This window comes from Taudactylus pleione, unplaced genomic scaffold (genome assembly GCF_031769625.1).
Source record: "Taudactylus pleione unplaced genomic scaffold, aTauple2 ptg000615l, whole genome shotgun sequence".
Classification (NCBI taxonomy): domain Eukaryota; kingdom Metazoa; phylum Chordata; class Amphibia; order Anura; family Myobatrachidae; genus Taudactylus; species Taudactylus pleione.
The window spans coordinates 1527759-1599847 of NW_028285017.1; positions in this window are offsets into that span (position 1 = coordinate 1527759).

Sequence of the window (72089 nt, forward strand, 5' to 3'; positions counted from 1 at the left end):
TTACAGGGTGCAGGGGATTTGTGGAGCTCTGTAGTGCCTTCAACACAATACTGCCACATTATTGAACAGGAAATCATGTGGTCTCGTTGAAAACTGAGATTGCATTCGAGTCCCTGAACCCCAACACCTATGGGTGCGTCTGAAACCCGACAAGTGCAGGTGGACCCACCCCACCACTGTACTTTATAAAAAAATATTTAGAAGAATGAATGTTAAATAATCAAGTAGTGGTATTTGTGGTGGTGGTATTCATGTGGTGGTATTTGAACCACTGAATGTGTATGTGAAACGATTGCTCTGACCACTCGGCCATAAAGGTGTTTACATCTATTTACTGAATCATTGTGCAATCCACCCATCCACTGTCATTATTGATTAAAGCTCAAGGAAGGGGGGGCACAGTGAGGGAAGCATAATAACACTAATAATAATAATAATAATAATAATAATAATAATAATAATAATAATAATGTGTCTTCCTTTCAAAATATTATACAAGTACATGTAAACACAGTGCCCCACCATTAGTGAATAATAATTCATCCCATCTCATTGAAAGCTGTGCATGCATCTCATTAGTGTATTGGTTATACTGTGAAAACAACATGGCAATTACACTACTGTACAGTACTGTATGAGTACTGATTTGATTTGCGTTCAAGGAGCTTCTGCTATTTTATTAAAAAGATTGGTTGTGCGAACATGAAACATGCAAATACTGTACACTGCAGTAGTGCCCTGAACATCATTGGCCCGCTTGTCAGGGATCTCTATCCACTTCTACAGTACTATATTCAGTAGTGTAAATTTCATTAGTGGAGCATTTGCCACCCTGCGGTTAAGCTGTGTATTGCATTCTTTGGATTATTTTGGTGTGATCAGTGTGATCGCTCCCCACCACAGCCATAGGAGACTGCTCTGGCTGCAGCTCAGCAGCTATGAGAGTCTCCCACTGCAGCCCAGCACACGCTGTGCACTGGGCTACTGTGAGGGAATAGAAGGTGGGAGGAGGGGGTGGTGGTGCTGGACCCGTTTCCCCACCAGGCCCCTCTAGCAAGCCTGGGGCCGAGTAAAGAGTACCCGCCCCCCCTCGGCACCCCTGACCACAGTAAAGCCATCATGTAACTTTCCAAAGCCTGAGTGTTACGCTATGAGCAACAAACTAGCTGGGCCCATATGTATCTGGCAAGATGTTTTAAACTCCATTACTAGATATATGGATACTATACTAGTGATGGTAGTGACTATTCATGTGGTAAGTGGTGGGATGTATTACATTCAAAATGCGATGCTTGATACATTCTACCCGCAATTTGCAGAAGAACAAGAGTCCATTTAACGAAACCAAACATATTTTCAATCTACTTACCGGATTGTTATACTTTTGGTTAAAATCTCCAAATTGCTATTGTGTACATTTTTAGTCTTGTCATATTAGAATAACATTCTCTTGTTTTCTATATCCATTTGGGTGTTTGATTGTATGATATTTGCCAATAGGGATCTTTTGTTAACACAAGCTGCTTCAATAATTACATTGCAAGTATATACTATATAAGTAAGGTCTAGCCATCCAATAGTTGAAATCTAAGGTTAAAAGGTTACCATGCCCAGAGGAGCTCATAATCCAGTAGTTGGACTATATAATTATATGCAAATTAAAAAATAAAGTTACTAAGCTACCCTTTAAGGTATTTCATAACAGTAAATTGTTTTAATCAATGCCTTTTGAAAGTAATGAGTGAATCGTTTGACTTCTTTAGACCAAGCTAGGTTAAACCTTTGCTAATCAATGTATTGAACAGAATACTAAAGCAGTATAGCCCTTACATCAAAACCAAAATCAATCTGAACATTTTAACAAGATCTCTTCATTTTTCAGCAAAAAAAATTAAATAATAATATGGTAATGCAAATCTGATTCTTTAATGGTGTGGTATTTATAGGGTAATTTAAACAGAAGGTTTTGATTACCATAACCAGCAAGTCAGTATACATAGACATCCATAGCATATTTAGAAGCCAGGTAACACCTTATCTATTGATATGGTCATGAAATCAACCTAGCTTGGTATTTGTAGAAATATTTGTTCCTTGTATAATATATTACATCAAAGCAATAGTAATACATAAAAATCTCATATTTCATGTATAGCTACATAAGTTCAGCACTCAGGGGGAGATTTAATAAAGCTAGGAGAGAGATATAATTGGAAATAAATAACACCAACCAATCAGCTCCTAACTGTCATTTTTCCAAACACAGCCTATAAAGTGACAATTTGGAGCTGATTGGTTGGTGCTATTTATCTCCAATTTTATCTCTCTTCAAGCTTTATTAAATGTCCCCCTTAAAGCCACTTAGAATCGTCACATTTGAAAAACCAATGTTTAGTAAATATACCTCCCCTTAGTGTTACTGGGCAATGGGTCTGATTCACAGTAATATGCAGGACCTCTATTGGGCATGCGCTGATCTTCTACTGTAAGATCTCTTGCAGTTCTCCAAAGCCATAGCCTAATTGACAAGCTCTGGAGTGGGTAGGGCTGGCCTGCATTCCTGGATACGAGGGTGTGTTGCTCCCTGGCCTCAGCTACATATGTGAGATGGCCACTGAGATAGCTGAGGATCACACAAACATGCATCTGTTAACACCACACACCTCCTGCTGCATTAGCATATGTTAGCAACACTGATGCATCCAAGGAAGCAGCAGCAATGCTAACAGCATACTATTCTGAATCAGGCCCAAAGACATCTCAAAGATAATGGTTGACTTTGACGGCTAAACAAAATATATTATATTTTTATATCATTTTTATGTATTGTTCTGATTACTTAGTTATTTGAATACATGTGTTTTTCTGCAGCTGCAATAGCAACTAAATTTCAAGTTAGATTTGTGTAAGTTTGTAAAATGATCAAAAAATATAATGACTGTCTTAAACTATACGAAAGTATTTATACATGACTATGTGGGACTTCTAAAGGAACCATGCTACAGTCCTCTTATTGATTGTTTCTATAAATGATTCTTTGGGGCTTATGTAATAGCCTACGAGATGCAGGTTCTGGCAAAATATCAGCACATCTGCCCATATTTTTAAAATAGCAAACAGTTAGAATTCAACACCAACCTGGTTTGCATTTTAAATGCTTGCCTCTTTAAAAATATGGCAGACCCGCTGGAATCTCGCCAGAGTCTGTATCTCACAGGCTATTACAATATGCCCTTTGGCTTTACTCCACACTGAAAGTAAATGAAACAAAAAACAGGCCAAATCATTACATTTTCTGAAAAAATTGCTGAACAAACAGATAAAGTTTATCCTGTAAGTCGCAAAATGCATTCAACAAAAAAAAAGGTCTAATTTTTGCCACCTACTCAGTCAGTCGCAAACACAGATCTGGATCTGCGGCTTCCTCCACTTGCCTGCGGCTCTGTGACATGTGGCTGTAGTACGACTGGGGGCATGGATTTACTATGAGTTTTGATTGAATTTTTGAAATTGCCCAAAATTGCAATACAAAAAGGGAACACATTTCAGTTAATAGCCAGTACCCAAGTGGCACGGATCATATAAATTGTGTAGAATATACAGTACAAATAGTATTTAGATTATTGAAGACAAGAATCACACAGTCACAATAGATTCCAATACATGCAGAGTGTAAATAAGCAGAAAAAAAAAGTAAAAAAAATACTGTCCACATAACAAACAGGCTATACACTCTTGCTAGATGAAAAGTCCATAAATTGCATCTGAAAATGAAAAGTCACTTTTACCTTGGCAATGGCTGTGGTAGAAGAAACAAGAAAAAAGGAGGATGGCCATCATAGGGAGGGGAAGAATTGCCTCAACATTTTCCAAAAGATGCTGAAGGGAGGAAACAGTAGGCGGGAGCTTAGGGCCTGATTCAGAGCCGCTCGTAAGCGGCCACTCGTTCACTCCAAGCGATGTTTGCCCAACTGCGCATGCGTACGGATCGTAATACACATGCGCGAACCAGTCAGTGCGGCCGAAAATCGTTTGTTCGCTAAATAGCGAATGCCTGCTATTTTGAGTGACAGAATGAGGCATATGTGGGTGGTAACAGGGGAAGGTGCTTGAAAGCGGGGAGTGGAGAACCGAACGCAGGCGTGCTTAAAGGTCAAAACGGGCGTTTTAAGGGTGTGCATAATTAATACAGCAGCGTCATTGACCACGTCACTGGGTTATTTTATAGCCAGAACTGCTCGCAAGATTGTGGTAGCAAAAACCAACCACAAGAATAGCGAGCAGTTCATATGCTGGTCGATGTACTCAATTGATCTAATAAATAGCGGACATGACGCAGGATGCGAGCTGCCAGGGGGCGTATTTATTCAAAAAATGACCGCAAGTTTTGTTCGCTTGTTCAGACATAGAGGCGTGAACAGACCGCAAAGAGCGAACGGTTCATTTGAATAGCCACCCCTATTTTCTGGACGAACGACCGCAAATAGCATCCGGCTCTGAATCAGGCCCTTAGTGCACTAAATGGGGATGTTCAGGAACTCCTAGGGAGGGTTAAGCAGTAGTCAATCAGAGGAGGGAGGAGGAGAAGCTGCAATTAAGCCAAACGGCCAATATCTAATTAAATATATCTTCTTTGTCATGGAGATGATAGATATTTTTTTCCATCCATACAATTAACCAAATTAAGGGTTTCAAAGAAGAAAACTGAATGGAATTGTCTGTCTTCCAGTGCTTAGCTATCAGGAAAAGGCCAGAACATGGAAGTCTAATTTTGCAAAAGGAGGAAACTTTAGGGCACATCTGCTAGATTTTGAGTAAGGTACATGTATTGTCACAACCTTGCCAGCAGGAGGAGGGGGATACATTTTAGCAAACTTATCAGGAGTACGGTACCATCAGTAGTATACTGTACCTTGTATGCATTTTTTTTTAATGAAATGGAGATTGAACTGGAGGCTACTTTTTCTACTATATTCTTGTTATAGGACTTTGGGCCTGATTCAGAGCTGTTCGCTATTTGAGGTCGTTCGTTCAAAAACAAGGGGTGGCTATTCAAATGATCAGTTCGCACATTGCAGTCTGTTCACACCTCTAAGTCTGAACAAGCGAGCAAAACATACGCTCGTTTATTTGATAAAAACGCCCCCTGGCCGCTCGCACCATACGTCATGTCCGCTATTTATTAGATTAATCGAGTACATCGTACAGCGTATGAACTGCTCGCTATTCTTGTGGTTGGTTTTTTCAACCGCTATTTTGCGAGCAGTTCTGAGTTAAACAAAACCAAGTGACGTGGTCAATAACGCTGCTGTATTTATTATGCACTCCCTTAAAACGCCCGTTTTGACCTTTAAGCATGCCTGCATTCGAATTCCCCTCCCCCGTTTTCAAGCACCTTCCCCTGTTACCACCCACATACGCCTCATTCTGTCACTCAAAATAGCAGGCACTCGCTATATAGCGTACAAACGATTTTCGGCCGCACTGACTGGTTCGCGCATGCGTACTAAAAACCGTACGCATGCGCAGATGTGCGAGCATCACTCAGAACGAGCGTACTGCCGCTAGCGAGCGGCTCTGAATGAGGGCCTTTATCTAGTTTCTAGTCTGCTTACAAAACTCTCCAATCAGTATAATTACCATTATCTTCCCTCCCATTTAAGAACTCATATGGCATTCTTATTGAGTAAAGGTCCCCATACATAAACATACAATTGTGGCAATTTAGCATTTTGCAGATGATTGTGTACAAAATAAACTATAATGTATGGGTTTAACAGATCACAGATTCTGACCAAAAAGTGATCATAATTGGTAAATCAGATTGTCTAAAGGGGGGCATCCACTACACGATTTTAGCAGGCGATTGAACGATAATGACGTCGTTATCGTTCAATCGTTTACAAATCGTTTATAAATCATGCAGTGTTTGGTCATTAACGATCAACGATGCGCGCTCCCGCTGGTCGTTTGATCGTCTTGTCAGTCGACTGAACATGCAGGTCAATTTCACTTGATCTATTAAAGATAGTTTGCAAATCGTTCAGACTGAAAGATAAAATTTCAAGGGAAAAAATCAAGGGAAAATCGTTTAGAGATTGGACAGGGAGTAGATCGTCTAGTGGATGCCCCCCTTTACGTGTTGAATTTCACAGACCAATTCGGGCTGTAGATTGCTAGTGCATGCTAATAATCAGGCGATCTGCATACCATCTGTTACTAGTAAAATTATGATTATTTCAAGATCGGCAGATCTTTATTTCCTGAAAATGATCTGCAAATCAGTGAAAAATATTTGTAATGTTATGTATGGGCACAGATTTTTGGATTGAGGAATCTTTACATTGGGGAAAAAAAATCACAGAATCTGTAAATATTTTTTTGTAATAGCTGATGTATGGTCCCCTTAATAAACCTATTAGATAACAATGATTTGAATGTTTGTCCTAGTTGCATGTGTGTGATATGAGGAGGTGTCATAGGTTTGGTAAGAGCATGGTATATGATAGGCAGCAGGCTAAGAGGTAACAGACACACAAGTCTATCCTGTGTGAAGAGAGGATTGCATTATACTATGCTCCTTAGACCTTTAAAATACTGGTATTCCTTTATTTCTTCCATAAAATAGTATTGTTTTCAGTCCAGTCTGAAGAAGTTAAGTCCCAGGTCTGTACTTCTTCTGAGCACTAGGGGGTATATTTACTAAAGTGCAGGTTTTTAGAAGTGGAGATGTTGTCCATAGCAACCAATCAGATTCTGGCTATTATCTTCCTGAAGGTGCTAGAGAAATGTTAAGTAAAAATTGGTTGGTTGCTATGGGCAACATCTCCACTCCTAAAAACCTGCACTTTTGTAAATATACCCTTTGGACTCTAAGGGATACATATACTATACTGTGCTTTTCAAAGCTGCAACAACTTTGGCATTTTCAAACGATGAATTTAGGGCAATAACATTAAATACAAAATGCAGTAGCTTTGAAAAAGTGGCACAGATTGTAGTAAACTTTCCCCAGAAACCATCTGCATAGCTACTTATTTTTATATCTTAAGCAGCTTGTTATTATATAGTGTAAAATAGTTGTGTGGGGCTTAAATGTATGAGCTGCAGTTACTCTGTTTTAAGCCCAATTCAACTAGGTAGTGTACACTACATTTTCCATACCATTAAGATAATAAATTTCTTTTATAAAGCTTATACCAAATTAAGAGAACAATCCATTGTACATACTTAACAAAAAAAAGTTTTAAATGCAATGACAAAACATATAAACACTATAGATGTGATTGGACCCCCGTGTTTTGGGTTTGGTTTTGGTTCTAATTCATGATCATGTGTTGGTTTTGGCAAAACCACCCTCAAATGCTTTGGTTTTGGATCATGTTGTTTTGGCCTGTTTTTGTTCCTACTGTATTATTAACCTCAACATCACTATTTTCCAGTCATTTCCAGCCAATTTTGACCACCTAACAGCTCACAATATTGTTTTCACCACTATTGGCCAAAGGCCGCAGTGAGCTAGCTGGCTGACTAAGCTATTTGGCAGCAGAGGCATAGACATATGGCAGTTCAACTTTAAAAATGACACATCTATGTTTTGTGGATACTAAATTATGATTATTATTAGCACTGTTCCATCTAAAATGAATGATCTTAAAATTATGGAATGGGATTGAAATGCAGGTGGCAAATCCCAACAGCAGCTGCCTGATAGGATGAAAATCCCAACAGAGGCAGGTAAGTATGCTGATCTCCCCTGCTTTTCCCCCTAACCCTCCCTTAGTGGTGCCTAACCCTAACCTTCCCCCCAGTGCCTAACCCTAACCTCCCCCCGGGGATGCCTAACCCTTACATCCCCCTTATGCTCCCTAAACCTAACCCTCCTGAGGGGATGCCTAACTTTAACCTCTCCCTGGGGGTGCCTACCACTAACCCTCCCCCCTAGGGGTGCCTAACCCTAACCACCACCCCAAAACCTAACGCTAACCCCGCTAACTGCCCTAAACCTAACCCTCTCCTCCCGCTGCTAACAGAACGGGCTCCTCAGACTTACCTCGTTTGGGCATGCCTCATCCTGGATTCCAGCATTGGGATTATGATGGGCGCCGGTATTAAGTAGGGGTGAGCGGGTTCGGATTTCTGAAATCCGAACCCCCCCGAACCCCCCTGATCCGAGGCCAATCTGAGCAGGGGCTGGCTGGCAACTTTCAGCCTGGGGGGCAACACAAGCAAGTGGCCCTGGTGTTGGTAACCCCGACTAGAGGTTGCATTTAAAACACAATAACCCTCACAGGAAATAAATGAAACACATTGTCCCCTACAGGAAAAAACAAATCAAACACAATGGCCCTCACAGGAAAATAAATAAACATATTCATTGCCCATGCCGCCCTACAAAAGTCTGACCTGATCTGTCAGCATCACACAGCGGTACTACCAGTTGCCGCCACTTCAACTTGCAGGCACTGAAGAGCGGAATAGAGAGAGGAGCTCCCAGTCTCACCCTTGCCCTCAGCTACGGGCAGCAGCACCGGCACACAGCAGCATCAGTGACTACATCACTGCAGATCACAATGCACAGTACTAAGCCCTGGAGAGAGTTAAAGTGAATGAAGATAAAGTGCCAACCAATCAGCTCCTGTCATTTTCAAACACAGCTTGTAAAATGACAGGAGCCGATTGGTTGGTACTTTATCTCCATCCACTTTATCTCTCTTTAAGGCTTAGTACCCTTAGTGTTGATCTTGCATGTGTGTGTGTGTGTGTGTATCTGCCTTCAGTACACTTAGAATGGATTCAGCTATTATAATCTTCCAAAAATACAACATTACAGCAAAAACAATATCCACAAAAGGATTGACATTTAAAAACATACTGCACATAATATATACACTGTATTTACACACACTAGATATAATGTCCGGCGTTGCCTGGCTTTCTCTTTAATTCTTATAAACTCTCTTTCTTCTCTCTCTTCCACCCCCGTTTCTCCTCCCCACTTTTCCCTTCTTATTCCATCTTTCACTTCCCGCTCTGTCTCTTCTCCATATCTCCCTTCTCCCTCCACTATTTCTTTTTCTCCGATCCCATTACTTTATCTCTCTCTCTTCAATCTCATCTTGGTCTTTTTCCCTTCTTGCTCTCCTGCTCCTCTCTGTCTGTCTTTGTTTCCTTTCTGCCCCTCTTTCCTGCTCGTTCTGTGTAATGGAGAACATCAAGAGTGATTTTACAGTGTGTTGAGTGTGTGGTGCTTAGCGTTAGGGCCAGGGTGAGTGTGTGGTACTTAGCGTTAGGGCCAGGGTGAGTGTGTGGTTCTTAGCGTTAGGGCCAGGGTGAGTGTGTGGTGCTTAGCGTTAGGGCCAGGGTGAGTGTGTGGTGCTTAGCGTTAGGGCCAGGGTGAGTGTGTGGTGCTTAGCGTTAGGGCCAGGGTGAGTGTGTGGTGCTTAGCGTTAGGGCCAGGGTGAGTGTGTGGTGCTTAGCGTTAGGGCCAGGGTGTGTGTGTGGTGCTTAGCGTTAGGGCTAGGGTGAGTGTGTGGTGTTTAGCGCTAGGTTAAGGGTGAGTGTGTGGTGTTTAGCATTAGGGCCAGGGTGAGTGTGTGGTACTTAGCATTAGGGCCAGGGTGAGTGTGTGGTTCTTAGCGTTAGGGCCAGGGTGAGTGTGTGGTGCTTAGCATTAGGGCCAGGGTGAGTGTGTGGTGTTTAGCGCTAGGTTCAGGGTGAGTGTGTGGTGCTTAGCGTTAGGGCCAGGGTGTGTGGTGTTTAGCGCTAGGTTCAGGGTGAGTGTGTGGTGCTTAGCGTTAGGGCCAGGGTGAGTGTGTGGTGTTTAGTGCTAGGTTCAGGGTGAGTGTGTGGTGCTTAGCGTTAGGGCCAGGGTGAGTGTGTGGTGTTTAGTGCTATGTTCAGGGTGAGTGTGTGGTGTTTAGTGGTAGGTTCAGGGTGAGTGTGTGGTGTTTAGTGCTAGGTTCAGGGTGAGTGTATGCACAGGAAGTCAATGGCCTAGTAGTAGAACCCTCGGACTTCTTACCTCCATGTAAGGTCCAGGTGATTCTGGCTACCTGGGAAGTCTCCAGGCATCTGTATCAGCGCAGCTGCCGCAGGGATAACTGTATGCTAACAGTACAGTAGACAGACCGCGCGGGACAGCTGGGCAGTGGAACGGAAGAGGTGGTGCCTTGCGCCCTCCCCTCACCCAGTGGCGCCCCACCCCCAGCTAATTCAGACTCATGCTCATGATAAGTGATGTGCCCCTGAGACCAGCTCCTGGCCTGCATGGTCTGCTGCTGAGCGTGCGGACTGTGGCGGTGTGGATCTGGACCGAGGGTAATCACAGATGCACTGCTAAGGGGTGGTCCTGTGCACTCCTGGACCACCCATCGGTTTTACCCATGGCTCTGGCAGCCGGGAGACATTCACAATATGCTCCCCGGCTGCTTATTACAGGTGCTTCAAGGAAACTCAGTGCGGCATACGGGCACGCTGATTATACTTGTTACACTAACTGAGTGGCCGGTTAGCATCCTCTGCATGTCTCCCGGCCGCCAGAAGTGCATATATATATCAACTAAGGAGGCAACTGGTGGCCCCATAATACTGAGATTATACCGGCCCGGGGGGCAGATGGCACCCTGCCCCCCGGCCCAGCCCCGCCTCTGAATCTGAGTCAGGCTCGACTTTTCCCGCCTGACTCGGATCTGAAATCGAGGAAAAACATAATCATCCTGCCTTCCGGGTCTCGCGGGTTTTGGACTCTATATAAGTTACCCGCGTCGGCGCCATTTTCTCAATCAGCTGTGGACAGTGAAGAGGGTTGGTGGGAATTAGGGCTGGCTGGGCTGTGTAGTGTAGTGTAGTGCAGTGTAGTGTTGTGCTGTGCTGTGCAGCGCTGTGCTGCTGTTGTCCATAGGGGCTGTGTCCACTCCTCCAAAGTCCATAGGGCTGTGTTGTGCTGTGCTGCTGTTGTCCATAGAAGCTGTGTCAACTCCTCCAAAGTCCATAGGGGCTGGCTGTGTTGTGCTGTGCTGCTATTGTCCATAGGGGCTGTGTCCACTCCTACAAAGTCCATAGGGGCAGGTGGTGTTGTGCTGTGCTGCTGTTGTTTATAGGGGCTGTGTCCACTCCTCCAAATTCCATAGGGGCTGGCTGGACTGTGTTGTGTAGTCAGTTGTCCATAGGGACTGTGTCCACTCCAAAGTCCTGTGCAGTGTCCCAGTGCTAAAGGGGTGCTGTAGTGTTGTCCAGGGGGTGCTCTGTCCATCAGGGGTGCTCCTCCCAAGTGCAAAAAAAATAAATATTTTTTCTGTGTTTGTGAATTGTGTGCGCAGTAGCCGCACGTGCATCAACAAAGTAGCGCCAAGTGTGCGCCTGTGTCATAAGTAAAGGGCCGGCTGGCTGGACCGTTAAAGGGTGCTGTAACCCCCAAAGTTCACTCCAAACCAAATAAAAAAAAATATTCTCTGTGTTTGTGAATTGTGTTCACTGTGGCTGCACGTGCATCAACAAAGGAGCAGCGCCAAGTGTGCGCCTGTGTCCCATAAGTAAAGGACCGGCTGACTTGTACATTACATGGTGCTGTAACCCCCAAAGTGCACTCCAAAAAAAAAATATATATATTTTTTTGTGTTTGTGAATTGTGTGCGCAGTAGCCGCATGTGCATCAACAAAGTAGCGCCAAGCGTGCGCCTGTGTCATAAGTAAAGGGCCATCTGGCTTGACCATTAAAGGGTGCTGTAACCCCAAAAGTGCACTCCAAACCAAATAAAAAAATATTTTCTGTGTTTGTGAATTGTGTGCACTGTGGTTGCACGTGCATCAACAAAGGAGCAGAGCCAAGCGTGCGCCTGTGTCCTATAAGTAAAGGGCTGGCTGGCTTGTCCATTAAAGGGTGCCGTAACCCCCAAAGTTCACTCCAAAAAAAATGTAAAAATATATTTTTTTGTGTTTGTGAATTGTGTGCGCAGTAGCCACATGTGGATCAACAAAGTAGCGCCAAGCATGCACCTGTGTCATAAGTAAAGGGCCGGCTGGCTTGACAGTTAAAGGGTGCTGTAACCCCCAAAGTGCACTCCAACAAAAATAAAATATTTTCTTCTGTGTTTGTGAATTGTCTGCACTGTACGTGCATCCTCAAAGCAGCAGCGCCAAGCGTGCGTCTGTCTGTTAAAGGGTGGTGTAACCCCCAAAGTGCACTGCAACAAAAATAAAACATTTTCTTTTATGTTTGTGAATTGTCTGCACTGTACGTGCATCCTCAAAGCAGCAGCGCCAAGCGTGCATCTGTCTGTTAAAGGGTGGTGTAACCCTCAAAGTGCGCTCCACAAAGAATAAAAAATTCTTCTTTTTTTTCTGTCTTTGTGAATTGTGTCGGCTATAGCTGCACCTGCATCCTCAAAGCAGCAGGGCCAAGCATGCGTCTGTCTGTTAAAGGGTGGTGTAACCCTCAAAGTGCGCTCCACAAAGAATAAAAAATTCTTCTTTTTTTTCTGTCTTTGTGAATTGTGTGCACTGTAGCTGCACATGCATCAACAAAGGAGCAGCGCCAAGCGTGCGCCTTTGTCCCATAAGTAAAGAGCCGGCTGGCTCATTTATTAAAGGCTGGTGTAACCCACAAAGTGCACTAGTCTCCAACAAAAATTAAAAATTATTTTGTGTTTGTGTGCGCCTTAGCCACACATATATATCAATATAATATAAATGGAGGACCAAACTTTCTCCGATAAAAATAAAATAGGGAAAGATCAAGAACCACTTCCTCTTAGTGCTGAAGCTGCTGCCACTAGTCATGACATAGGAAAATGACCTTAAAAAAACATTTAAATCATCTGAGGAGAAACATAAACTTGCCAATATGCCATTTACGACACAGAGTGGCAAGGGACGGCTAAGGTCTTTCCCTAAGTTCATGACTAGTTGTTCAGCTTCACATGACGATGGAAGCCCTCCTCCCACTAAAAAAATCAAACAAGTTAAGCTGGCATAAGCACAGAGAAGAACTGTGCGTTGTAAGAAGATATCACAAATCCCCAAGGAGAGTTAAAGGGTGGTGGTGGTTGCGGTGCCTGACCTTCCTAGCACTGGACAGGATGAGGTGGCTCTTTCCACCATTTGCACGCCCCCTGCAATTGCTGAAAGGAGCACCCACAGTTCACTTGCTGATATGCAAATTGAAGATGTCACTGTTGAAGTACAACAGGATGAGGATACTGGTGTAGCTGGCGCTGAGGAGGAAGTTGGCGAGGAGGATTCTGATGGTGATGTGGTTTGTTTAAATCAGGCTCCGGGGGAGACAGTTGTTGTCCGTGGGATGAAAAAGCCCATCACGGACATGCCTGGGCAGAAGACCAAACATTCCGCCTCTTTGGTCTGGCAATATTTCTATCCAAATCCGGACAACAACTGTCTTGCCATATGTACCATATGTAAAGGTGAAATAAGTAGGCGTAGGGATGTTAACCACCTAGGAACATCCGCCCTTATACGTCACCTGCAGTGCGTACATTAAAAGTTACTGTCAAGTTCAGAAACTTTGGCTAAGACTGTAAGCAGTCCAGGAACACCTAATTCCCATTGTCCTGTTGTATCCAAGCGCCTGCAAACCACACCGTCAACTCCCTCCTCGTCAATTTCCTCCTTAGTCAGGATTGGAAGTAGTCCTGCAGGCCTTGTCACTGGCATGACTGACTCTCCTATATGGGATTCCTCCAGAGGATCCTGCATTGCTACGCCTACTGCTGCTGCTGCTGCTGTTGCTGCTGCTGGGAGTCGTTCATCATCCCAGAGAGGAAGTAGGAACACCACTACTTTTACTAAACAATTGACCCTCCTACAGTCCTTAGCGAGGAGGATGAAGTATGACAGCAGTTATCCTGAAGCAAAACATATAAATGAGGCCTTGACTGCTATGTTGGTGTTTGACGTATGTCCGGTATCCGCCATTAGTGCAGTGGGATTTAGACAATTGATGGAGGTAGTGTGTCCCCGGTTCCAAATCCCATCTAGATTCCACGTCTCTAGGCAGGCGATATCGAGACTGTACAGAAACACCAGAAAAAGTGTCCTCAGTGTCCTGAAAAATGTGGTTGTACCCAATGTCCACTTAACCACGGACATGTGGACAAGTGGAACAGGGCAGACTAAGGACTATATGATTGTGACAGGGTAGATGTATCACCTTATGCAGCAACAACAGCAGTGTCACCAGTAGCAGCATCTCAGAAACGCCAGCTCGTTCCAAGGCAGGCTATGCTGTGTATCACCTGTTTCAGTAAGAGGCACACCGCCAACAACCTCTTAGAGAAACTGAGGGAAATCATCACCCAGTGGCTTACCCCACTTAGACTCTCCTGGGGATTTGTGATATCTGACAATGCCACCAATATTGTGCGGGCATTACATCTGGGCAAATTCCAGCACGTCCCATGTTTTGCTCACACAACAAACTTGGTGGTGCAGAATTTTCTGAAAAGTGACAGGGGTGTGCAGGAGACGCTTTGGGTGGCCCGAAAATTTTTTGGCCACTTTCGCCATTCAGCGACTGCGTGCCAAAAACTGGAGCACCAGCAAACACTCTTGAACCTGCTCCACCATCACTTGAAGCAAGAGGTTGTGACGCGATGGAACTCAACCCTCTATATGCTTCAGAGGATGGAGGAGCAGCAAAAGGCCATTCAAGCCTATACATCCACCTATGACATAGGCAAAGGAGGTGGTATGCACCTGACTCAAGTGCAGTGGAGAATGATTTCTGTTTTGTGCAAGGTTCTCCAGCCCTTCGAACTTGCCACACGTGAAGTCAGTTCAGACACTGCCAGCTTGAGTCAGGTCATTCCCCTCATCAGGCTTTTGTAGAAGCAGCTGGAGAAAGTGAAGGAGGAGCTAAGATGGAGTGATTCTGCTTGGCTTGTGGGACTTGTGGATGAAGCCCTTCATTCGCTTTGCCAGGATTTCAGGGTGGTCTGTTGAAAGCAGACCACTACATTTTGGCCACCGTGCTCAATTCTAGGTTTAAAGCCTATGTGGTGTCTCTCTTTCCGGTCGACACAAGCCTGCAGAGGTGCATAGACCTGCTGGTGAAAACACTGTCAGCTGAAGTGGAACGTGACACGTCAACAGCTCCTTCTTCATTTTCTCCCGCAACTGGGGCTGCCAGGAAAAAACTTAGGTATCCTAAGCAACCCGCTGGCAGTGATGCAGGGCAGGGAGGACCAAGTTTGGACATCTGGTCCAGACTGAAGGACCTGGCAACAATTTCTGACATGTCTACTGTCACTGCATATGATACTGTCACCATTGACAGAATGGTGGAGGATTACATCGGTGACAGCATCCAAGTAGGCATGTCAGACAGTCTGTACCTGTACTGGCAGGAAAAAGAGGCAATTTGGAGGCCCCTGTACAAACTGGCTCTATTTTTCCTGAGTTGCCCCCCCTCCAGGGTGTACTCCGAAAGAGTGTTTAGTGCAGTCGGGAACTTGTCAGCAAAAGGTGTAGGAGGTTGGTTCCACAAAATGTGGAGAAGATGATGTTCATAAAAATGAATTATCAACTCTTCCAGGGAGACCAGCCTCCAGAACGTACAGAGGGACCTGTGGTGGTGGATTCCAGCCGGGACGAATTAATACTCTGTGAGGATGAGGATGTACACAACACTGAAGAGGGTGAGGAATCGGTGGATGAGGAGGATGAGGATGACATCCTGCCTCCGTATAGCCAGTTTGTGCAGGGACAGATTAATTGCCAGCTTGTTTTGTGGGGGCCCAAACGAACCAATCATTTCAGCCACAGTCATGTGGCAAACCCTGGCGCTGAATTGATTGGTTTGTTAAAGTGTGCATGTCCTGTTTATACAACATAAGGGTGGGTGGGAGGGCCCAAGGACAATTCCATCTTGCACCTCTTTTTTTTTTTGCATTATGTACTGTTTGGGGCCTAGTTTTTCAAATTTCCATCCTGTCTGCCACTGCAGTGTCACTCCTAGATGGGCCACGTGTTTGTGCCGTCCACTCGTGTCCCTTAGCATGGTCATCCAGCTACCTCGGTGCAACCTTTTGGGCATAAAAACACTATTGTCAGGTGTGAGGTGTTCAGAATAGACTGGAAATGAGTGGAAATTAAGATTATTGAGGTTAATAATAGCATAGGAGCAGAAAAAACCCACAAATTCTGTGATTTTAGCTGTTTTTATGCTTTTTTTCAAAAAAATACAGATCCAAAGCACAAAACCCAGAACCCAAAACATGGAAGGGTGGTTTTGGCAAAACCAATCCAGATCCAAAAGACGAAGAAAGATCCAGATCCTAAACCAAAACACAAAACACAAAAAGTGGCCGGTGCACACCCCTAGTATTAAGACACCTATCATACATCCTTAGCTGGCATTCTGCTATTGGGATTGTGACCTAACCCTGAGAGTCCTGTGCAATTGTTCATATTTGACCCTTTTCATCCACCTTTTGGATGTAGTGTAGATAGCTGTACATTGTTTCTGTCATCATGCTGTACATTCACCTCTATTGGCCAAATGCTTCACAAAGCTACAGTAGCTGGCTGACTAAGCTAGGGGGTGGCACAAACACATGGCAGTTTAATGTAAAACGTGTTACATTTAGGGGTATATTTACTAAAGTGCGGGTTTTTAGAAGTGGAAATGTTGCCCATGGCAACCAATCAGATTCTAGCTATTATCTCCTAGATGGTGCTAGATAAATAAGTAGAATCTGATTGGTTGCTATGGGAAACATCTCCACTTCTAAAAACTCCCACTTTAGCAAATATACCCCCTAGTGTATGTGTATACTAAATCGGAATTATTATTTTCTAAAATGAGTGACCTGAAAATTACAGCTAATGTAATTTTCTATGAAGTACAGTAACTTACAAGTTGTTAACACATTGATTATTTAATAGATGATTAAGTATTTAGACCATCCAGTTCCTAAACCTGAGAACCCTGTGCAATTGGTCATGTTTGACCCTTTGCATATACCTTTTGGAATAATTTAAACAGCTGTATATTGTTTTTGTCATCATTTTTATTTTTATTTTAGATCAGAGTGCCTTTGCACTGTCACATTATATATTACATAGGAAATAATATCAATGTTAAATACAACGTTCTGCTTTATTTGTTTTATTTCTCTTTTATCAGGGTAGAAAAGTCTAAGTTGTATAGGAATTGGTGAGAATTTTAATTGTCTACATTATTTCTATAATATTTATAGTTGAAGATAATTAAATAATTGCATTGTTTGTATCCCACACTCTTCCCTTTTTTTATTCCGTACCTGGGAGCAAGATGCTGTTGTGCTTGTTTTTGTTTATTTTTTTTCTCCTTACCCCCCTTTTTTAAGTTAATTTTTGTGTGCTCAGTTGACTTTGTTTTTGGTTCTTTCCCCCCTTCCTATTGATCCACCTTATATAAAGATTTATAACATTATTTTTTGGTGGAGAGTTGAAAACTAAGTAAAAAAATTGGCGGAAATCTCTAACCTTCTTCTGTTCTCAAGTTCATTATTCTCCTAAACTTAGACTACAAACTGTACCATTATATGGTTTATGGGACCCAAATCCTCTTGGCTTTCCATCACTGGTGGAAGCTGGTGAGTAATAGACCCCACTAATGCACTGCCACTTTGTGGCTGAAGTACTTGATTTTTTGGGCCCCCACAAAACAAGCTATTAAGGCGGCTAACAGCATTTTTAATCATCTATATTCTGAAGATGACATTATCATCCTCATTCTCCTCACCCTCATCAGTGTTAACATCATAATCACACAATATTAGTTCATCCCCACTGGAATATACCTTTACAGAAGTCTCTGTACTTTGTTGCATTTGGCATAATAGAATTTGTAGTTCATTTTTATGAACATTAGTTTTTTATACATTTTGAGGAAGAAGCCTCCTACTCCAATCACTCACAAGGTTCCTGGCTGTGTTAAATACTTTTTCTGAGTACACACTGGAGGGTGGGCAGCTTAAGTACACCAAAGTTAATTTGTACAAGGGGCTCTTGTACAAAGGTCTCCAAATTGCTTCTTTTTTCCTCCCAGTAATCAAAAGGACTGTGTGACATATTATGCTTAATGCATCAGAGTCATGGTAGAGGTGTCAATGTTGGCAATTATTTATTTTTGGCAGTCAATTTTCACTTTATTGAAGGAAATTATATTTTCTTTAACATTGTGAAATATTGTTTAGATTTCAGGTGCCCTTTATTAAACTGTATTTCCCTTTGACCACCTTTTGTAGATGTTGCAGTACTATCATGACTGTTGACAGCAGCCACAGCACTCGTACTGGGTTTCTGCTCCTGCTCTTCTATTGACTGATCCATATCGACTCACAGTGCTCCTTGTAATGGTGGAACACTAATGACATTATATTTTTTAACACACAAAAAAATTTATGTCATTTTTTTTGTCAGTAACTGAACACACAACACAGTGCTCCACAGTGCTCTTAATAATGGCACCCTAATGACATTATTTTTTGATACAATGCCTGATCAATCAACAGTTTTTTATATTTGGAACACAGTGCCTGAACACACAACATAGTGCCTCACAGCACTCCAAGTAATGGCATCCTAATGACTTTATATTTTAACAGTACCTGAACACGCAACACAGTGCCTCACAGCACTCCTAGTAATGGTGGCATCCTAATGATGTTATATTTTTTAATACACAAGTTTTATAATTTCAGTTTTTTCTAACAGTGCCTGAACGCACAAAACAGTGCCTCACAGTGTTCCCAGTAATGGTGGCATCCTAATGATGTTATATTTATTAACACACAAGTTTTAGCATTTTCATTTTTCTATAACAAGGCCTGAATATCTGACAAAAGTGCCTCACAGCACTCCTAGTAATGGAGGCACTCTAATGACATTATGTTTTTTGAACACACAATTTTTATCATTTTATTATCTATAACAGTACCAAAACATACAACACAGTGCCTCACAGCACTCCTAGTAATTGTGGCATCCTAATGATGTTATATTTTTAACACACAAGTTTTATCATTTTTATTTTTTATAACAGTGCCTGAACACACAACATAGTGCCACACAGTGCTCCTAGCAATAGAGGCACTCTAATGGCATTATATATTTTTATTGCACTCCTAGTAATGGTGGCACCCTAATAATGTTATATTTTGACACACAAGTTTTAGCATTTTAAGTTTTTAATTTTATTTTAAAATTTTAACATAATGCCTGAACACACAACACTGTGTTTTATTTTAATTTATTTAACACCGTGCCTGAACACAGAACATTATATTTTTTAATGCACAAGTTTTATCATTTTATTTTTTATAACAGTGCATAATCATACAACACAGTGCCTCATTGCACTCCTAGTAATGATGTTATTTTTTGACACACAAGTTTTAGCATTTTAAGTTTTGAATTTCATTTTATAATTTAAACATAATGCCTGAACACACAACACAGTGTTTTATTAAAAATTTTTTAACACAGTGCCTGAACACAGTGTTTTAACACAGCACCTATCCTTAAACACTCAATACAGTGTTTTGTTTTATTTTATTTTTTAACAGAGTGACTGTTTGTAACAGTGCTTAGCCTTGAACACACAACACAGTGCCTCACAGATCTGCAGCCTACAGTCCACAGTGCCTCTATGGGTTTTTTCTATGACACAGTAATACTAAAGGCACTTTTTTGGTGCCTGGCTCCAAAAACACAACACAGTGCCTCACAGTGCAGCAGCCCACAGTTCACAATGCTTCTACAGTGCCTCTTTTAACAAAGTGTTCCTAATCCTTTTTTTAATGACAAAGTGCTCCTGTAGACTTTAATACTTTGCTCCAGTTCAATCCTAATGGTGTTTTTAGGGCCTCATAGTCCTGCAGCCCAGTCCCACACCCTCTCCTTCTTATCTCCTATGTGAAATAGTGCCCAATCAGGAGATCAAGTCAATATCGCAGCAAATGGGACAACAGTGCTTAGAATCTCGGCGCCGCAATCCAGACACCTGTCAGAATCCTGGTGCTGGTATCCCAACTGCCAGCATCCCAAAGGTAAGTAGCAGGGTTAGGGGGATGGTTAGGGTTAGGGTTTAGTGTTATGCAGTAAGGGGAGAGTTGGGGTTAGGCACCAGGGGGAGGTTAGGTTTAGGCACCCGAGAAGGAGGGTTAAGGTTAAGGGTAGGTACCTACTGACAGATGTCAGTATCCTAAACCTGTCGTGATTTTGACCACCAGGAAACCAAGCATCGGGATCCCATACCCAACCTCCCGATCACGGGAGAGGGACTTTTGTATGCAATGCAAAACCGGTTTTGCCTCATTTTGAGATTTGAACATGGTGAAAAGACCTGAGCCCTGGCTTGCTTTGTCTCTGAACCCCTAAGTTTGGGTGTGTTTAGTTTCCCCAGAAACCAAACCACACATTTCTAATAAGCACACCCACAAATGTAAGCCACTTCAGTCAGGAGACATTAAATACAAAAATATTTTGGACCATGGAAAAAATATACATGATCTGAGGAAAAATATATACTTCATATTGCTTAAATACTTAGCACCTGATCTAAGGCCTCATGCAGTGGAAGGCAGTGATGTTAACCAATGTGCTACCTACTGTATATGTTTAAAAAGAACATTGTTTGTAAACTTCCCTACATGCATTGTGGTGGTAAGACCCATAATATTGAAACTCTGATGCCCTAAATCTCAGCGTACAGGCGACTTAATCAGAAAAGCTTTTCATATTGAAAGTGGACTGTGGCAATAGCATTTTTATCAGGATTAATGTGCTTAGATTGTTCTGAAAACTAAACAGCCAGTCTCCTACAATGTGCCATTATATATAAGTAGAGTCACAAAAGAACAGTGGATAAGAATAATGGCTGATGTGAAGAGTAGAGAGCAATTATCCATGCCAAAGGGCTTCTACAAGACTTAAATTCTAAATAATTCTAAAATTAAAGGCAAATTTGGTGTTTTAAAAGTATGACTACTGTACATAAATATATATTTCTTGACACATACTGTATGTACACAATTATATTATCTGCATTTATTTGTTCATAAAAGTAACAAATTGCATTTTGAAAAGGGAACCATAATTCTAAATTGCTATGTATAAATATAATCAAAATGCAAACATATTATTTCAGAATAGCAGTATTCATGCAAAGTGTAAAGAAAGTAGCTTTTTTGAGAAGACTATCATGCAATGCAAATTAAATACTGGTACACTGAAGGTGCTTTGAGGAGTAAAGAGAATACTGATAAAAGCATTGTGAGATACATTCTTTATTTATCATGTCTCTACACTTGCAATGATAGTGGGAAATATGTCTTCATTTATCTGAATTTATGTTAGCCTGGGATTTTAAGCAGGAATTCCTGTTGATAAAACACAAACTCAGCTGTGAGGTTCTAAATTCTGTATGACTTACAAAAGTACATTATAGCTTAGCTCCCTGTCATTCAAAAAGCCAGTGGGAATCCTGGCTTGGTATTAAGACATACAGGATTTTTCAGCAATACTTTTTCATAGCTGCCAACTAACCCTAATGCTCAGACTCAGGTGTAAATTTACTAAGAATCTTATTTGACTTCTAAACATAATCTTCAGTGTATAAAGCAGTATATACATGGTTAATGTAAAAAAATGCATCGCATCCCCCCCAAACCATAACCACCTCCATACTTCTCCATATGGTCTGATACTGGTAAATCAAGGGAAACAGTAGTGGGATCCCCCATGATTTTTAAATAATCAGCACCAGGCTGCCATGGGGCTTACACTTACTGAAATAAACACAGAGGCTATTCCTCACACCTGGTGATAGGTGATAGTGGGTGCAGGCTTAATCATGTAAAATTAGAAAACATTATTTTTCTTTATAGTGGGACACTCTCAGCCAATCAGTTCTTCCCACATTCTTTATTCTAAGAGTGACATGGAATGACCTGCCATTACGAGCTAGTGCTGTATTGAGTGTACAGTACTGTCCGTTTGGGCTCAGGATTTTCATATTTGTTTTGTTTTCTGAAGTTCAGTGGACCACTACATGGGATGAAGAGAAACTGATCTATTGGGTTTAGTGAGTATGAATTATATATTTAATTTTCTATAAAGAACTTTTCCCTTCAGTCTCTGTGTGTATTGTCATTATTTTAATATTTTACAGTGCAAAATCATAGTAAAAGTCTGTCTTGTGACATACCGTGACTGTTTCCTTGTCTAAATACACCCATTTTCATGGGAGGAACATCGATTTTTCTCAATGGCAAGTTTGCAACAATTTCCATATTTTTCGAGGCGTTGGGTTCATTGTAAGTATACACTAGGCACACGAATACTACTAGCTGTGCAGCAACATACATAACTATTTTTAGTTAAATTAAACTTAATAAGTGGGGAAAGCAAATTTAGGAGAACACTATTTGCTGTAGTTCAGGATTGAACAACAGCATTTTTCTCCCTGCAACCAATAAAGAGTCTTTGGGGCACATTTATCACCTTTAAGTGAACATGGTGGATACTTATGAAACCTTCTAAACAGAAAAGTGGAGAAGTTGCCAACAGCAACCAGATTCTAGCTATAATTTATGTAGCACAATTTATAAAATGTCACAATGATTGGTTGCCATGAGCAACTTCTCTACTTTTTGTCTTTACAGTGAATGATACATCCCCCCATGTATGTAAAAGTATATATATATATATATATATATATATATGCTCTTCAACCAGCATAAAATAAACATGCAAAAGTGGTATAGGCCTGAAAGACCTTTCCAATATTCCCTTACCTTTAGTATTAAACTAAGACATAAATGAGTCTTGGCCAAGTAGTAAGAAAACCAGAAAAAAATCTAAAAATGATTGAACAGGGTTATCCTAATGTGGTAGTAGGCTGGGTATTCAAGTCATAGTTTTACAATTTCCAGTTAAACTCATAATCCCGCTTTAGTAGAAACAGAATGATTTTGTGGATGGGGTTCCTAACATCAAGATATGGACACGGATCTATGAGTGGGCTAGTGGACAATTCAGCTCACTGCAGCAAATTGATATGCTCTACACGTTTTACACTTTGTTAAAAGAACTTTAGATTCCTTGTTTTTTAGTATTATCCAATAGCTTAAAACCACTTCCATTGCCTTTAAATGATAGATGAAATTCTTATCCTATTATTCTGTTCATCTACATTGAATTAACATTTATGGAAGGTGAATAGTTAAATTAAACACAATTGCATTATATTCAAAAACAGTGGCATATAAAGATATGTGTTTATTTGTCAATAGTGTGTGGTTTCCCTGCATAGATCAAGCTGCAGAGTCCATGGAAATTATAATGGCTACTACCCCCCTGTACAGCAAATGAAATCACTTTCGGTAGAAAACTGTTTTCTGTTGACTGTTCAAAATAGGGGTAGGGTTTTGACATATTTATTATCATTGATTGAAATGATATATCTTCAGTGTAGTGATCTTTCTAAGGACTGCTTTTCTGAAATTATTATTCTATTCCGTCCCTTCATCAGCTTTGCACAGATCTGTCTCGATTTGTGTACGGTCTGCGAGCAGAGGTTGTTCCGTAATGGATGACTGCTCTCCTAACTGAAGTATAAATGTCACTAAATCGGACCTAATTAAAACATGGTGCCAACACCGCCATTTACAGCAGAGGGAAGAAGGGGAGAGAGAGAGAGAAAAAAAAATATTTGAATATTATACTGGGTTGCATGTTTTAGCAGTGTGCCAGAGAGGAAGGATCGGAAAAAAGGATCTGGAGTTAATTGATTCAGTGATTTCACAGTCTAAGGAGCAAAACTCACTCTGAAAGCACATAGAAGATAATGAGGTCTCACTGGTTGATAAGATAATCCCTAGAGCTCAGACTGTGAAGTAGTATCTAATGATAACATGGAAGAAGTAAAAATAAAGGAAGGTTAAAAAAAATATAAAATAAATTATTGTAGCAGGTAAATGGTGCTACCTTGATCTGAAGAATCATGATTAGAAATAAAAAGCATCAGAGCAAGTAGATGCTACTAAGAGAAAGCTAATGAGGACCAATTCCTGTCAGCATTTCTCCACAGATTATATTATGAAATAGTACCACAATAATTCTCACCTTGGAATGAAACTGAGAAGAGTCTTCTAGATGGAGAACAATGACCTTAGCAACATCTATCTGTGGCTTTTTGTTTATTTATTTCTGTCATACTCATTTCTTTAGTTAACATGCAATTATTAAGTGCATTGCCATGCATTGCAAGTCAGATCCCTTGTCGGACTCAGAGCTAACATTATGTTAATAAAGTTTATTATTGTAGAACTAGTGAACATCACACTGAATACATAAAAATACTACATCATGGGAGCATAATTATGTATGATTCCATAATATTTACTGTACCATTCCTATAAGACCTTTTCATATGATTCTAAGGTACATTTCTAAATATGTTTTGCTTGTTTTATTTTGCTTGAAGTTTACAGAGGTTGCATTAAGCTGCTCTCTGGTTTATACAACAGTTTTCAGTATTTGCCTTTAGAGGACAAATTATCAATTATCCGGTTTTAGATCCGATAATTAGAATTTATTTTCACCACTAGTCATGACAATAAAAAATTATGTACTGCCTAGATGTATTAATAAACATGTCCAGTGACAGGGGCAAATATAGGATTGCTTTGCCATGTTGTGTAAAGTAAAGTGATCAAGTTGATATGGGATCCTGGTGGTCAGTAAGCCAGCAGTCAGAATATGGACATTGGCATCCCGACAGTCCGCATCCTGACAGGATAAGGTAAGCATGCTAACCCTAACCTCAAACTTTCATCCTAATCCTAACCCTCCCCCTCCTCGTAGCCTAACCCTAACCCCTAATTCTCCCTCTAAACCTCCCTTCCCACAGCCTAACCCTTACCCTCCCCTTCAGTAGCCTAAGTCTAACCCTCCTTCCTGCAGCCTAACCCTAAACTCCACCCTGTAGCCTGACCCTAACCCTCCCCCTAGTGCCTAACCCTAACCGCTAATCCTGAACCTAACCCTCCTAACTTTAATACTTACTATTAGGATTCCAGCGGTTGGGATTCTGGTGCCAGGATTCTGACTGTTGTCAGAATTTTGGGGCTGGTATTTTTACCGCTGGCATTACAACTACTGGGATGCCGACTACTTCACATGAGCGATTACTCTACTATATGCAGCGGAATCTTGAGCAGCCTACTGTGCATATACGGTCATCAGACCTTGCATACGAAAGTGGCTAATACCAGGAAGGGTTCAGAAGGATCCCTATCCCGGTAAATTATGCAATATGTAGCATATTGGCTGCAATGGCTAACACCATATTAAGATGGCGTTAGCTAACAAGACCAAGTTCCAGAATGCTATACATTGCGCAGCTTAATAAATATCACAAACTTGCAGCCCCCACAATAACCTAGGTTGCTGCCATTGTGATCGTAAACAGGGGATCCCTTGTAATACATCCAGGGTATACTTACATTTTGTGAGTATCCCCCACAAACTACAGATGAGCGGTATGGTTTTGACTCGGATCTTCCCGCCAAGTTCGGATCTCAGAATTAAGCAAAACATCATCTTTCACAGACATCTGTGCTGAGTTTTCCATGAAAGATGAATTTATGCCTCGTTATGAAATCCGAACTTGGTGAGAAATTTCAATCCAAAACCGAACCACTCATCTCTGTTGAACACTGATGTTTTGGGGTGATTTCCCTCAAAATTTGTTTAATAAGTATTCCACTTATTGATTGGAAGCTCTCAAATTATTTGGTGTCAAAATAAAGGAAAATACCATAAGTAGGTGCATTTATAGAAGAATTGTGGAAGCAAGCCTCAGTGAGACTGCAAGGGTTGTCATTTCTGACCATGAACATTATATATTTACTGGAACTATTACATACTTTTCAGGCACCATACATTTAGTTATGGACAAATGGTATTTGTCAGCATAAGGCACTTGGAAAGGGTCTGATTATTTGCAGTTCTATTGTTTAAATTCATATCTCCAAAGCCTCTAGTTAGTCAGTTGAGCTTTGTATTATTATTTATAATGGGAGTTTACAGTCTAAATTTCCTAACATACTAGAGTGCACACCATACTTGACTACTTTTGAAAAAGTATTTCAGGGAGATTGTGAAAGCCCCATCTATAAGCATAGTGGTAAAGTGGACGTGTACTACTACATCTGAGAGGCATGCCATAGAATTGATTTACATCCAAATGTAAATGAACCAGAAAGTTGTTAGTAAGATATAATTATTGATTAAAACACACTGATACTTTTCAGATATTCATGTAGCCATAGGAATCATTGTGCCTTATAACCAATGCAGGGAAATTATACTAATGATCCCATTTTAATGTATATATCTGTTTTTTTCTTTTATATAACAGCTTCATAATGGGGGTAAGGTGCAATAAGGGAGATTACTAGACTCTTCAGGGAGTCAGGGAGATTGCTGCTATTTCAGGGAGTTTCCCAGATAATCAGGGAGAGTTGGCAAGTATGGTACACACCCACATTAACACTAAGGTTAATTTTATCAAAATCCTCCATTGCACCTAGTTTTGGTTTTGGTGTATGGAGCACACCAGAGCATCCCAGAGAAAACCCATTCAAACATGGGTAAACATAACAAACACAACAAACATAAGGCCCTGGTCAGGAATTGAACTCATGATCCCCCAATGCTGTTAGGCAGTACTGCTAACTATTTTGAAAACATGATATTAGCATATTACATTCTGAGTCAGATGCAGTGGTCATATTGGATGCAGTGGAGCAATGTTTTTCATATGTGCATGTGCCTTAGTTGCACCGTGACTGTATCTTGATTTTGTTCATACAGAGTCACAGCACAAACACAGATTGTAGCAGAAATGTGAGGGAAATTCCTGGATTGTGACTGAGAATTAACAGGGTGACTAAAAAGATGCACAAAGATGTGGTGTCTTATGGCAGTGTCACAGGCATTTTACAGGTGAATACAGAGATGCACTTCTGCTCACATAGGAGGCCATACTCAGAAAGAGAATCTGCACTTACAGTACCATAGGGCTGGTACAAATTTTCATGGGGCAAACGATGGTGATACAGCATCTATAGTCAATGAGAATGGAAATATTAGTCCTTGCACATTTGGATGCACGGATGTACACCAGGGAAGGCTTTGTAGTGGCAAATGCAATTGAGACAAACGAAGCAAGGACAACCGGGCTGCAACTAATAAGGACCATATTCCATTCCAGAGATGGTGATTGCTTCTCACTTTTTTGTTTACCATGGACTGTTTTATTATGGTAACTATTACAGCACTCTCATTTGTGCATATTCATACCAAACTCCGTATTGGGCCTGATTGAGAGGTGGATGCAGTGTCAGTGTTGGATGCAAGCGGCCAATATTTTCAGACTGCACTTGCATCCCGATGGTTACTGCTGGGGAACATTGGCCCTCATTCAGAGCCGTATGCTCTGAGCAGAGCGCACGCTCTGAATGAGGGCCGGGCTCCATTTTCATGGAGCGTCCTCCTGGACGCTCGTATAGCTGTGGGTCACCACCCATAGGCTATACGAGCGTGCATTGTGATGGCCGCGATGGTCGAGACCATCGCGACCATCGAAATTGCGAGCCGGAGCCTGCGGTTGAGGTTTTCAACCGCAAGCTCCGGAGTGATTTTGGCTCTATCAGAGCCAAAACCACTCCCACTGACATCACTAGTGATGTCAGTGGGCCGGCTTCTGACGGGAGGCGTTCCCGTGGGAACGCCCCCGTCAGGGAGGCACGCCCCCGGCACGCCCACCAAAGGGGGCGTGCTGTCAATCAACATTGACAGCACGCCCCCTTTGATCGGACACAACGAGCGAAGGACTTGCATGCGCTCCCTCCATCGTGCGCATGCTTAGTCCATAACATCGACCCACTTGCGAGCAGACAGCCGCTCGCGAGTGGGTCTGAATCAGGCCCATAGAGTGAATTTGGACACAAAGGAGAGATGGAATTTAAGTGGACGATTTAGGGTGGTAACAGGGGGGTAGCTGGCCAAACACAGGACAGTTATGGGCATGTTGTGGTCAATAACTGAGACTTCTTACAAAGCTGCACTGATGACAGCAGCCATGTTCAGATGGACATTCTGGTCCTCCATGGGGCTGGTGCAATGTTCGATGGTGCAACTTTCTATGCAAAGTCAGTGGGTGTTCCTTTGCAAATTTCATCAGCTGTGGCATTAGCATAAATATGCAATAATGTGGAAGTCATGTTGTAAAGTGTTTTTCATTATTCCATTTCGTTTACACTTTGTGGTTTCTGTCACACCAAATAGACCCTCTTGGCGTGATTTGTTCTGTGCATCTCAGCTGCGGTGATCATCTTCTCTTTGCATGAATAAAACTACTGGTAGCAACAAAAATGCATCGCTATCATACACTGACCAATGGTATTTACAACATTTGTACATCTGTGTGCAACTGAGTTCGAATCTGTGTAAAAAGGGCTGTGATGCGAGAAGCAGCATCTGTTCCTCACACAAAGTCCCGTTGTGTTTCATCTGCAACACTGTACATGTGCAAAACCAACTCCTGTGTGGTGAAAGTCAGAGATCAGCATCTCTAATACAATGTGAGCTGCTTTTTGCTGCATTTGCAATGCGACTAAGGGTCATATTCATTTAGAGGCGATAAGTCTGCTATCGGCGATAATTTATGATGTAATTTTCACCTATTTCAATTATCCCCATATTCAATCTCAAAGACTTTTCGCCGGGTGAAAAGTCTTTATTAAAAGACGAAGGTTAACTTTTCTCCATGTAATATATGGTGAAAAAAAGTGCAGAATTGGTGTTTAGGGGTGCAGGCTTAAAAGAAATAGCCTGCAGCCCTGGGACGGTCCCCTAAAAGTAATCTGTGTAAATAAAAATGAAAATTAAAAATCCTCAGGACACCCGAAAAAAGGTACTTGAATTTTGGGGTTAAGAAAAATTGGGGGGACAAACTTCTAACCTAGCGACATTGATTCCTAAGGGGTTCCCAAGTATGCGGCAGGTGTTTTCAAGAATGTAGCTGGTAGCGGCAGGTGGATTTTTGAAGAATTTTAAAAATGAGTTTTGGGATTTAAAAATATGCTTGCACCCATTTTTATGTAACCCAAATTTGATGGCCACAGTTATTTTTAGAAAAAAAAAAGATAAATGCTCTTCTTCACCCCTTCTTCACAGGCGCATTTATGCACCTGCCACGGCTATTTAAAAACCCAACTTACCTTCCGCAGGCCAAATTGAGGGTACCAATGACAGGACATCTTTAGGGGAGTCCCAGGATGATTTCCAGAAAAATCCCAGGATTTTTCACTACTTACCTTTCCGCTGGCTCCCGTTTTAATCTGTTTCCTATTTGAATGCACGGGCCCAATACTTTATCCCTGCAGAAACCCTCGATGATGGTGAAAAGTCCGAGCTCGGACTTTTCGCCATCAAATGGAATATGGCCCACTGATGTAAAATTTTGTATGTTAAATGTGAAATTACTATATATTAATATGCTTGAAGCCCACTGTTGTAAAACGTGCACATTTATGTACATTAGTGATATTCTCTTTCTACTCTTTATAAATTTAGTGCATAGGACACAATTGACCCTTGCCACCACATTCTGCCTCTCCATTTGTAAGGTTTAATATGTGTAAAATGCATGCGTATCTGCCAGAGACTGGCTGGCAACATTTAACCTGAACAGCAAGCAAAATGCACTGACCCATAAGCAGTGGCCCATAATTAACAGTTAGGGGTATATTTACTAAAGTGTGGGTTTTTAGAAGTGGAGATGTAGCCCATAGCAACCAAACAGATTTTACTTAGCATTTACCTAGCACCCTGTAGAAGATAATAGCTAAAATCTGAATGGTTGCTATAGGCAAAATCTACTCTTCTAAAAACCCGCACTTTATTAAATATATGCTTAGTTTTAGTTTTAAATATAGTACAGAAGTGGCAGATGGGCCTGATTTAGACCTGCTCACGAGTGCATAGCACTCACAAGTGGGTCGATGGCTGGGCAGTGCGCACACGTGGTATGTGCACTGCACGTGTGCGAGCCCTGTAGCAAGTGAATTTTCACTCGCTGCGGGACTCACTACAAGACGGGGTGGCTGTCGATTGTGATTGACAGCTCACGCCATTTTCTAGGCATGCAGGGGGGTTGGCTGGACAAACAGAGGCGTTCCTGAAGGAACTCCTGCCGTTGGTGGGTGGCCCTACTGACATCCCATTGATGTCAGTAGTGAACTTTCTGCTCTATTAGAGCAGCAAGTTCACTGGGGCTTTTGGTAGATGAGACCCTACCACAAGGGTCTTGTTGCAAGCCTGATGGTCACGATAATCGTGACCATCACCAGGCCGCCCGCTAAAGCTGTGGATGGTTACCCACAGCTTAGTGAGTGGCCTGGAGGCCAGTGAAAAAAAAAACGGCCTGCCCTGATTCAGAGCATAAAACAAGGCATAAGCATGAAACAAGGCATAAGTACCAACTGAACAATCACCCACAATTATGACACCTCCACCAAAATCAGGACATTTAGTACCATGTCCTGATCTTTCCTACTTTGCAAGTTTCCCTATCTTCTACTCTTCTTATGTCTTGAGCTCAGTTGCTCCTTGTCTGGATCCTGGAATGTTGGGACACTGGGATTGGTACACAAAATATATACAGTCTTAAAATGTGATGATCTGCTAGGCCTCCTTTCCCTCAGCCAGTCCAAAAATTATATCTATAATACCACTATTTATTAATAGAGATGTGCAGTTTGGTTTTGCTGAAATCCAAAAACACCTGTGTCAGGATTCAGTCTAGGATCAACTGTTACTCACCATGGCCCAACTTCCCCTAGCCATGTGGTCAGACACCAGGTGCAACAGTGGGTGACACACTGAGTATTACCCCTGGGGCCCTGTTGGCTTCCACACAATCCTCCATATTGTATTTCCTGTGGCAGCGGTCATGGGCGCAGCCATAATGTCTGTCTCACCTAACCGGATCCTCCACCAATGGTAGCCCCATCATCTCTCAGCTGACACTCTCCTCCAATGTACAGCTACCTAAGGGTATTTAGCAGGACTCCAGGAAACAGGAAGTCGCCTGAACAACTTCTCTTCTCCAGGAGCTGCTAGCTTTGGATCGCTGTTCCAGGCTCCATGCTGTGGAATCTTCAGTGTGCTTCACCAGTCTCTGTGATATTCAGCATCGGTCACAACTGATATTCTCCAGTGAAAATCAGCATTGGTCACTACCGATATTCTCCAGTGATATTCAGTATCGGTCACTACCAATATTCTTCAGTGATATTCAACATCAGTCACTACCGATACTTTCCAGTGATATTCTACATCGGTCACTACTGATATTCTCCAGTGTTATTCTACATCAGTTACTACCAACATTCTCCGATGTTCTTCTACATTGGTCCCTACCAATATACTTCAGTGTTATTAAACATCAGTGATTATAAATATTCCCCACTGATAATCTCCAGCCACTCAGTTGTCTTACTTTTCTGCCAGTTGCTAATTTCTGGGTCCCTGATGAGGGGGCCGCAACCTGCTCATTGGATGCAGCAGAACCCATAGCCCAATTGGAGGGGTCACTAGTGAAAAACACAAATGAGTTAGACTACGTGGCTCTAGTCAGGTCTCATCAACAGCCGAAATTAGCTGATGAGGAAGACACACTTCTTCCTTGTCTGCTACTGCCTCCCCACCTAGTCACCCCAACTCCCAGTCCTTTGAGAGAAAACTTCAAGGGCTAGGTCATGACAAACTGAAGTAGATGAGAGTCCTGCTTCAGGTCTATCTGTCAAATTTACTTCACACAACAAGGGAAAACATAGTTTCCCACAAATGTGGGATCCCGCATGTTTTTGATTGCATATAAGAGTCCTTCCCTCTCAAACAGGAGCAATTTCACACAGAGTGTATGGAGAGTATGTGAGCTGTAGTTGTACTTCATATACATGCCATTAGGATGCCATTATATTAGACAGAGATGCCATAGATAGTTGGTGTAGGTGGGTAAGGAGACTACAGGCATTTTTGCCACTGTGCGTATGTGTGTTTGTTTGCCAGGCACACTAGAAATAATCTGAAATCTAGTGCAGTGCAAACAGGCTACTGTGTGTTTCTTTGTCAGATATAGTAGCAACTGTAATCCAGTGCTGGAAGTGCAAATAAGCTGTTGTATATGTTTGTTAGAAAACTTTATTGTTCAAAAGGATATCTAATCTACAGTATCTACACTGCAGTATATAATATATACTTGTTTATACTTGTGTATGAGGTTAGAGAGAGTGTGATGTCAATATTATTTCTCAAAAAAACATAGTACACTGTGCTGTGTTTGAGAGAGCTGCACCCCAAAGAAGACTTCTTTTTCTGATTTAAAAAAATAATAATTGAAAAAAGAGAATTTCTTTTATCTAGTTTTTTTTAAATCATTTTACTGTAAATAGTATTTCAAGAGTGGTGTGTCTTGGAGAGGCAGCGAATATTACTGTACTTAATCCGGGTGTTTGTTGTAGTCCTGTTAGTTGCACTCCAAAAAAAATAAAGTGTTTTTTTTTGTACAAAAAAATCACCAGTCTTTTAATAAAACTGCAAGGTAAAGCTAACAGTCCCTCATTTCCCTATCTCATTGTATGCTGGTGTGATGGCAGTTGAGTTTAACTACAGTAGCTATAATCTTCACCTGGTGTAAAAAATAAAATCAATCTTCGATAGAAGAGCAACCCAGTACTAGTGGTGGTACTCATATTACTTCAACATCATCTTTTAAAGGATGTCAAGGGGTAAGTAGAAGGTTTAAGAAAGGGCACTTCAAATCTAAAAATAATTTTACAATTTTAAAGGCAACATCAAATATGAAGGGAAAAAATACTGCCAATAAATCCTATAAAATTGGCAACATGCCAACATGCAGTGGCAAGGAAAGGCTCAGACCATAGCCTTCATTTGTGAGTTTTGGTCCTGCTACTGCTGTTTTGGGCACTAGAATGATTTTTGCAAAAGGCAGGACCAAACACAGTCAGGTATCTTCTATAACTGTGCATGCACCGCCTTTTCACTTTGAGTAAAGAGTTATCACCTCTAAAACAGGTAAATCAGTGTATAGAAAGAACACAAAGGCAGAATAACAACTGTGTGTTCAGAAACTTCACAGATTCATGAGGAAAATCTAAAAGTGTCCATGAGTGCTTTGTGTGTGTCTCACATGTCTGATCCCTCTACAAATGTGAGTATAAGTAGTAGTAAAAGTAATGTTGATGATGGTTTAGACAGAGAAATTGAGGATGCTACATTGGAAGTTCAACGGGATGAGGGAAGTAATTGTGTATTTGACACTAATTATTATGTTAATGATGAATGTGTTGGACAATAAAAGTTGATCAATTTCATAAAATGTCTTATGTTTGTGCCCCTGCTCTGTCACTTAGTTTAGTCAGCCAGCTTGCTGCAGCCTTTGTTAAATATGGGTGAAAACAATGTTGTGAGATTGTGAAAATTTAATGGAATTAAATGGATGGGAATGTTATTGATGTTAATAATACTATAAGAGCAAACATAGGCATAAATTTAATTTTTTACATTGTTTTTATCAATTTTTAAAGTAATCTAGATTCATAACAAAACAATTGAGGGAGTTTTTTCCAAAACCAAAACATGAGGGTCTGCACATATCTCTAAAATAACTAAAATTATTTTTCAACAGGATGAATAGTCAAGCAGACTCTCACACTGACTCTTTCTTAAACTGCCTCTCAAACTGTCTGTCACTCTCAGTCTCTAGTATCACTGTCAGATGCAACATTAAGTTTAACTGACAATGATGATCGATCCTTTGCCTACCCGTGCAAGTGTCAAATGGTAGATGATCATCCTATTAGTGCCCTTATATGTGCCACCAGTAATTCCGGAATACTGGTATCTTCCAAAATCTCACTTTCCCAGCAAATCTTGAACAATGAGTCAGCTGAAGTAATTTTTTGCGCATAATCTCTGGAATTAATGTTTTGTCCTAAGGAGGAGTTCATGACCAGGGAAATAGCAGCAATACTTAAAAGTCTGACGATGGTATGTTGCTTGAATGCTGCAGAATGATTATTCTCAATCATAGACTGTGAAAAGGCATCAGCTTTTCAATTATTGGAACCAGGATAGAATGTCACTTTGATGTCAAATAGTGAGAAGAATAAAGACCATCGGGCTTGATGCAAATTCATGCATTGTGCTGCTTTGGGATAGAGTAAATTTGTATAGTTTGTGTAAATAGTGACTGGATAATGTGCCCCTTACAGCAAATGCCTCCACTCTTTGAGTGCTAGTTTCATAGCAAGCATTTTTCTTTATCTCTGATGGCAGATATTTTTCTGCAGACAGAAAAGAACTTGCAGGGATGCAACTGTCCATTTAATGCACTTTGAGAGACCACCCATACCCCAATGAGGAGGCATCAAGTCCAGAAAGGATGGAATGGCAATGTCTGGCTGATTCAGAATAGGAGCTGAAATGAAAGCCTGTTTTATTTGCTGGAAGGTGGACTGGACCACTTCAAACCATTTAGCTGGATTGGCCACTTTCCTGGTAAGAGCAGTGATTGGTACACATAAAGGAAAAATTAAATGTATAAATAAGCAGTAAACAAGAAATATGCAGCAGATAAACTTACTTTGAAAGTAAAACACCAGTACTTGTAAAAACCATAATGTACAGTACAATGAATTGTAGTGAGAAAATCTTAGCACTCCTTTCCTGAATGATTATCCCTTCTAAATGACGAGGGTCAATAGTAACCTATTTAACCCTAACTTATTCACACTTGGAACTCTTTATATGGTAAAAGGGAATACACATTTGTTAAAAACATATTATATAAAGCAATAAAGTATCTCAGTGCACAGCTTCATGTAAACAAAACACAAATATATTGCATGAATAAAATCAAATGTATGAAAGGAAGAAAACATTGAAATAGCTTATATGGATTCCTAAATTACAGCACACTACATGTGCACAGCACCAGCCTTTTATGGTACAAGTCAGGAGCTATTTCATGTTTTCTTCAACTCATGCACTTGATTTTATTCATGCCCTTTATTGCATTATGTATGTTATATGTTTTAATAGTTACTATTGACCCCCATGAATTAGAAAGGGTAATCTTTCAGCAAAAAAATGCTAAGATTTTCTCACTACAATTCTTTGTACATTAAGGAGAGTGATTGGTGCAACGACCATGGATTACCCCTGGATAAAATTATGGTAATAATTAGAGAAGACTAAGAAAAATTGGACTGCCTTTAAGGTGGCTGGCTGAGACCAGTTGAGAATGGTTTGAACTTTATCTGGATCCTTTTGCACCTCTGATCTAGATATGATATATTCAAGGAGAATGACATCCACCTCAAAGACACCCTTTGCCAGTTAGCAAATCAACCTATTGTTTCTGAGCCATCGGGGAACCTCTTTGACATGATGGCATTTAGTCTGGATATCAGCAGAAAAGATGAGGATGTCATCTACTGTAAATAGACTACAACATTGATGTAAAGCTGGTCTTGGAAAATCTTGTTAACAAAGTTCTGGAATATAGCTGAGACATTTCTTAGACTAAATGACATCACAAAATATTTGTAATGCCCATCCTGAGTAATGAAATCCACTTTCCACTCATCCCTTTTACAAGTTCTGATCAGATTGTAGGTCCCTCAGAGTTCTGCAGTAACTTGGTGAATATTTTACCCTGTTGAACAGTTCAGATATAAGGGGTAGAGTATATCTATTTTTGACCGGGATGTCATTGAGAAACTGCTGGTCAGTACAGGGGCACAATGCTTCATCCTTTTTTTTTTTACAAAGAGGAACCTTGCAATCTGAGGACAATTGGATTGGAGGCTTTAGAAATAGTTAAAAAGAACAGAGACTCAGAATGGAAGACACTTACCATGAGTGTCACAGGAAGAGCCTATTGCATATACCCACTAGATATGGCTTCCATAAACTGCTATGAGGTAGATGGGAGTGGAAGTAGAATTTGATGGACTAGACAATACTTTAGCCATCTCAGCTGTCATAAAGTTTCTTGAAGCCTCTAAGAACTGGATTATGTATAGAACCTTGAGGATACTTTAAAGTAACATTTTTTGTGGATAGTGAAAAGACACTCATATACTGAGCTCTCCACTGTCAGCTAGGAGTGGGTGTTTCCCGACTTTTTGAGACAGGAACCCAGTATGTGCCCAGCACTGGCACAATGCAGGCATAATTATTTTTCTCTGAAACACCTCTGAATGCTCTTCTGAAATCATGGTTGCATGGGTTCTTCAGAACTGGGTGACTCAGGTCAGGTACATAAACTTGGACAAAACTTGGGACACTCAACTCTACCCCATTCTTGAGTTCTCTCATAAAACAGAAATCCATTAAGAAACAGAATTAAAATAATTAATCAAGGCTGAATAGTAATTCATGAGCTGCTAGCTCATCCTCATGACTCATGCTAGTTGAAACAAATTCAGATGCACTTTGTAGGTGCAGAACACTGGAAGCTGATACAAATGCAGATGCACTTTGTAACCACAGAACACTAGAAGCTGAGTTAGAGAGCAGATACTGGATCAGAGCTGGGAACTACTGTAGCCAGGAGACTATTCTCAGAAATAATACATTTGTATTGGGAATGAGCTGGTCACAGGAGATAATTTAAAAGGCCACTCCATTCAACTACTGGCCGAGCAAGTTATGAGAGGGCAGCTGCTGGAATTCAGTAATCATTTGGACAAATCCAAGATGACAGCACCCATGCTCCACCACAGCAGGTACTGACAGGTGGGAAAACAAAGAGATATGACTAGCATAGAAATCTTAACTTCTAAAGAGACATCTGAAGGGTGTTGACTTTATACCTTTTGTAACATATGTATCATCATTTATATATAGCCAATGAATGCAAGTAATACGTGTAACAAAGTTTAGTAGTGCTTACAATGATCCACAGTGCTTAAAACATAACTCTACTGGTTATTTTATGGATCATAAAACATGGATATAATCTACTGTACAGCCATGGCCAAAAGTTTTGAGAATGACACACGTATTGGTTTTCACAAAGGATCTGATTCAGATCAATTCGCTAGATGCGGCCGCTTGCTCCCAGCATATGCAAATTCAGCTGAGTGATGTAAATGCAGGCAATTGCACGGCAAGGCATAAGCATGCCCACTATGTCTTGGCGAGCGATCACTTTGTGTTTATAGATGCCCACTAGCCTGTCTTTAGCTGCCCACTAGTGCACATCATCTCGAGGAAGTATATACAACCATTGGTACATCGGATACCATCTGATCTGACCGCAGCATTTGCAGTTGCCTTTACCCTAACACAAGCACTGTGAGCATTTCAGCGTAAAAACCAGCCAGGTGACATGTACTCTTACACTGCCTGTTAATTATGCATGCCTCTGAAGCAGCATTGAAACACTCAGACACGCCTGCATTCACAGCTCCACTCCCCCGTTACTACTGCCGTGCCCCTGTTACCACCCACAAATGGCCTCTCCTGTCACTCATTCCACTGGGCTGTCTTTGCTGGGTGAGCGAGCGCTTATATATGTAGCACTTTATAAACTTTTTATTATAACCTCCTACTTATGTAGGATCTAACACAAAGGCTTTCTATATTATTCTTTAACCCTCACTTTAAATCTCACACTAGTGTGATGCCATGGGGAGATTCTTCTGGGTTGACCTGGAGGGTCCCGCGCCCTATATTTGTTCCATAGGAGTGTTAGGGACCTGCCTGATAGAGGTCACCTGGATGCAGTGGGTAGGTCCATAATTATGGTCATTATTATGCAAAGCACCTCTTTGATGCTATTTAGCAGTTATATTATTAGGTTCATCATGGTTAGAGTGTGCACTTGCATTTGTCTCTTTATGCTTGCAGCACTAAAAGTCTCAGCAGGTAGCACCTCACATTGTGCTTAGGGTGTGCAATCTGGGACCCTCCCCCTATGTATTGTGTCCTCTATACTTGGTAAGACAGTGTAAACATTGGTAACATCAAGAACCATTGGACCCATATGCATAATAGTGGTTTACCTGACCCTCCCACAGACATAGCAAGACTTCCTTTGTGCAACTAGACATCCAGCTGTATCCGCCGCCTCAAGGGCTTAATTATGCACAACATTTCCATTGCATTTCATCCCTGCCACAAAAGGACCAGTTGACATCATGTCAGTGATTCTCTTGTTAACACATGTGAGAGTGTCTGACTAGGACAATGTTGGAGATCACTCTGCCATGCTGATTGAGTTCGAATAACAGACAGGAAACATTAAAAGGAGGGTGGAGCTTGAAATCATTGTTCTTCTTCTGTTAATCATGGTTACCTACAAGGAAACACGTGCAGTCATCATTGTTTTGCACAAAAAGGGCTTCACAGGCAAGGATATTGCTGCTAGCAAGATTGCACCTAAATCAACTATTTATCGGATCATCAAGAACTTCAAGGAGAGATGTTCAATAGTTGTGAAGAATGCTTCAGGGCACCCAAGAACATCTCCTAAAGTTGATTCAGCTGTGGGATCGGGGCACCACCAGTGCTGAGCTTGCTCAGGAATGGAAGCAGGCAGGTGTGAGTGCATCTTCATGCACAGTGAGGCGAAGACTTTTGGGGGATGGCCTGGTGTCAAGAAAGGCACCAAAGAAGCCACTTCTCTCCAGTAAAAACATGAGGGACAGACTGATAGTTTGCAAAAGGTACAGGGATTGTACTGCTGAGGACTGGGGTAAAGTTATTTTCTCTGATTAATCCCCTTTCAGATTGTTTGGGGTATCTGGAAAAATGCTTGTCTGGTGAAGGAAAGATGAGCGCTACCATCAGTCCTGTGTCATGCCAACAATAAAGCATCCTGAGACCATTCATGTATGGTGTTTCTTCTCAGCTAAAGGACTAGGCTAACTTACAATTTTGCCTAAGAACACAGCCATTAATAAAGAATGGTACCAAAACATCCTCCAAGAGCAACTTCTCCCAACCATCCAAGAACAGTTTGGTGATGAACAATGCCTTTTCCAGCATGATGAAGCACCTTGCCATAAAAGTGATAACTTAGTGGCTCAGGGAAAAAAACATCAAAATTTTGGGTCCATGGCCAGGAAACTCCCCAGACCTTAATCTCTTTGAGAACTTGTGGTCAATGCTCAAGAGGTGGGTGTACAAACAAAAAAACACAAATTCTGACAAACTCCAAGCATTGATTAGGCAAGAGTGGGTGGCCATCTGTCAGTATGTGGTCCCGAAAGTTGATTGACAGCATGCCAGGGTGAATTGCAGAGGTCTTGAAAAAGAAGAGTCAACACTGCAAATATTGACTCTTGCATAAACTTAATGTAATGGTCATTAAAAGCCTTTGACACTTATGAAATGCTTGTAATTTTACTTCAGTATACCATAGTAACATCTGACATAAAGGTCTAAAAACACTGAAGCAGCAAACTTTGTGAAAACCAATACTTGTGACATTCTCAAAACTTTTGGCCATGGCTGTACATAGAAAAGGAGCAAAAGAAACATAAACCTTCACATTTGTGTCCAACTTTCATTTGCTCAACAAAAATTTAATTCCTATCCTCTCTGAAAGCAATATAGGAGACACAATATTATATTTTAAGTTTGCATAGAAAAAGTCTCAGCATTCTGCATCTTTCTTTCCTTAGTGCTATATATCAGACTCTGCCTTTAATCGTAGGAAAAACTGTTCCACACAATTAAAACTTCAAGTATGCATAGTGCTGCATGAATCATGTCATCCTGTTTTAAATCTGTGCAGCATTGCTAAAATGCTGTTAATTCTTCAAAACTGTGCAATATCATATATCTTCAGCCATACTTACCCAGCTTTTGTGTATATTGACTTACAATGATAAGGGATAATGAATATTTCAGTTAGTAAAAGGTTTAAAATAGCATTTTTATAAACTTGACTTTAGTTTCTCCAAGAAAAGATGTCCTAAAAGGTAATGTATAAGCATAAGGCCCTGTAACATATGCTGAACTGGCTTGGTGGCTGCAATTTTTATTATTGTTACTGTTTAGCTTAAAAAACATATATTTATTTAGATCATCAAATGAATGCTAATAAAAAACATTAGCATAACAAAAGAGTTTTAAATAGATATTCAAAACAAATAATCATATTATCATATTTAATTAACTTTTAGATAAACATATATAGTGTTTTACATAACATAAATAAAATTTTGAAATTTAAAAAAATATGGAAACTTTAAAAATATACTCTTGATAATAATGAATCTATTCACTTTCCAATTGGACATTTGTAAAAATAAATCTATTATACTTGTTTTTTTTCACATGAAACTCATAGTGTACACCAGGATGAGGCAATTGTGCATCTATGTGTACACATATTATATTAGTGAGTATTGATGATGATTTATCTTAATTTCTGTTAAAGTAGTTCCAAGTAAACATAAAATTACATTCACTTTCATCATTTCAAAATTGGTTAACATTCTTTTAAAATAAAAAAATAGGGTTGAAATGTTTTGCTGAATTGCTTGAATTTTGGGAAAATACCACTATGTGTAATCAGTAATAAATCAGATTATGAAGGCCTGCTTTGTTTAAATTGTTCTGTTGTCTAAAACAAAAGTATACTTTTTATGGCCTGTTTTTTGAAGCTAATGTTTGAAGCTAGTAATTTAAGGTTTGGTAGATTTTTTTTCCAGACTTCTGTTTCAAGGGTTTCTTCTTGAAGATTCTCACATTTTATATAGGCTATTGGTTGAGCTTCATAGTTTATTTATTAAACATTAAGAATATTGATGATATTGAATTCATTGATGATATTGAAATTTATTATTTAAGAATTTCAAGTGAATTAATGGAATAAGGAAGTTTTGTACCAAAATAAATTGATATGCATAGAATAAAGTGATTCAAATAATTTTTCACTATTATATATTGGTATCTTTTATATTTCAAATGGGGAGTTTATCCATATTGATGTAAATAAGCTAAAAACAGTTTACAGAGAAAATATAATCGATTCAATCATGCGTGTACAACCCAAGAAATTATTGCAATTTTAGATAGTGGATTTCTAGTATTTGTTGTAATCAAACCAACCAAAGATACGTGATGACATCAGTAACTTTAGACCTCCTCTTTCTTTGTGTCTACACAGTTTCAGATTATAGATAGATTGTTTTACTGATAAAATAATGGAATACATATTGGATGAAATTGAAGAGGACTGAAAAGTAGTATATATATCCTAATTAAAAAATCTGGTTGTTTTCCCATAATGCAACAAAAGATTTTAGTTTTGTTTACAGCTCTGTGTAATTCATCTAGTATAGTGTAGAAAGATCTCTTTAAAAAAAAAAATCCTAAATATTCTATACTCATTTATGCTATAATATATCAAAGTTATTTATGTTTTATATTTAAAGTGGATAAATGTATAACTAATTTAACCTTCACTAAGTTCAGTGCATATGCTTTTTGAAGGTTTGGTAAATAGATTATTTAATTTGTTATGTATATTATTACATTATCTGCAAAATGGTATTATCTGTCGATCATTTTACCAATTTGCAAACAAATAGCAGCCCTATCTTTTCAAATGGTCTCAGGTAGTTTCCATTACTAGTGCAAATTACTGCTGCACATTATGTAAATAATAAAAAGAATAGTTGGGATCTTTGTACTTCACATTTTATTTAGCAAGTATTGGATTGACACATTATTATTTTTCATATTGCAAATGTTTTTTGTAGATAATTAAATATTTTTGGGTGAATTCTCACACAATGTCTATTGGCTGTTGTCCATTGTAGAAATAGTCTCACCTTATAGTACTTGAATGCTTTCAAGATATCTAAAAATAATGATTTACAAAAAATGCCTGCACTGTTATACTCTAGAATAACAGTTAATTTAAATAAAAAATCTTATATATATCTTATGTAGATTTATTATATAAATCAAAATGAATAAAATGTCACTAAAATATACCGAAAAGAAGTGCCTTCTTAATGAGCAGACAGTAATGAAAATACAGGACTTTATATATCAATGTAAATGGCTAAAATGCATTAACTTTATCAGTGCCACTTTGAGTAGAAACTGAAATTTGTCTGGTAAGTGTAATGAACTTGCATGTAAAACTGTTCCATGGATGAAAAACAGTTTTATATGTATTAACAAAGATCCACTGTATGTATATGAAAGCAGAAGTTTCTGATATAGACCATAGGTTCAATTATTATTGTTATTTTTACAAACTCAGAAATGCCTATCTTTTGAAATGGAAAGTTCCCGGTACTAATTAATCAATTGAGGAAAAGTTGTGCTGAGTAACCAATGATTGGTTCCTGGCAGTATAAAGAAGCACCTCTGATTTAAAGTACTTACCTTTTTACCTAAACTTTGAGAAAGACACCTAGGGGTAAAGTCAAATACGAGAGTATTTGCTAACACATAGTTGTACGATACCAAAGACAGGTGTTTTTTCCATCTTTACAGAGGTGAACACTGGAGTTTTTGTACTTAAATTGCGGCCATCAAGACTAATAGAAATGAATACACCATCGACTTAATGCAGCAGTACTTTCCATACACAAATGCGAAATACTAGGAATTTACCATCAATCATATTGTCAAAATCAGCTTTAAATGTGTGAAACACAGTGTTGAAATAGAAGTTTTTAAAGCACATGCTTTTGGCCAGCAATTTGGATATGCACTTGCTTTGGGAACAGCCCTTTTCAAATATGTTTCCATTTGAAAGCATTCTGCAAACAATTATGGTACAAAGCTGCTGCATGCCTTTCTCTGACTCCAAGAGGGCAGAATTTGTGTCTCTTGCTTTGATGCAGGGTGCTGTGGGATTCCTGGGATGCTACCACCAGGCTGAAAGGACCCAGGAGCAAGAAACTGAACAAGGTCAGCAGGTTATGCAGGTTAAAGGAAGGCTGTGCAGGTCTCATTTTTTTAGAGGGCATTTGAACCTGAATGCATTGGCCAATGGCAAGGTCATACAGATGTTCTGCTTCAATCATAACAACTTACTCCATCTGTATGATCTAGTAAACTTGACATAGACACTGAGACAGCCACGCTCACACTCTGCTTCAGGCCTGCATAAATTCATGGCTGTGTTGCACTTTCAAGCTACTGGGAATTTTCAGCTTGTCACTGGTAGAGTTACTGGGATCTCACGGTGCAACTTTTCCTGCTACCTCACCCAGGTGTTGGCTGCATTCCAGCCTTTGATTGGTACCTCTATCTGCTTCCCTAGACAAGAGTCACAGTATAATGCAGTCAGGGTAGCTTTTTATCATATAGCAGGCATTCCAAATGTACTGGGTGCGATTGACTGCATACACATTTGGCTGAGACCACCTACGGCACATGCACATGTATATCTGACTAGGCATCTCACACACTCCACTAATGTACAGGTGGTTTGTGATGCAAACATGAAAGCAATGGCTTACCAGTCAGCCCTTCATGCTAAATTTGAGGCTGGACAAATGCTGGAGAGTTGGCTATTGGGTGAGTAATTAATTCATTGGCCCTTTAAGGCCAACACACATGTCTGTATGGAAAAATTATTTTTTATTTTTATACTTTGTTTAGGGGTTTCTGGGTATGGCTGTTTTTCATGGCTACTGACTCCATTGTTGCTTCCAGAATCCCCTTCTGAGCACAAGTATAATGATGCACATAAGACCACTAGAGCTGTGATAGAAAGATTTTTTGGGGCTACTGAAATCTCGTTTTCTTTGTCTTGACAGCTTGAGTGGCAATTTATTGTACAGTCCATCTAAAATTTCAGACATTGTGCTCAGCTGCTGTTTTTCACCTAACTGTGTTTACACTAAGGGGCAGCACATGATTTCCACAAGCCACTCATGTAAACGCAGGGGAGACATTCGCTGAACTCCTACTATTAACTGTCCATCATCCCTGCTCTGTTCTGGATTGGTCCCTGTGGCTATATCCTTGGACAGTGATAGCGTTTCACGTGTCTCCAGTTTTGGCATTGTCTCCGGTTATCCAGTTGAGTACCCAGTCCTCCTGTCAGCTGTTGTTACCTGCCGTTTATGTCATATAGGCAGCCTGGTCAGCATATCTACTACCTGTTGTTTGAGTCATCTAGGCAACACGGTCCGTCTATCCACGCTCTCCCATTTGTGTTATCCAGGTGGCACAGGCAGCACTCAGTGTCCAGACTGTGCAGTCTAGAGGCTTGTGTCAACCTGGTGGCACAGGCTGCAATCTAGCATTCAGGGTATGCAATTCAGTGTACCACAGCTTGTGTCAACCCAGTGGCACGGGTTGCAATCCAGCATCCAGGGTATGCAATCCAGTGTGCCACGGCTTGTGTCAACCCGACAACACAGGCCGCAATCCAGCGTTCAGAGTAAGCAATCTAGTGTACCACTGCTTGTGTAAACCCAGTGGCACAGGCCGCAAACCAGCTTCCAAAATACGCAATCCTGTGTACTACCACCTATGTCAACCAAGCGGCACAGGTCTCTTACCAGACCACTATTGCCAATGCTGCTGCATGGCCCAAAGGCTGCATCTTGTTCTATGGCCCACTGGCAACAGCTTGCCAAGGCTTACCAGCCCTCAAGGCTTCTGCATGGCACAAATGCTGCATCTTGTTCTATGGCCCACTGGCCACAGCTTGTCAAGGCTTACCAGCCCTTAAGGCTGCTGCATGGCCCAAAGACCACATTTTATTCTATGGCCCACAGCTTGCCAAAGGCTTACCAGCCCACAAGGCTGCTGCATGGCCCAAAGATCACATCATATCTCACTGCCCTTGGGTCACAACTAGTCAAAGACTTACCAGTCCTCAAGATTGCTGCATAGCCCAAAGGCTACATCAACTTCTTCAGGCCTCAGGCCACAACTATTCAAAGTCTACCAGCCCTCAGTGCTGCTCCACAGTTGCAGCTAGTCAAGCGTTCCAGGCCTCAAGGCTGTTGCTGGACTCATTCTCTCTAAGATGTACCCAGAAAGTTTTCTAGCCATATTAAGGGTATTCTTCTTTTGATTCATCAAGCATGGAGCCCTCTCAAAATCCAGCTCAGATTCTGCCACACAGATTCAGGTACTCACCCTGAAAGTGCAGGAACTTTCCTTTCGAGTTGAGGGGACTCGAAGTGCTTCAGTGTGACTGAACTAAAGCTTAATGTGCCTGACAGGTTTTCAGGGAACCATAAGAATTTCTTGAATTTCAAGGAGAGTTGCAAACTCTATTTTAAGATCTGGCCCAGATCCTCGGGTGTGCAGGTCCAACAAGTTGGGATCATAATTTCCTTATTATAGGGAGAACCCCAGGTTTGGGCCTTTGGTCTTCCCTCCACTAGTATGGCATTACAGACTCCTTTTACGCCACATTGGGTTTACTTTATGAAGCCCCCGATAAAGTGGCTATGGCAGAGGTGAATCTCAGATCCTTGAAAAAGGGGAACAGAGCAGCCAAGGACTATTGCACGGAATTCCATAAATGGGCCATTGATGCGGGTTGGAATGACATGGCCTTACAAAGCCAGTTTCATTGGGGATTGTCCAGTCAAATAAAGGATATCCTAATCCAACATCCTTCTCTGGATTCCTTAGATGACCTCATGAATTTGGCTATTCGCATTGACCTGTGACTCGGAGAGAGCAGAGTAGAAAATAATCTACCTTCTCTGCCTCCAAAATCTCCAGTATGGGTGGTTCCATCTGAGCCTGAAGAACCGATGCAATGGGGAGAATTTTATCTTCCGGCTGAAGAGAAACATAGGAGACGTTCGTTGGGTCTTTGCCTCTACTGTGGCAGTAAAGGACATTTAGCCCAGCTTTGTCTGGTAAAGTCAGGAAAAGGCAAGGTCTAGATGAGCTAGGGGTGGTACATCTAGGCATTGCAGCCATATCCCCTGAAAATTCTGTCCTAATAACCACAGTTATCAACTTACCTAATACTCAAATTTGCGTCCCTGCCTTCGTAGCTTGCGGAGCTGTGGAAATTTTATTGACCTGTCTTTTTTCGAGACCTTGTGTCTGAAACCCAAGTCATTATCTACTCCTGTGTCAGCTATTGGTCTAGATGGGGCAAGTCTTTACAAATTTACAGTTGTCTTATGGACCCCTCCTTTGCAATTGTTCATTGGAGCACTGCATCATGAAGAGTTGTCATTTCTCCTTCTTCAGTGTCAACTGGCTCTGGTCGTATTGGGGTTGCCTTGGCTGAAAAAAATAACCCCGTGATCCTTTGGCAAACCGGTGAAATCCTTGAGTGGGAATCGACTTTCTTTTCCCAGTGTCTGTCTCGACCTATTTGTCTTACTACTGCCATCTCCTTTGAATCCTTGTCTATTCCAGCTCCTTATCATGACCTAGGTGTGGTATTCTCCAAGAAAAAAGCTGATGTTCTTCAGCCTCACTGTTCTTTTGAGTGCACCAATGATTTGTTACCAGGTGCCAGGCTTACAAAAGGCAGGTTATATGCATTTGTCCATCCAGGAGGATAAATCCATGTAGGAATATAGTCAATAGGTTCTGGATAAGGGGTTTATTTGTCCTACTAAATCCTCACTAGGAGCAGGTTTTTTCATTGACCAGAAGAAGGATGGATCACTCTGACCCTGCATTGACTTCCGTGGACTGAATAAAATCACAGTCAAGAATGTGTATCCCTTGCAGCTCATCTCCGTTCTCTTTGACCAACTGCGTGAGGCTTCCATTTTTTCTAAAATTGATCTTAGACGTGCATATAACCTCATTTGCATTAGAGAAGGAGATAAGTGGAAAACGACATTTAACACCCATTCTGGACATTTTGAGTATCTTGTTATGCTGTTTGGCCTGTCCAATGCCCCCAGATGTCTTTCAAGATTTTATCAATGAGGTTTTAAAAGATTTTCTAGGAGTCTGCAGTGGTCTATTTAGATGACATCCTCATCTATTCCAAGTCCATGGTGGAACATCATAGGCATGTAAGGCAGGTATTGCAAAGATTATTAGATAACAACTTGTATTACAAGCTGGAGGAATGCGAGCTTGATGTGAAAGAGGTCTAATTCTTAGGCTACTTAATTTCTTCACAAGGTTTCTCCATGGATCCTTGCAAGGTGAAGGCCATCTTGGATAGGGAACAACCCACAATATTGAATGCCATCCAGCGCTTTTTGTGTTTTGTGAATTACTATCACATATTCATTTAAGCCTTCTCCTCTGTTGTCTTGCCCATTGTAAAATTAACTGAAAAAGGAGCTGAGGTGGCTAATTGGTCGACTACTCCCATTCAAGCCTTTGAAGCACTTAAGGTGGCTTTTGTGTCGGCTCCTGTTCTTTGGCATCTGAACATAGAACTTCCATTTGTCATTGAGGTGGATGCATCTGAGATTTGATTGGGCGCTGTTCTCTCTCAGAGGGATCTCAAAGATGGCAAGTTTCATCCATGCGCATTCTTTTCCTGAAAATTTTACTCTGCGGAAAGGAACTATGATGTAGGCAACCTGGGGCTTCTAGCCTTTAAATGGGTATTTGAGGCACTGGTTAGAGGATGCTAATCATTTGGTGACGGTTTTCATGAACCATAAAAATTTGGCCTACATTGAAACTGCCAAGAGGTTGAACGCAAGGCAGGTTCGCTGGGCTTTATTATTCACCCAGTTTAATTATATTATGTACTTCTGACCCGGGCCTAAGAATATAAAGGCGGAAGTCCTTTCTCAAAGTTTCCCCTTCAATAAGCCTCAAATTACTTCAAAAGAAACCATCATTCTGGCTTCCAGGATTCATTTAGCCTTGACCAGGACTGTGGCAGATTCTCTCAAAACTTGCCAAACTGAAGCTCCTTTTGAAAAACCGTCAGGTGTGCTCTTTGTCCCTGAGAGGCTTCACAAAGCAGTATTGAAGGACTTTCACTCTTCTAAGGTGATGGGTCACCCTGGCATTTCTAGGACTTTTGAACATCTATCTCTTTCTGTTTGGTGGCAGTCCATGTCTCGGGATACTCGTGAGTTTGTCTTGGTGTGTGATGTCTGTTCCAGGAATAAGACTCTCCTTCTGGTCTGCTATTTCCTCTGGCTACACCCTCCAAACCTTGGAACCATATTACTTTGGACTTTGTTGTAGACCTTCCATTGTCTTCCCGCTGTTCTGTCATCTGGATGATTGCTGACCAATTCTCCAAAATGGTTCATTTTGTCCCCTTACCAAATTACCATCAGCTAAGGAATTGTCTGCATTATTTTTACAGCATGTCTTCAGACTTCATGGGCTTCCATCAGACATTGTCTCGGATCGCGGGACTCAGGCCCTGATTCAGAGCTGGATGCTCTGACAGAGTGCTCGCTCTGAATCAGGGCCTTCCTTCCAGATTTTAGAGTGTCCTCCTGGCCGCTCGCATAGCTGTGGGTGAAGACCCACAGCTATAGCGAGTGGCCAGGAAGACGGTTGCGATGGTAAAGACCATCATGACCATCGGGCTTGCAACGAGACTATTGTGGTAGGGTCTCATCTGCTGCAAGCCCTGGAGTGCTTTTGGCTCTATCAGAGCCAAAAGCACTCTCACTGACATCACTTGTGATGTCAGTGGGGCCGGCGCCAGATGGTAAGTGTTCCCATGGGAACGCCTCCGTCTGACCAGCCACGCCCCTGGCACACCCACCAAAGGGGGCGTGCTCTCACTCACCATCAACAGCACGCTCCCTTTGTAGCGAGACCCTTCGCTATCCGGGTCTCGCGCATGCGCATGATGGAGCGGGGTACGTCGTGTGCATGCGCATAGGCCCAACATTGACCTGCTTGTGAACGCTCAGCACTCGCGAGGGAGTCTGAATCAGGCCCTCAATTTGTTGCTGGATTTTGGAGATGTTTTTGTACCGACCTGAGTATCAACGTGAGTTTATCTTCGGGCTATCATCCACAATCCAACAAACAGACAGAGCGGGCCATCAGTCCTTGGAACAGTACCTCTGCTGTTTCATCTCTAAATATCAAAACAACTTTGTTCCTCTGTTGCCATTTGCTGAATTTTCCTGCCATTCTGCTTCTTCTGTTTCTACATTTTTCTGTAATTTTGGGACTCATCCTAGAAGTAACCCTTTTGAAATCATATCAACTGGAGTTCCATCATCTTCATCTGTGTCAAGGTTTCAATCAGTCTAGAGTAAGGTACAGCATGCCATTCTCCAAGTGACCGGTCGTGCCTAGCATAGACCATGTGAATTCAAGGTGGGAAATTTGGTGTGGCTGTCCTCCAGGAACATTAATCTTCAACAGAGATCCCAAATTCATTGGCCTATTCAGAATCATTTCACAGATCAACCCAGTAGTATTTTGATTACAATTACCCAGGACACTCAGGATTAATAATACATTTCACTCTTCATTTCTTAAACTGGTGTTCTTCTCCTCCAGGTTTTCTCCTAGATGTTCAGTCAGATCTCCACCAGTTCTCATCCAGGGTCGCCAGGAGTTTGTGGTGGAGAAGATCCTTGATTCCAGACTCTCACGTGCAGCCAACAATTCTTAGTCCACTGGAATGGGTATGGACAAGAGGAGAACTCCTGGGCTCCAGAAAGAGCCTTACACGCTCCTATATTGAAGAAAATGTTTTTTGAGAACTTTCCTGGGAAACTAGGGTTTAGGGGTTCCTTAACCCCTTGTCAAGAAGGGTACTGTCAAAAGCCGTTCATGTGAATGCCAAGGGACCATTTGCTGAACTCCTCCTACCAACTGTCCATCATCCCTGCTCTGTTCTGGATTAGTTCCTGCGGCTATTTCCTTCTGGTGTGAATGCTGCTCCGATGCCAGAGCTAGCATTTCATGTGTTTCCGGTTTTGGCATTGTCTCCTGTTATCCAGTTGAGTACCCAGTCCTCCTGTCAGCTGTTGTTACCTGCCATTTGTGTCATCTAGGAGGCACAGTCCGCATATCTACTACCTACCATTTGTGTCATCTACAGTAGGTGGCACGGTCCGCATATCTATGCTCTGATGTTTGTGTCATCCAGGCAGCACTCAGGGCCTGATTCAGAGCCAGATGCTATTTGAAGATGGTCATTCCAAAAAAGGGACCAGCTATTTAAATTGAGCGCTCAGTCTTTGTGGCTTGTTGACGCCTCTATGTCTGGGCGAGCGAATGAAAAATGCGCTCGCTATTTTGTAATTATGCCCCTTTGCCGTTCACATCACACATCATCTCCGGTATTTATTAGATTAATTGGGTACATCGAAAGGCATCTGAACTGCTCGCAGTGCTTGTGGTAGGTTTTTCTTACCGCTATCACTGCGAGCAGTTCAGGCGAAAAGACAACCAAGTGACGTGATCGATGACGCTCCTTTACTAATTATGCACTACCATTAAATGCCCTTTTGACCGTTAGGCACGCCTGCGTTCGGATCTCCACTCCCCCGTTTTCAAGCACCTTCCCCTGTTACCAACCACAAACGGTACATTCTGTCAATCAAATTAGCAGCCCCTCGCTGTTTTGCGAGTGCAAGATTTTCTACTGCAATGACTGGTTTGCGCATGAGCATTATGACCCATAAACATGCTCAGTTGTGCGAACATCGCTCAGAGTGAACGAGCGGCCACATGCGAGCGGCTCTGAATCAGGCCCTCAGTGTCCAGAGTGTGCAGTCAAGTGCCTTGTGTCAACCCAGCGGCACAGTCTGCAGTCCAGCGTCCAGAGTATGCAATTCAGCATACCACTGTTTGTGTCAAGTAGGCGGCACAGGCCACAATTCAGCATCCAAAAGTATGCAATCCTGTATACCAACACCTTTCTCAACCCGGCGGCACAGATCTCTCACCAGACCACCGTTGCCAAGTCTGCTGCATGGCCCAAATGCCACATCTTCTTCTACGGCCCACTGGCCACAGCTTGCCAAGGCTTACTAGCCCTCAAGGCTGCTACACAGCCCAAAGGCCACATCTTGTTCTATGGCTCACTGGCCACAGCTTGCCAAGGTTTACCAGACCTCAAAGATGCTGCACGGCCCAAAGGCCGCATCTTATTCTACGGCCCACAGGCCACAGCTTGCCAAAGGTTTACCAGCCCACAAGGCAGCTGCACAGCCCAAATGCCACATCTTATCTCACTGCCCTTAGGCCATCACTAGTCAAAGACTCACCAGCCCTCAAGATTAGCCCAAAGGCTACATCAACTTCTTCAGCCCTTGGGCCACAATTAATCAAAGTCTACCAGCCCACAATGCTGCTTTACAGCTGCAGCTAGCCAAGTGTTCCAGTCCTCAAGGAGTGACAACAGAGGTTTACCTGGTACCTGATCTATAACTGGACTCTGGCTTACACTGGTGGTGGAATACCCGGGTCCCACGCTGTTGCTGTGTTTATTCATTGTGCCTGTTACCAACATCTATCTGGTACGGAGGTTTTACTCCTACTTTTTAATATTGTCTGTTTAATAAATGTAGATTTTAAATACTACACCATGTGAACTTTCTCTTTTCTTTGAGAGATATTGCTGTAGACGGAGGAAAAAGAAACCATTCTGAGATTCATTACAGCTACTGTATTCTCAAATAAGATTCAATGTGAGCATCCCATTGTTTGTTTCACTATCCTATTTGTCTGACTGCTAAAGAAACCTAGATATGATTCATACTTCAACCTTTATAGGTATTACTTATGTGAGCATTTGATATAACATGACGGCACATTGCATTGGTGGTCCTGTAATTTATTTTACACAGAAGGATTATATTAAAGTGCATTTACATCTGACCTCCTTTCTTTAAAGTTTGCATATATTTAACTTTTTCTAATACACTGTTATTTGTTTATTTCATATGTGCTTGGTTGGAGTACTTTATACAAGAAGATTTCATTATTTGTGATTCTTCCACAAACGGAAAAAATCCACTGGACTGAATATTTGGCGCAAGGATTATTTTGTCATATTACTGTTTTCTATGCTATTTTGACAAGTTAGGGTGACTTGTTTTTGACAAATTATATGCTGCCTTATTTGCTCCTTATTTTTAAGTTGTTCTTTTTAAGCCGCTCAAGTAGTTTGAAGCTGAGAGGAATGGGGCGATAGTTAGTGGGTCGAGACAAGTATCTGAGTACATTTTTATTGAGATCAAAGAAGGTTTGCAAGTGACTAAGGTCATGAACTCCATATATCATGCCAACAAGAAGACAGCTGAGTTCCAAGGTTACAAAAGGCTTCCACACATGCATACAGTACCCTGCGATAATGATTTCTCAAATTTATACATAATTGTTTTTTCAACAAACTACTCTAATGAAAACAATTGGCACATAAAGCTGTAATTAATATAATTTCTGTGGTTGCTAAGCATTTAAAACCCAGTAAAAAAAGAACCCATATAAATATTACATCATGGGTTTTTACTCATGATGTAATATTTAGAAACATAAACATACTGTAAAAACAAGTTACTCAGACTAAAATTTTGTACATATAAACTTGCATATATTTATATGGGTTGGGTATGAAATCCCGGCAGTAGGGATGCCTGCTGTCAAAATACCGACAGCAGCATCCCGATGCTGGGAATCCCGACAGAGGTCAGGTAAGTATATTAACCCTCCGCCTTCTCCCCCTAACCCTTCCTTCTTGTACCCTAATCCTAATCCTCCAAACCCCGCACCCTAACCCTCCCTATTAGTGCCTAAACCTAACCTAACCCTCCACCTTGGTGCCTAAACCTCCCCCTCCCCCTTACTGCCTAACCTCCCCCTGTGGTGCCTAACCTTAACCCCCCCAAAGCCTATCTGTAACCCCCCCATGGTGACTAAAGCTAACCCACCCCCCTCAGCAATGCCACAAAGGAGCCCTAAGTGTGGTCATTATATTCCTTACACAAGTGCATTTAAATTTATTTGAAACATCATCTGACATGCAATAAGGATTGACATAGAGGATCAGAACTTATTCTTATTTTTATTATTTACTGTAAGTTATCACGTTAGCAATTGTGATCCAAAACCATGGACATTTTCTTTTTGAGTTATTATGTTGCAATGTTATATGCTGTATTTGTATACAATTGTTTCAATTCTAAAGTTAATTTATTAAGCAACCGTTTTACTACATAAGTTGGTTTTTTTACCTATTTTATGGGATATGTTTATTTGAATAAATGTTTTTTAGGATTTACATGAATGCACCAATGCAGAATTGTGTTATATTTTTTTTACAGATTATTAATAAATGTATTTAACAGTATTACACTACCATGTTTCTTCTATTTTTATAAGGCATTTAACCATCTTTCCAATTTATGTAAGTTATATGTTGCTTTAAGGTGGCAGTACATTGAGCCTTGTAACCATCAATTGGTGATTGAAGATGATCCTTCATAAACACTCCTTGTTTGGTATTATGGTAAATTTCAAGTTGAAACAAACCTTATTGATCAAATTTTATATATTTTATGTCTCATGTGTTTGTCCTGCTCTTTTTTAGATAATCTATGGGAGAAAACATTTTTATGAACCTTTTAGGGCATTGTTTGTTGCTCATATGTCAGTGCTATGGTTTAAATATTGTTTTGTGCATTTAATGACTATGTATACATATTATCATTAATTAACCACCAGTTAATGAATTCGCAAAATTTAAATAAGAAATATAATTCTGTCTCTTGCTCTAAATTTGCATGAATCATGATATTTATAAATTAATTTATAAGGAAACTTGCACATGAGTCTCGATTCTTTTAAGAAATGTTGCATCCTTATTAAAATGCTCAATAACAATCTTTTCACATACTGTATATAAAATAGTAACACATTTGGCCTATTATATATGGTATTACAATATATCGTCAGTTGTTTTGGGTGTTCATGTGTTTCAAACTGCTGTCTATTGTGTGTATATGTGTGTTATGAGTGTTGTATCTGACCATGCCTATTGTGTATGTGAATGGACCCAAGCATATGTGTTCTTAGTTACTTTGTGTGTCTATTGGATATGTATTTGTGAGGTATGGAGGCAATATATGACACTACTACTTCTTGTGTCTAGTGTGTTTCAGAGTCTAGCATCTTCATAACCATTTTAAATCTAGACATTTTCTTCTCACAATTTAATTCACCAGTGAACAGTACATAAATACAACAGATGCCTCTTGTCACTGGACTCAAGTGACCCAATACCAGGTCAAGTAGTGCTTGATGCTGCCCCTAATGTCCCCTTCTACTTACATTCCATGGCTTCAGATAGTGAGCGCTGCCATCTTTGTCTAGGTCCTGGTGAATTGATTGGCTAGATCATTCAGCTACAGAATAACCCATTCGTCTAGGTCCTGGTGAAATGATTGGCTAGATCATTCAGCTGCAGAATCACCCATTTAACCCTGCTAGTGCTGGCAATGGATTGCCAGTACTACACTTTTCCCCAGTGGATAGAGTGAATTGACGGCAAGTTCCAGAGTTCATCTTGGTTTCCTGTATTCCTTGGCTTCAAGTCTCCAGTGTTATTCAGCTCACTGTGATCAAAATATCTAGTGTAAACCAGCTCAATAGGATTAAAATCTCCAGTGTTGTTCTAGATCACTGAGATTTTATCTTCCTGCATTGCTCCAGTTTGATGTGTAATCTGCCACGAGAGTATACTACTTTATAGAGAGTTCCAGTTACAATGCAATTCCACTGCACTGTGCTAATTACAGAACATCTGCTGCCTGCATATCTATACACTGCTTCTGCCATCCTCAGTCAGTCCAGTAGTTCTTGCTACAGCTCTTTTGGGAAATCTCACTCAGCTAGTCCTACTGCAAACCTTGCAGCATGGAGACCTGTACACTTCAGCACACAACTTTGACATTGTGCCAGTTTTCACAGCTAGGTTTTGGGGCCAAGTTCTGAATCCTTCCAGTGCCATGATATCAACTCTGTATATGAATCATTCTTGCCTATAAATCAATATAAATACCATATGAACACTATATTCTCTCAAATATATCAAAGTAGCAATATACAATTACGTAAGCCATTTTGTCTAAAATCACAGCCATATGCACCCTATGGCAAGGGCAGTTTCTGCATTGAGTATGGCCTCCTATGTAAGTGTGTGGTCAAGTGTGTGTGAATGCAGCTGCTTGCATTAACACACTGGTAGCACTGCCGTAATTCACCAACTGAACAGACCTTTATTATGTGCACTACTAACCACCTCCCAGTCACTGACCAGGAACACCCATAACTTTTCCTCCACCTCTGTGTTACTATCTGAATCAATTGTAACAGCACCTTTATGTGTACACTCTGTGTAACACATGCACTGTAGGGGTTATATGATATTTTTGTGCATGAGCATTAACAAAAAGGCAAACACCTGTTTGAATGTGGAATTTGTGGGACTCAGAATCAGACCCATAATCACAAAACACAATCAAACATCACAATACAGTATTACAAGTTATTAGCCATTTAGACATATATTACCTCTTCCATTCATATCACATAAGACTGCCCCATTTTTCTTACTGTTTGCAGATACTAAGCTCTTAGGGCTCCATTACATTTGGTGTATTTATGTGGTCTGGTAGAGGAAGGGAGGAGTGAGACAGTATGAAGTGAAATCATCAGTGTCCAGGGGTAAAATCAGTGAAATATCTTGTGTAATATGATGTTGACCAAACTGTGTATTATAGAGTTATATAGAAGCCAAATATTTATACATAAATGGCTACTGTCCAGCCTAAATTCACTTAAGATGGTCAGTTCTAATGTATGTTCCAAAGAAAAGATTTGTGTATTTGATAGACTTAAAAAATAACTGAAATTAATATATTATTTAACACATTTGATGTTAACATATATATATATATATATATATATATATATATATTTCCAGTACAACACCCCGGCACTCCTACACTCCATGTAATCGGACATACAGCCCTAATTTGCTCCAGTGCCCTCCAAGAAGGACAGGACCCCCAACTTACTATATCAACAATGTATAGGCGGCACTCAGAGTCTAGTGAAAAAAGTTACCCTCAATGGAGGGAATTTATTTGGTCAATGTTTCGAGGTGCAGTTCACCCCTTCCTGTTGTTGTCCTGAGGAAGGGGTGAACTGCACCTGGAAACGTTGACCAAATAAATTTTATTAGCTTTTAAAATTAATATATTTACAAAAGCTACATTCTAATGTTATTGCTTATAGTGAATTCTAATGTCATCAATGCTGTAAATTAAAATGGATGAAATCCCCTTTGCGTCATGCAATCAGTAGACACCTGGAACTGTACCAGCAGCCTTTTCCCTCTGAAAAAACTCCCAAAATGGAGAATCAGGACAGGGAGTGTGGCCTTATCAATTTGGGGCATGTCTGTCTTATGGAGGTTCTGGGGAAGTACCTAGCACTGAAAGTGCTAAACTGTCTTGTATCTTACTAAATGGCCTACCTGATAGGGATTCAGGACACTGGAGTTACAACATGAAAACAGCACAGAGCCATCAAATTGGACATGTCCAGAGGAAATTTGACAGTTGGGAGGTAAGCTCTGAGTTGCCCCTGGATACTTGAACTCTTTCTGTATATCATTACCACAATAAAAGCAGTACTACAAAGGGGGAAGGTAGGGTGGCAAGAACAGTACATAGATAAAGGAATGTTAGAATTAATCACTGAACAAAGAAATAGTGTAAGCAATGGTACATATTACTTTACACAAGACAGACAAGAGTGAGACTGGATACATAAAGTCACATACTTATACAAGAACCATAGTTATTATGCCACAGGCTAGGACTAAATCTAGGATTAAGGCAATATGTAAGCAACCACAGATTTAAAAAAAACCTTCAGTCCACTGGACACATGGACATGCACAAAATAATCCAGAAGCCTCAAGTGTACTGCTACAGTAGTAGAGATCCATTTATATATATTATCAATACTGCTGGGCACTCGCACAAATCACAAGTTCAAAAAATGTATAGTATGTTAAAGGGGAAAAATAAGAAAGAACTCACAATGTACAGATAGTTTGGCACCGAAGATCCTCATTACTGTATTTTGCAGCGACTCAAACAGTGTATTTAATTTAGAATAACAATTTTTCAGCAGTACCTGTATTAAAGTATGCCAACATATGACTTAATTGTACTAAATTCAATGTAACATCTAAAAATGTGGGTGTGGACAAATATTTTAAACCAGGTGTGCAGCAATAGTGTTTTAATAGCACCTACAGTATAACCCATTTCACATCTACATGAATTATAACAAATGAAATGACAGAGACTTGAAACATATGTTCAATAAATTTAATTAGACAGCACTGAAAGCCTGGAAGAAGTGCTGGAACTGCATGAGGCATTTGGACAGACTCCTGACTGCTTTACTATTCATCAAAAATTTTGGAAATAATTATCTTTAGAAATCCAGTGTATTTTGTGTTGGCAATCACCACAGAAAATTACGATATAATGAACCCTGTGCAACACAAGGGGTTTTATCTGTCAATTAGAATAAGAATTTCACATCTAAATTCTAAATGGAAGGAGTTATTTACCGCAGAATTTGTTTGAAAGGACCCCAGAAAAGGTCATTTCTATTTTTTCAGAGATTAAGATAACTTCACAGAAATGTCTCTTTCGTATCTTTTATTCGCTTAAAAAAGAGATTTGAACTGAAAAAATCCTATTATTTTAAAAGAAAGCAGCAGTTCTGTCAATGTTGCAAATCCAATTAAGTGAATATACAAAAGCTCTGCTGAAATTAAGTAGGTAACACACCAGAGGTAATGCAAAAATAAATAAATAAATTAAATAAAAGTCAGTCAATGCTGTCTGTAGAGCTTACCATGTGGTAGTGCACCACACTGTGCCTAAATTGTTGCAACTTCAACAAGAAAAGAGCAATGTTATAATAAACTAAACCATATATTGTTGATGTAGTACATTGAGGTATAACTGACAGCTCACTAACTAAACTAAACTTTCTTTATAGTGGAAAACAATGAGAAAAGGACAAATTTAAAGAGGTTAGCTGAAATTACAACCTTCACTATTAATACTAAGACCAGGTCAAGGGCTGCTGCAAAGAGTGAGAAGTACTGTAAGGATGTCGTGTAAGCCTGAGACCATTTTAAACCCCAAGGCTGAGTTGCATGTCACCTTTAAGAAATATTTGATTTACACTTCTTTTTCTTAGTTATTAGGGAGCCTATGGTGTGCCAGGAGCAGTGTTGTGTATGAGTTATTAAGGTTTGTCAGTTTCCATTAGTCCCCCTGTTTTTTGTAAATTTCCTCCCTACCCATTATTTTCACTATATTGTTGCTGTGTGGCATAAATAACTAACAATGTTAATTTGTAAGGCTGTTTTTTATTAGTTGGGTGTGCTCTACACCAACAAAATGATGATGTGGCTATTATTGTCATGTTCAGAAAATTGGGCTCCACTCGTCTGAGTGTGCTTTGTGGATTGGGAAGTGTTAAATAAATGTTAAATAAATGACAGAGTTGTGATTTTCAAGTTATTGTCTTTTTTTGTTGTTGGTCTTTTTGTCTGCAACCATACCAACATTTTAATAGTAATTCAATTTGATATCAAAATTAATTTGATTACTTTATTAAATGCCAACCCCAGTTGTCATGTGTCGTTATATTTTTGGTTGAGGATTTAATTTTTAAATATTTATTGTGGGGAGTTTTAAGGCAGACTTCAACCTTTAGGGAGTTTGGGTAGGGATTGCATGAATCGTGGGTGGAATTTTATTTTTTATTTGTTGCCTTTGCTTTGTTGGAAGGCAAATTATAAGTGCATGCCTTAGTGTCATTTGATGTCCATGATACCAGGTATACAATAATTATTTACTTCATTATTTTCATTAAAAGCAGAAAAGTGCCTCACTCCACACCCACATACCACAAAATTACTAAGGATTAAATTGTTAAATATTTGTTAAAGGGGGCTGAAAGACATACTTTAACCTTTAGGGAGTTTCATTTGTTGCCTTTGCTTTGTTGAAATGCAAATCCCAAGTGCATGCTTTAGTGTAAATATTAGAGGATAGGGGTTGAGTTGCAGCTATACCAGATGTTACAGCCTCTGCACCCTCACTAACCATGCTTCTAGTGTTCAGGGTGCAGAGCTGAGCCATTCTCTGTTGCTTCTAAATCAATAAAAAGACAGATCATCATTATCTAGCATATTTATTAGAAACTGGGCATGAGCCCATATCCCCTGATGTACTGTAGTTGAGTATCATCACAGGGTTGAGAGCTAGAGGCACTGTGCAGTCAAGAATCAACAGGATGTAAGAAGGGAAGGCATGCCATGTGTATAATCACTACTGTTGTCAATGTATATTATTTCTAAGATTATTAATGCATTGCTTATTAGCATCTCATAAAATACATGTTTGTGAATTATTTTTCAGAAGTAGTGATTGATGAAACTTCATTACTTCACACAAAAGGCAAAGGTTTTCCCATGCTTACATCACTGAGGAAGTCAGAAGAGAGTCTTCAGGGAAAGGGTTAGTCTGCCAAGATAATTTTTGGAATAAATAAAAAAATGGTAAAGCTAAGGATACAGTAACACCAAAATCAAGCTAAATTATAAGTATATTTCTTGAAAAGCAATGAACTGTTGCTGAATACAATGAAACCATCATTGCTGGAAAGCACTGTCCTGTTGAAATGAATGTCAATGCTAAACTGAGAGATGCTGTGTCATCTGCTTGTAACACATGATCGCTCATAAATTAGAAATAAACTTTACTACTCTCATTCAATTAAAGCATGTGAGAAGGGAATAAGTCATGTACAGTACATCTGTTACAAGTGACCACTTGGCATCATAAATTTGGCTGCAAGCCATGAGCTGAGGTCTTAGACAGATCAAAATATCTACAGAACCCAGTCAGGTGCTGTGAGGTAGTAGTGATCTAAATTCTGTATAATAGGCATGTGACAGCCAAAAACCCCAGGGATATTGAGAGCTTCAGTATGTGATGCAGAGAATAGTGAAATGTTCATAATTAACAGGGAACTTAATGTGCTATGTCACACTTCACTTAAAAATGTAAAACGACATAATTCTTTGACCTTAAACCATCATTCTAAGAGCAATATTTATCACACTCCACAATTTTTATGCGGTTATGAAGTGATATTTTCAATTAAACTTGGAGTGTGACAATTATTATTTTTGCTAAATTGTATCCTCTTTCACGTGCCAGGACAGAGCTTGTGAGAAAACCTTGTCTAGGTGAAAAATGCCTCTTGTGGAGACAACTGCTTCTGACCTGCTTCCCCATCAAAAGTGATTGAGTGTCTCTCAGGGAAGCCATAGCTGCTGGAAATCCAAAGAGCAGAGCTTTCCTGGGAATATCAGGAATGTGAACCTGCTGCTGATGGAGATATACAGCTACTGGGGATCTATCGATCTGTCCTGGGAGCAGCAGGAGGTAGAGCCTGTGGCTTTTGCTGAGCACGAGCATTCCCAGAGCTGCTGGAGATCATGGATCCTATTCATCATGGATTTCCATTCAGGTTTACTAGCAGATAAGGTAGAGAATGGATCTCCAAAAATCCCTCTCTCTCAGTGCAAAAATGGAAAGCATCTGCTAATGCAATTTGAAGATAGGACTGCATCTGATTTTTTCTTTTTTTACAATTAGAGCTTGGCATACCCATTCTGATCACATTCCCATTACAGGTATGCAAATATTAAGGCATGAAAGAAATTTGTACAAAAATTGCCTCCAAAATCCCTATCATAAAATCAAGAGATACTTAAATAAGGTGAAAAGAGTATGAAAACATCCATTTTCATACTAATTAGTTAAAAAAGATTGATAAATAGGCCCCTAAGGCACTAAGATGAAATTCTGATCAGAAGGGATGGAACCAGGGTCAGAGTAACAATTGGGTGGATGTAGCTTCATCTCCAGGCCTCCACATAAAAATAGGCCCATAAGCATGGTAGCATGATAATGACTAACCCTTCAACTGGCCACACTGTCGGCCATAAATCATAAGTATTAAAATGATATTATATTTTCATCCGATCATTTTTATGCTTTTACATATTTAGGGAGACATTGGAGTCACCTGGGTTTTGCTACTGTATGTGTGAACTAAAATGACCCAAGTTGAATTTCCAGGTCCACCACCCTGCTCTGTTCCATGGACAGGGACTGGGACCCGTGAAATTCACAGGTTGATAAACCTGAGTATTTCCCATGTTGTTCACCTGAAAGGGGTATTAGTAAGTGCCATTTGGACTCTGGAGTCATATGTTTCAGTTTTCAGAGTTTGCTGAATATTATGTGGCAGTGTTAGGCCCCTAATAATGAATGTGCCTGTTACTCAACATATATGGAAACTAGTATTTCCACATGTGTAACAGGCCCATTAGTGATGATGAATAGGTCCCAAGCTTTAAATTAATGAACAAATCTTTAAATTGAAAACAAAAGGTTTAGTTTAAATCTAACTGTAAAATGGATTACTTTGTATCCTATCTCAACGTGGATACTACCAAAACTTTCATCTATTCTGGTGGTTCCAGGGGTGTATCTCTAATGGGTGCATACCCATAGTATTACTTACCTCTCCGAAGTGCCATGTCGGCGCGGGGTCCGGCACTGTAAAAACGACTGGAAAATGGCCGCTGCAGCCATTTTCCTGTTGTTTGTGCATGCACAGTAGGGAAAATGGCTGCCGTGGCCATGTTCCCGGTGACCTGCACATACTCTATAGACTCTGGGCACACTCTAGTGCCCAGAGTCTATAACTCCGGCGCTGGACGCATACAGCTCAATGCGCTGCTGGCCGCAATACAGAGAGTAGGGGGCCCATGTCAAAGACTGCACACAGGCCCCCTCTTCTCTAGAAATGCCCCTGGGTGGTTCCCAAACCATGTGCCACACCACCCTGGGGTGCCACAGAATTATTACAGGGGTGCCACAGCCTGGTGGTCCAGTCCATTCCCAAATTAGATTATTTGGGCCGGCAAGTTATTAGACAGGTTGCATGCTGCTTCAGCCATAGCAGCTTCAGCGTGGGGCCATTTTAGACTGTAAGCTTCAGCTCTGCCCCCTCCATTCTCCTCCTACCTGCATGGCTGAGGCTGACCCGATTCTAGACTGGTGTCCCTCTCTTCCGGTGAGCCTGCTGTGTGCTTTCCCCTCCGAGGAGTAATGAAATCTCCTCAGGATGAGAGTTTGCGGACTGCAGCACTCCCCTGGCAATTGCTCCGGAAGAAAGCAAACATTCTGTTGCTAAACATTTTATATCACTTCTCTACCCCTTACCCTAGGGGTGCTGCAAAAATATTTTTAGTCAATATGGGTGCCATGACAGAGAACACTTGGGAACCACTGATTTATGCATTTATCATTTCAATTAAAATTTACTACATTTATTTTTTTAATATTAACTGTAGTGTCTTATTAATGTTATAACTTAATATGTATTATGTGGTGTATGAATCTGACATTTAATACTGCAAAAGACACCAACTATATAATAATTTTATGATAAGGATCATATTAACCTCTGGTATTTCTTATATGTTATTATTTTTACTGTATATCTTCACACTTGCTTATTGTAGAATGTCTTTCATATGAACAGTTTCTGATTTTCTATACCTTAATTTCCAGTATGTATATATATATATATCGGTTCAAGATGAAAGTACATTAAAGGACTGAAACACTGAAGTAAGGACATGGTATATGCTTGCTTTGTTAAATGAATGATACCAGGAGTGCGGCCTCACTGTCTGTCTGTCTGTATATCTTGTATTTTCTAAAATACTATTTACATGAAACAGATGGGATCTTGTGATGTCGAAGAGTTCCAGTGACTTAAATAATACTGTACTTCATGCTTTTGATATCTTTTCTGGGATATACTGATAATACAGTCTAATCTGGGAGTAACTGACCTTTAGTCATAGTGCCTGATTCAGATCCGCATGCAATGCCAATGTTCACATAATTCAGCTTTTTTTGCAATTGTGTACAACAATTTCAAAGTACTTCGCAAAGAGTGTGGGAACAAAGGCGCTGCTGCCTTTGAGAGGCGTGGTATCAGAAATGTTGAAAGAAGTTCCTGGGCATTGACTGGGAGGTAGCTAGAAATGCACTTATATGCAGACTGCATAGGTAACAGTGGGTAGGATTAGCAATTTGTGGATGTGTAATATATAGGACAGTGGGATATTACAGAGAAAATAAAATGTACAGTTGGTTGAAAAGGGTGGAGATGCTGGGTAAGTGGGAGAGGGAAGAAGGGGCCTGGGGAAGGGACGGTAGAGTAGGCAGACTATGAAGTGGCAGTAAGGAGAGATATGCAAAGCAGTTAATGCACATACAGCCATGGCCAAAAGTTTTACATAAAAAATTACAAAAAAACAAACAAAATTACATAAGTTTATGCAAAGAATCAATATTTGCAGTGTTGACCCTTCTTTTACAAGACCTCGGCAATTCGCCCTGGCATGCTGTCAATAAACTTCTGGGCCATTCTTACCTAATCAATGCTTGGAGTTTGTCAGAATTTGTGGGTTGGTCCACCCGCCTCTTGAGGATTGACCACAAGTTCTCAATGGGATTAAGGTCTGGGGAGTTTCCTGGCCATGGACCCAAAAATTTGATGTTTTGTTCCTAGAGCAATTTAGTAATCACTTTTGTCTTATGGCAAGGTGCCCCATAATGCTGGAAAAGGCATTGTTTGTCACCAAACTGTTCTTGGATGGTTATGAAAAGTTGCTCTTGGAGGATGTTTTGGTACCATTCTTTATTCATGGCTGTGTTCTTAGGCAAAATTCTGAGTGAACCCACTCCATTGGCTGAGAAGCAACCCCACATATGAATGGTCTCAGGATGCTTTACTGTTGCCATGACACAGGACTGATGGAAGAGCTCACCTTTCCTACTACGGACAAGCGTTTTTCCAGATGCCCCAAACAATCTGAAATGGCATTCATCAGAGAAAATAACTTTACCCCAGTCCTCAGCAGTCCAATCCCTGTACCTTTTGCAGAATATCAGTCTGTCCCTGATGTTTTTCCTGAAGAGAAGTGGCTTCTTTGCTGCCCTTCTTGACACCAGGCCATCCTCCAAAAGTCTTCGCCTCACTGTCTGTGAAGATACACTCACACCTGCCTCCTGCCATTCCTGTGCAAGCTCTGCACTGGTGGTGCCCTGATCCGACAGTTGAATCAAATTTAGGAGATGGTCCTGGCACTTGCTGAACATTCTTGGGTGCCCTGAAGCATTCTTCACAACCATTTAACCACTCTCCTTGAAGTTCTTGATGATCTGATAAATGGTTGATTTAGGTGCAATCTTACTAGCAGCCATATCCTTGCCTGTGAAGCAATTTTAAAGCTTCCAGTATGTTATTCTAACTCAACCAGCATGACAGAGTGATCTCCAGCCTTATCCTCATCAACACTCTCACCTGTGTTAACCAGATAATCACTGCCATAATGTCAGCTGGTCTTTTTGTGGCAGGGCTGAAATGCAGTGGAAATGTTGTTTTTGGGATTAAATTTATTGTCATGGCAAAGAGGGACTTTGCAATTAATTGTGTAGAGTGATCACATGAATTGCAATTGATAGCAAAGTCCCAATTTGCCATAACAATTACATTAATCTCAAAAACAAAATTTCCACTGCATTTCAGCCCTGCCACAAAAGGACCTGCTGACATCAAGTCAGTGATTCTCTCATTAAAACAGGTGAGAGTGTTGATGAGTACAAGGCTGGAGATCACTCTGTCATGCTGATTGAGTAAGAATAACAGGCTGGAAGCTTTAAAAGGAGGGTGGTGCTTGAAATCATTGCTTTGCACAAAAATGCTTCACATGAAAGGATATTGCTGCTAGTAAGATTGCACCTAAATCAACCATTTATTGGATCATCAAAAACTTCAAGGAGAGAGGTTCAATAGTTGTGAAGAATGCTTCAGGGCACCCAAGGACCTCCAGCAAGCTCCAGGACCATTTCCTAAAGTTGATTCAGTTGTGGGATCAGGGCACCTCCATAGCAGAGCTTGCTCAGGAATGGCAGCAGACAGGTGTGAGTGCATCTTCATGCACAGTGAGGTGAAGACTTTTGAAGGATGACCTGTGTCAGGAAGGGCAGCAAAGATGCAACTTCTCTCCATTAAAAACATCAGGGACAGACTGATATTCTGCAAAAGATACAGGGATTGGACTGTGGAGGACTTGGGTAAAGTTATTTTCTCTGATGAATCCCCTTTCAGATTGTTTGGGGCATCTGGAAAAATGCTTGTCCAGAGAAGGAAGCGCTACCATCAGTCCTGTGTCATGCCAACAGTAAAGTATACGGAGCCCATTCATGTGTGGGGTTACTGCTCACTCATAATTTTGCCTAAGAACACAGCCATGAATAAAGAATGGTACCAAAACATCCTCCAAGAGCAACTTTTCCCAACCATCCAAGAACAGTTTGGTGATGAACAATGCCTTTTCCAGCATGATGGAGCACCTTCCCATAAGGCGAAAGTGATAACTAAGTGGCTCGGGGAACAAAACATTGAAATTTTATGTCCATGGCCAGGAAACTCCCCAGACCTTAATCCCATTGAGAACTTGTGGTCAATCCTCAAGAGGTAGGTGGACAAACAAAATCCCACAAATTCTGAGAAACTCCAAACATTGATTAGAAAAGAATGGGTGGCCATCAGTCAGTATGTGGCCCAGAAGTTGATTGACAGCATGCCAGGGCACATTGCAGAGGTCCTGAAAAGAAGGGTCAGTTCTGCAAATATTGACTCTGCATAAAATTAATGTAATTGTCAATAAAAGCCTTTGACACTTATGAAATGCTTGTAATTTTATTTCAGTATACCATAGTAACATCTGACAAAATGGTCTAAAAACACTGAAGCAGCAAACCTTGTGAAAACCAATACTTGTGTCATTCTCAAAACTTTTGGCCATGGCTGTAGATAGAACAGCGTTACAAGAGAAGGGAGAGCCAGGGTTTGCTGAGGGTGCTTAGTTAAGAAGGACAGCAGCAGGGACCCCTCTTCCCTCACAACACAGGCACCTCTCCCATCACAACACAGACCCCTCTCCCCTCTCAACAGAGACCCCTTTATACTCACAGAGCAGATACCTTCTTCCCACACAGTATGGCTCACCAATCCCTTCAAAGAATAGAATACCTTTCAGAACAGTACCCCCCTACTCTTACAGTATAGTACCCCTCTCCATTCACAGCACATGCACCTCTCCCCTCACAGCACAGACCATTCTACCCTCACAGCACAGACCTCTCCCCCATCAAAGCACAGACCCCTCTCCCCTCATAGCAGAGACCCTTCTTCCCTCACAGAGCAGCACCCTTCTTCCCTCACATTATGGCTCACCTATCCCTTCAAAAAACATGATCCCTTTCAGAACAGTACCCCCCTACTCTTACAGTACAGTACCCCTATCCCCTCACAGCACAGACCCATCTACCCTCACAGCATAGACTGCTCTCCCATAAAAGCACAGGCCCATCTCCAGGGGAGGTTAGGGTTAGGCATTAAAAGTTGAGGTTATGGTTAGGCACCACCAAGGGAGGGTTATGGTTAAGGGGGAAAGGGTGAGGGTTAGTGTACTGACCGGCCTCTTTCAGGATTCTTCACTATCGGGATTCCAGCATCAGTATTTGAACTGCCGGCATCTCATCCATCGGCATATTAAGCCAATTCTGAGGGTAATAATTATGTTTTTTAGGGGAGGTGGACTAAGAGTCCTTGACAGTGAAACATCAGGCGCTGCCATTCCAGGGTGTCAGTAGGGAGTACAGTAGGAGGTGGGAGCAGACCTGAACACCAGGTTCACCAGAAGAAAGAGGAACTGGATCTAATAACAGCAATGGAACCTGAGCAGCCAATTGTCTCATGGTTAGGGAGAGTTTGTGTGAATGTAAACAGTTAATTTTTTTCTTATTAGATTTTACACTTTGGGGGAATTTACTGTAATTGTTTTTGTGTGCCCAACCACGTCTTATCTGCATCAAAACTGATGGGGTGATCCTTTTTTACTCATGCATGTTGCACCTCAATATCTGGGTTTAGCTGCGTATAGCAGCTAAACACATCTAAAATCCTGGTTAGTGCACCCAATCAGCAGTTTGGTGCTCAAAACCAGGATTTTTCTGCAATTGTTGCTCACCCCCTTAGGAAGCTGCAAGTAAGGATAATGATATCATGCCCATCGGCCATAACAACTGAGTAGCTGCTGTCAGACATACAATACTGCTGCAGGCAGCAAAAATAATTGAATTCTCCCTTGTTTGTTTGTATAAAATGATATACGGATGTAGCAATGCTCATCTATCTTGCGATGCGAGCGCATCATGGCATGGATGGTGCGACTAGCGTGCCCACGTCTATGGCGGCGCATGTGTATGCTCGCACACTCCATAGACTTTAATGGGGCCACCTGGTGATTGCTGCGCTTTGCCACAATGCATGCTCACGTGTGGGCGCATTGCGGCAAAGATGAGGCTCGCTACCCCTATATATGTAGAAAAGATTCAATTTATATTTATGCAAAGAGACTGACCAAAACAGAGATGCATGTTTACAGTACATGCAATATTATATGGGGCTTATGTCTTTTTGTATGTATTTACTATATCATTTTCTGCAAGGCTGCCACTGTCAATAGTAAAAAAAATATATTTATAATGCTTTTCAGTGTATATTACTGCAGATGACAAATCCACTACATTCCCCCCAGCATTGTACTATGCTTTATCTACATGCTTGGCACTACAATTGTCAGAATCTCTGTTTATTAAAAGCTAAAATGCGCCTTTATACCATTGCCTGTACCAACTGTACCGATTAGTAAGCTGAGCAAGATGTTGGTGACCATGTTACTGTCAATGGGTCTGATTCACTATGGATTGCTATTGTGACTTCAACTGCGATTAAGCACGCAGCCCCTCTGTAAAAATATGCTAATGAATGCTATTGCAAAGCCGTCACATAGAGATGCCCACTGCAGCCCACTACTGCTATCTCACATTTGTAATACCTTGCAGTCCTGCATATGTCTTGGAACATAGAGTAACATTGTTCCCTCATGCACAATTGCAACAGTGAAGCAACCGGAGAAAAGAGAAGACAGTGACTGTGAAAATTATCAGTGGACAATTGTAACCAGGAGATATCAGTGATATCTCCTGCTTTAAATTAATGGTGAATAACCCTGACAATTTATACAAAAATCGGTGAAAAACTTAATTTCCACCTACTTTTGTAGAAATTAACCACTTGCCAGGCACGATCGTATCAGATACAACCACACCAGGCTGGGCTTTCACTATCATAGTTGTATCAAATACTACCAGTCAGAAATGCCAACTAGGCAGCTGTGGGAAGCTAATCTTCCTTCAGCCGCCTACATCAGAGGGACCTTCTGTTCTCTCTTCAAGTGTGGCTGCCTCTCCAGCATGTCCCGATCACTGCTGGCCACAGTGATCAGGCACCATCGGCAAACCCCCTCCCATAGAAGCAGCAGCCATGGCTGCTGATGTGACCTGGTCACTGTGGCCAGCAGTGATCGCACTGCCGGCTCCACCTCCATCAGTAAAAAGTAGTAGCGGCAGCTCTGGTAGCCGATGCTGCTGCTTTGTATCCTGGCCACCAGCAGAGCACCCTCCCGCTGCGGCTCCAGAACTACAGTGATCACTAGGTGATCACCGTGTGTGAAGGAGCAGCAGCAGCAGCTCTGGTAGCCGCTGCTGCTGCTATGTATCCGGGCCGCTAGCGGGTGGGGAAATGTTCGGAGACCTGGTCACCGCTGGAGAATAGATGCCGGGCGCATGCGCCCGGCATCTATTCTCTCTGTAAGCAGCACTTGGGGGCTGCCCGCCATGTCCATAAGTGCCGGGCACGCCCCCAAGAGTGGTGAAAAGGGGATGCGTCTTATAGAAACACCCCCTTTTCAATTGCCATGCCCCCTTTTTGGGATATCACAGAGACTCTGATTAGAGATGGCAACTGACCATCGAAGGTTTGCTAACCATGAATAGTCTGACTGAAAACAAGTGGTTTGCCATTGCTGGTGGCCATCAATATTGCACCATCGATGGCAACCCTCAGTTGATGTTTAGGAAACATCAGCATTTGTGGTCTACACAGATCTCGACCAATCACTAAACAATTGATGGCTTCTAACGATGGTTGGACCATCGATGGTACAGCTGTCAATGGCCATCACTACAGTATAACATAAAAAATTATATTTTTATGGTATACTGGGCCTGATTCAGACCTGGTCGCAGGCGCTGAGCGCTCGCAACCAGGTCGATGGTGGCCCAGAGTGCATGCGCACGACGGAGCTCGCTCCGGGTCTCGTACCAAAGGGGGCATGCTGTCGATGTTGAGTGACAGCTTGCCCCCTTTGGTGGGCGGGCCGGGGGAGGTGGCTGCCCAGACGTAGGCATTCCCATGAGAATGCCTACTGTCTGGGGGCAGCCCCACTGACACCACAAGTGATGTCAGTGGGAGAGCTTTTGGCTCTGTTTGAGCCAAAAGCTCTCTGGGGCTTGCGGCAACGAGACCCTACCACAAGGGCGCATCATGGCATGGATGGTGCGACTAGCGTGCCCACGTCTATGGCGGCGCATGTGTATGCTCGCACACTCCATAGACTTTAATGGGGCCACCTGGTGATTGCTGCGCTTTGCCACAATGCAGGCTCGCTACCCCTATATATGTAGAAAAGATTCAATTTATATTTATGCAAAGAGACTGACCAAAACAGAGATGCATGTTTACAGTACATGCAATATTATATGGGGCTTATGTCTTTTTGTATGTATTTACTATATCATTTTCTGCAAGGCTGCCACTGTCAATAGTAAAAAAAATATATTTATAATGCTATTCAGTGTATATTACTGCAGATGACAAATCCACTACATTCCCCCCAGCATTGCACTATGCTTTATCTACATACTTGGCACTACAATTGTCAGAATCTCTGTTTATTAAAAGCTAAAATGCGCCTTTATACCATTGCCTGTACCAACTGTACCGATTAGTAAGCTGAGCAAGATGTTGGTGACCATGTTACTGTCAATGGGTCTGATTCACTATGGATTGCTATTGTGACTTCAACTGCGATTAAGCACGCAGCCCCTCTATAAAAATATGCTAATGAATGCTATTGCAAAGCCGTCACATAGAGATGCCCACTTCAGCCCACTACTGCTATCTCACATTTGTAATACCTTGCAGTCCTGCATATGTCTTGGAACATAGAGTAACATTGTTCCCTCATGCACAATTGCAACAGGTATGACCTTTATCGTTGCATGCACTGAGCACTCAAGCTGCATATGCCATCGCAGTGGCTAATTTATGCACACCCATGCAACGGCATTCAAATGGACAGGCACACCTGCGTTTCTCTGACCACTCCCCATCACCACCCCAAACGCTCACTTCCTATCAATCAATCTATACCCCTACGGGATGCCAATGGTCTAATTACCGGCACCAGAATCCTGTCAGCAGTCGAGATCCCAGCTCCAGTATACTGACCACGATATCCCAAAGGTATGTTTCGGGGGTTAGGGGAGGCTTAGGTTTAGGGTTAGGGTTAGGCACTAGAAGAAGGGTAAGGGTCAGGCACTAATGGGGAAGGATTAGGTTTAGGGTGCGAGGAGGTTGGAGGTTAGGGTTAGGTATTTGGGGGGAGTTTATGGTTAGGTACTGGGGATGGAGTGTTAGGTTTAGAGGTAAGGGTTAGCGGTAGGAGACTTACCTTTTAGTGTTGGGATTCTGGCAGTTGGGATGCCGCTGTCAGTATTCTAAAAGCTGGCATCCTGACAGCCAGGATCCCATAACCCAACCATGTATTAGGTACTGTAGTTTTCATTAGTGGAGCATTCACCACTCAGCAGTTAAACTGTGTATTGCATGACATGGACTCTCTCGCGTCTTAGCGCGCCCACACATGTTTTTACATGCCATGACTAGGATGCTTGAATGTTGCTCTCAGAGCAAAGATGTATGAGAACACATCTATACATAAAAAATGTAAAGCTCTTTGTGGCATGGCATATTTGAGATTTTTGTGTTGTATCATGAATTATCAGCTTGTTGTGTTCTTAAATGTTTTGACGTGAGCTTTATGTTTATAATTGTTACATTTTTATACAAATGAACTGTAGACATTACATTATTATATGGACTTATAACACAACATGGACAGCAATGAATACGAACAAGGTAGCCCTAGAGCGGGTCCAACCAAAAATATCATTAGAAGGCAAGATCACCAAACAACGACTCTCGTATTTTGGACATGTCATGCGGGCTAATTCCCTAGAAACAGCGCTAATGCTTTGATTCATCAGTGGGACCAGAAGAAGAGGACGCCAAAGAACTCATTGACTGGACACAATAAAGGCTGACACGAACATGAAGCAAGCGGTCAGAGAAAGAGAAGCGTGGCATTCAAAGATCCATAAAGTGTCTGAAAGTCGATGTTGACTAAACGGATAATCATCATCATCATCATCATCATCATCATCACACAACATAAATAGTTTTATTCATACACTACTATACAAAGAAACATGCTTTACTTTGGTATAAAGATAAGGCTAACCTATTTTTGTTACATAATTATACTCCCAGAATGCAATTTTTTGTCAATCTATAAATTTTAGTAGCCCCATGGCTCTACTTGTTGTGTAACGAATGTATGTGAAAACAGTGCTATAGTATGTATCTACTGTACATGGGTGCAGGACTGAATAAACAATGGACCCTATTCCTTATGATAAATACATGCCCAGTAATAATTAAGGATTGAACTCGCTGCAAGCTCAGTTCAAGTATCAGTGGCATTGATCATGGCTCCTATACTTAAATATAACTTCTGAAAAGCTGCTCTTTTTGCGGAGACAGCTTTTTGGAATGGGCACTCTTCTCTTGCTGTTTGGACTCTT